General features: G+C 53.2%; 1 protein-coding gene and 2 pseudogenes across 1 annotated transcript; 1 reads left to right on the top strand and 2 right to left on the bottom strand.

Moving 5' to 3' along the window:
• Nucleotides 1–26,002: 26,002 nt before the first annotated feature.
• On the top strand, nucleotides 26,003–33,899 carry LOC141955682 (E3 ubiquitin-protein ligase PHF7-like). The gene is made up of 9 exons (XM_074895312.1): nucleotides 26,003–26,051; nucleotides 26,289–26,380; nucleotides 26,464–26,565; nucleotides 26,827–26,951; nucleotides 27,034–27,190; nucleotides 27,283–27,389; nucleotides 27,600–27,699; nucleotides 27,866–27,977; nucleotides 33,814–33,899. Exons 1-9 carry the CDS (start codon nucleotides 26,003–26,005, stop codon nucleotides 33,897–33,899), a joined length of 930 nt encoding a protein of 309 aa, XP_074751413.1.
• A 5,066-nt stretch (nucleotides 33,900–38,965) lies between these two features.
• On the bottom strand, nucleotides 38,966–46,628 carry LOC141955681 (TBC1 domain family member 22B-like; annotated as a pseudogene).
• Nucleotides 46,629–55,843: 9,215 nt separating this feature from the next.
• LOC141955680 (forkhead box protein J1-A-like) lies at nucleotides 55,844–56,592 on the bottom strand (annotated as a pseudogene).
• Between the last annotated feature and the right edge of the window lie 13,989 nt (nucleotides 56,593–70,581).

Below are 70,581 nucleotides of genomic sequence, written 5' to 3'. Positions count from 1 at the left end.
CAGGGACCCATGGCCTTGCTCTCTGCAAGCCGTTCTCCAACAATTCCCCCTTTTTCTTTTTATGCAGGCTGCACAAGCATAAATTTACTAATATTTGTCATTATACAACTATATGCTATTTTAATAATTACTACAATCAATAGTACTATTCCTAATCACCGCAATCCTTCTTGTAACAGACCTTGTAGCCATAGGGACAGACCAAACACAGATTGTAACCATTTGTCTCAAGGATTGACAACCACTTGTGTTTTTTGTAAACGTTGCTTCATCCATTGTAATTGGTTTTGCATTAATTGACTGTGGTCGGATAGATTAAAACAACACATCGCATCAAAATCTTTACATCCATGCCCCTGGGCAAGCAAAAGAAAGTCTATGGCAGCTCGACTCTGTAATACAGCACGCCTTAAACTGTCGAAGGTACCTTATCGAGTACAAAGCATCCCACATACTATCGAAGAGCAATCACATGAAAGCAAACAAACTAGGATTGGTTCTATACTACTGTCCACAAGCCTTCACGCCCTCTATGGTTGGTCTCGTTATGGTGTTCACACGCAGTTCTTCTGTTAGGCAAACATCTTATTTCCCACAGTCCGGCATCCTTATTTCTTTGCTACTCATGCAGTTTCTCATCCTCTCGGCCTTGCCGGTGTTCTTCCCAACAGCTACAGCCTGATGACAGTGATGCCACTCAGTCTGGATCACTCATAACATGTCCGTTGTTTCCCAGGCATTCCACAGATCCCCCTTTTTGTTTTTGAGTGATCCAGACCCCTTTTATTGTTCAGTCCATCGTTCTCATAAAACACTTCCACACACAGGTTAATACCATTAAAAGGATTACAATGACAATTTGAACTGTTATTCAAAGTAAAAACAAAATAATTTTTAACCATCTAATAATTGGTAACCTTTTAGTCAAATCATTATTAAACCCTCTTCCTTCTTCAAGATGTAAATTCATTGTATAAACATCACTACAAAACCTAGTGCTATTCACCGGTACTGCTGAAGGAGTCACATCTTGCCTTCTCAGCCAGATTGTCTGATTATACCAACCATAATGACCAGTACAAATGCCATACCAAACAGGTCTGAGATGGGTCGGCAGCAGTTGCTAAGCCCAGGCAAAATGCCTACTGTCCTGACTGATCTTTCCCTGCCACCTTGGCACAACTCTGCAGTTTCTTATCTATCTTACGAGGCCTGCTCTTCATCAAAGCCTAGCTGTTTGTCAGGAGCTGTGTGAGGCCGATGCCTTCCAGCCCTCCCCTTTCTTTGTTTTGCTGTGGCACCTGCAAGACTTGTTTGAGAGCTGTATCAATTAAGGGTTAGACAAACTTCAAAACACAGCATACTTAGAATAGTTCTAATTAAAAAGAGTAGACTAATTTCACTATCCATATTTAAGGGATATGACTAAATAGTACAAAAATAAACAGTAAGGAAAGTATGGTACTAACATTCAGATCCGCAATTGCTGGGGAACCCTGGATACAGCGAGAATTCAGAGTGCCCTTCCTCACAAACTGGAAACCCTACGCGATGCGTCCATCCGTAGGTGAGACATACAAAGTCGCTGCAAGCAGGTCCAGCCTTTAAAGTAACAGGCCAAAATAACTGGCAGCTTTCTTTGAGCGGAAACATCTGATTTCATCCTCCTGTTGGGTTCCACCCGGAGCCTGGCCAGTACTCCAGGGGGAAAACCAAGGGAGTTTCTAAATAAGGTTAAACACTTGAGCTCTTACTTCTTAATATTACTAAACAAAGACAGTGGAATACACACATTCTTACAGCATCTTATCCTTATTAATAACTATATTTTATCTAAACTACGTTTTGCACAAGTGACTAGTAAGCCTATATATTTCATTAAGGAGTTGCAATTACTGTTAGCATTTTCTCTTAAAAGAATTGGCAACTGTAGTGTAGTTTGTCCTGTTGCAGTAGCAAACATTACTCAGACATTCTGCTTAAAAGACCAGTCGAAGAGACCGCAAACTGTCTGCACAGGGGCACCCACAGCACCCACAGCTGGATCCTGAGTGCTGGCTGCCTCTCACCCTCAGCTGTGGTTGCACACACCTTGTCGGTGACCACTGGAGATGAGACCTGTGGAGACACAAGCATCACCTCTTCCCCAGGTTATTAAAGGAAATGGTCCTTCCCAGTTACCCCTTTCTAGGTTTTTGTTAACACTTGAGCTTTGCTCTGGACTTCTTGTTGATCTGGTATCTGTGATGAGAGACAACACAATACTGGTGACACCTGTAACACAGGGGAGATGTTTAAAAGGTTTGAAGAGATGGCGTCTGTCTGGTATTCAGGGCAAGTTGCAGTGATGTTTTTAGCTGGATGCCTTGATAAAGAAAACTGTTTTTGTACTGCTCTGGCATTCTGGTGGAAAAAATGCATGTGTTTTACAGCAGAGCAAATGGCTGACCTGGAGCCAAGCTCTCTCCCCCATTTTGTTTTTGCAAAAGCGCTTTCAAGGTCTGGTGCGCTCTTTCTACGATGGTTTGTCCTGTGGGGGAATGCAGTGTACTTGCGATGCTTGTTAGCTATATGGTGAAGATCTTGTTTTGCTTTCTCTGTAAGTACTTTGGGTGATGTCAGTGAAGGATCTTTTCACAAAATATCAAAAAGGCTATGCAGATCATCATGAGTTAGGCCCACAACGGCTGTATCCAATTTATGGTTCCTAACAGTGCCTGTAAATCTTTTAAAGTCTTAATAACAGTTTTAAGTTGTTGCAGGACAATACACACAGGTGATTCGGTTCACAAGGTGAGTGTCAGGGTGGGTTTCAGGGTGGGTTGTGCTACAGTGGTGATTAAGACAAATTTGATCCAATTTGAGTTCTTCATTGAGTTATACAGTTATGACCCCAAAATGCAATAGGGGTTTTCCAATATAAATGGATGAATATTTGCTACCCAATTTTCTGGGCCTCTTACATGAATGAGAGCCTTGCTTTAAATTGTTACAGCATGACAGCAACCCTGAAAAGCATTTGAGGTACCAGGGCTAACAACCAATCTGCTCACAGATATTATGGTCACATCTGCACCAGTATCTAAAATGCCTGTCAGCTCGACAGATTTTTTTAGCTTTAACGAGAGTACATTTTACCAGAAGTTAACCTTGTGTTACTGTTTTAGTCCAAAAATATTTAAGGGGTACCTGCTGATCCAAATCCTGAGTAATTGCAGCTTCTTTAACAAGCTGAACAATTTTTTACTTTTTTTTTTTTGTTACAGAACATAGGGGTACGGACCATAATTTTGATTTTTCTCTTCATAATCAGCATCTACGACCCCTGGTAAAACAAACAACCCGTGTAAGGTTGCGGATGACTTTTTAACAATATTTTCATTAGGTAGATGGTACAGAGGTGCACTCTCCCCGCAGAGTATGCACCTAAATTCAAAACAACAATCAACACAGAATGACTGCCTCCCGTTAGAGGAGGTATTTTACCTGTAACAGTTAGAACACGGAGCCCAAACAAACCGCAGCGCCGATGCCCCAGCGGGCGGGCACTAGGACCCTGCAGTTCCTGGCCGGCCGCTTCCCTGGCCGGAGAACTCCGCGGCTGCAGCGGCCGCGTCTCACACACACACACACTCACACGGGCACACAGACACACACAAAGGAGCTCCTGACACTCATCACTCACAACATAAAGTGACAAATATTACAAATACGACGATTCCATTAAGAACATCTAAAGCCTGTGCTGCATAACCCTGCCGCTTTTGGCGGGGGGGGGGGGGGGGGGGGGGGGGTGCTGAGAGCGCAGTGCCGGGCTCAGCCGCAGGCGGCCGCTCCGCGGGGGGGTCGGGGAGGCCCCGGGCCGCCGCCGCCAGCTCCGAACGCCGAGCCCAGAGATCCACACGCTCGTTGTTTCAGATAGAATACTGTCCCGGCGTGAATGCCGGTTTTTCTTCTTAAAAGTGTTAGCCAATTTCTAGGGGGCCAATCGATATCCCTGAGCCATCGCCTCCAGTACAGCTGTTGTAGTCTGAGTTTTTGCAGCCCGTTCTTATTAATGCTTAAATCTTTAATAACAGAAAAATGCCGTTCTTCCCAACGTGGCTGATGACTCGGCTCACAGCTTACAGGAGTAAGAATTTTTCTTGCAATGTCCATATTCCCTTGCGCTAAAGTTTTTTTTGCCTCACTTTTACGTTTTTTTTCGCCTCACTTTTATCTACAGATCATCCCCAATTAAGGGAGGATACAGACCAGACAGTCCAGATTCTTTTTCAGGATTTACAGCATCAGGGTCTAAAAGATTATCACACCATTCTGCTTCTTCAAACAATAAATTTGGCTCTTTAAAGTGTCCCTTAGTCTTGTCCAGACCAATCAGCGCGGCTAAGTCTTTTAACGGACCTACTCCCCACTTTTCTAAAAAGCGCTGTAAAAGTTGAATGGTTACCTCTCCTTCCATGTTCCTGCCCGGGCAGCAATTCCTCAAATTCCTCAAATTCCTGGTGCAGCTCAACGACCTTCCTCAAAGTCCGATCAAGTAGCCAGACACCAGTGAAGGCTTTTCCTGGGTAATAAATCCCTATTCAGCCTTTAATTCCTCTGGCCTTTCCTGGGTATTATCCCTATGCGGCCAATTCCGGGGTAGCCTTCCTCGGACACCAAAATCTCCTGAAGCCGGACCAGTTGCCCCGATGTCAGACTTACGAATCCCGACGCTTTAGGAGATGGCACACGTCTACTGCCGTCGGCAGCGACCTTATCGCCTTCCAGCTCCGAAAAATCCATTCCGCCGCTTCCTGGGTTCCGTCTGGTGGAAAAGCAGGGTTCGGGTAACCCTGTTCGGTGCGCCACTTGCGGCGGGCGGAGGAAGCAAGCAGCGGATTCAATGTGAATGATAGAGCAAGCTTCTACTTTATTGAGAGAAATCACCCCTTCTATAAGCACTCTACAATAATCGTGCATACTGCTCAGGAATCTATTGGATACATGTAACAGGCTACATTATAATACCCCAGCCCCTTGTGGCATTTCAGACATGTCACAACATCTTCCCTCTTCTGGCCTGCCTCCTTTCCCAAGGTTGTTTTTACCATCAAGGCCATTGTGTACCTCAGTTTCTCTCTTTGTTAACATAACAGTCTGTTGTTTGGCATAACTGTACCCTGGGTTTATTCCTTTGTTTACCTCAGATGGCTGCAATCAGCTTCTGCAGAGACCCATGGCCTTGCTCTCTGCAAGCCGTTCTCCAACAGGGCTGGGATCAACCCAGCACCAAGCAGACCAACAAGGAGGGGCGGGGAGGGGTAGAATTGCATTACTACACCATCAGATTGACACAAGGCTTTCAATTTCCCTGAGTAACTCCTTGGATCTGACTTCTCACGGCTGGCTTTTCCAGCATATGCACTTAGCAAGGCAGAAGGGAAGATGTAGGGGGCCTCATCCTCAGGGGTGCACAGTGACAAAGGAAACAGGTGACAACCAGACAGGGTTGGGGTGCTTCGTTATACCTCACGAGGCTGGGGGAGGGCCTTGGGGACATCCCTGTCACCCCCACTCCCCCCACCCGGGCAGCACACACTCCATGGTGCCTGCCTCGACGCCGTCCCCTGCCGCCTGGCCGTCAGCCCAGCCGTGATTCCTCATGCCCAGCAGCGAGTGTCCCTGTCCCCCCGCACCCCCCACACACACCTTCCTGCCTCTCATCTGCAAAACAAGAGCGACAGGTCTCAGGCTCCTCGGCCACCGCTCCCACCGCCCTGTCCCCATCCCCTCCCCGCTGTCACCTCCTGAAAACCCCCCTTGTGCTCCCCAAATTCCTGCCCCCCCCTTTTACGTATCCCCCATCCCACAGATCCTCCACGAGGCTCCACAAACTCCCACAGCCCCTCCCCACCGCCAGCCGGGCTGCACCCCCACCATCACACGCCCCTGGATGCCTGGGTCCCTCGGGGGGGGGGTACAGGGTGACCTTGAGCCCCCCCTTGCGGGAGAGCTGAGCACGCACATGACCAATGGGATCAAGCAATGCCCGTTTGTTACAACTCAGAAAGCCCTTTTATAATGTTCTCCCGCACACGTAACATGCAGTACAAGTCCTCAAGACTGGACTTGTAACTTAGCCCACGCTTTAAACCTTCTTACGGTTGGATAAAAGGTGCCACACCGGCCTTGCCAGGCTGCCTGCCCTGTGGAACTTCCTCTTCCGTCCCAACCCCTGCCGGGGGTTGTTTGTCTCGTCGAGTTTCTCCCCCCTCATTCAGGGTCACATCCTTATCTCATTCTTGCTCGGCTGAGGCTCTTATCAGTCCTGTTCTCACGCAGGATTGCTCACATGGCCATTCTCTCGCAGAAAGCCCTCTAGAATCCCAACAGCCCCTGTCCATGCAGGCACCTGCTACACGCTGTGGGCGCTGGCTGAGACCTCGAGGCCCAAGAACTGGGGGGGCTGGGACACACACACACACCCCCTGCTCCCCAGTAAAAGGCTCCTGTGAAGCCTGTGGCCCTGTTGGAGACACTGGGGACATGGTGGGGGTTGATGTACACACACACGTCATTCCTGCGGTCTATGGGCCATCCCTCCAAAACGTGTCCCGAGTTCATTCAGCCCATAGCTCTGGGTTCTCTGCTGTGACCGTCCGTCACGGCAGGAGGGACGAGGCAGAGCTGGCTCCGTTGGTGATGGGGTGACGTCGGAGAGACACCGCAGAGGAGGGCTCGTAGTCTCTGCTGCGTTTGGAGCTCAGGGCGGGTGGACGTGGTGTGCTCCACGCTCACGTTCTGGGAGCTGAAGATGTCGACTTCGAGGAAGCTGCTGGGCACTATTGCTGGAACTGGTCCTGACTCACCAGTTTCTCTTTCATTAACCTGGGAGATTCTCAGTATAATGCCACCACTATTACAGATGTCAACCACAGTGAAAACTGAGCTGGGGTTTGGTGCACGAGAAAGACGGTTGCCAACCACCACACAAAGCATGACCCAGAAAGGTAACAACACACTCAAGGCAAAAACCAAACCCAAACCTCTCGAAGCCCAGAACAGTTTGCAGTTCAGCTTAACATCGGTTGGAAGCTGCCTCCTGCCTCGACCCCCCTCAGCCTTCCCCCTTCAACACCAGCACATCCCCGGGCTCCCTTTAACACAGCAGAGGGAGGAGGTCTGTGCTCTCGGCCTGGGGTCGAAGCACCACGATGCACCTGCGGCCACACGCTCTTGTGAGGCTGAAACTGCTCTGCCCCAACCGCAGAGCCCGCCAGTCTCTGCAGCCTTCCCACCCCTCTGAACCGAGGGAGGGAAAGACCAGCAATATCTTGGGTGGCCAGAGGGAGCCAGACTCACCCTGTCCAGAGCCCAGTGCGTTACCCAGGGGACTCACTGCGGCAGGACAGGAGCAGGGAAGATGAGCGGGCAGTTGGGTAACGTGCACAGCAGTAACGCCCAGTCAGAGTGGCCAAACCCCCTGTCACTTCATCCTGAAACCTGGAGTTTAGTTCAAAGGTAATCAGGTTATGAATGCTCGTTCTGATTGTAAACATTTTGGAGAAAGGTTATCGCATGGCATTGCATTGCAGTCAGAATTTAAGTACAGAAATCGGGGAAAGGTTGTACCTCGCCCAGTGACTGCCAAAGGAGGCTCTATACAGCTCTTCAGTGCCGACACAGGCGGATCTCGAGTCCCAGCTGAACTCTCTGCAGCTTTTTCAGCGCTACTGAGCTCTCTGACGCAGCACACCACCACACAGAAGTCTGTGCGGGTTGACACCGCAGCCTCACTTACAGCCTAGAAAAATAACGCCTCCTGACTGGGCGCGCTGGCTGAGGCGCCCAGCGGGCCCGGCTGGAATCACTGCAGGAGCCCAAGGGACCACCAGCCCCCGCGCCCCCGGCCCAGGCAGCGCTCGGCAGCCCCAGGCACACTGAGCCTCTCGGCCCTCGGCAAGTGTGAAAATTACCCCCAGAGCTCAGGAGTCTGATCCACAGGCACAAGGCACACGTGCAAAAATATCATCTAGATTGATCTTCAGTTTATCTCCCCTTGCTTTGTCAACGTACAACCCCGGATGAACCCGGGAACCGAGGGAAAGCAGAGTCCTCTCTCCCTGGGAGGCAAATCCAAGGGCTCCTTCCCTCCATCGCTCCGGCTCAGGAGCTGAGTTTAAGATGTGGGATGGGCGAGAGCCGAGGCACTGTCCCCCACCGCTCCCGGGGCAATGGAGCCCTCGCCACATGTAATGCCTTGACAGAACAGGGGAGCCCCGAGCCCGGGGCTGGGGCTCATCAGCAGCGGGGACAGCGGAGACCCCGCTGCGCTCCCCCGGCACAGCCTGACAGGCCCAGCCCGGCCCCAGCCAGCCCCCCCTGCCCTCTCTCCTCCCGCCAAGGGCTGCAAACAGAACTCGAGAGGAGCTCGGAACAGCTTCCTTGTGCCAGCAAAAAAACAGGGTCACCTTCTCCCCAAAACCACATATTTACCCACCACTTTTTCCTACTGAATGACCGATTCATTCAGGTTGGAAAAGCCCCTCGGGATCATCGAGTCCAACCCTCAGCCTGACTCCACAAAGTTCTCCCTACCCCACATCCCCCCACAGCTCATCCAAACGGCCCTTCAACACACCCGGGGGTGGGGACAAAGAATGGTGAAGAAGTGCAGTCCTGAAAAATTTCTTTTATAAAAATAATTTTAAAAATCTGTTACTAGGAGATGCTTCCAAATCAAACAGAACTAATGCACCCCCATTTCCCACAGCAAAACATGACACATTTCTGGGAAGACAAGACAAGAACCCCGAGATGCTGCAGCTCTTCCTCTGGGTGACCCGTCTCCCCAGGCTCTGCTCCCAGCAGAGCAGCTTTGGGCTCCCTGACACCGGCTGCTGCGGAGCAAGACAGCCCTGGGGGAAGGAAGGTGGCCTGAGAGCCCTGGGGGAAGGTCCGACAGCTTCCGGCTGCTCTTCGCCCGGCACCCAGCAGAGTCCTGCCCGTCTGTTGGTTCTCGGGCTGGCTGTGACACAGGAGGGACGCCTGGAAGAGGCAAAAGGCCGAGCTCAGACAAGCCCACAGCGCCAGGACCATCTGCTGCTCCGCGGCTCCAGCTGCACCTTCTGCCTCCAGCCTGACCAACACTGTGTCCTTGTGCAGGGGGGAGTAGCAGGTTCCCAGAGTCCCCTCAGCCCAGCTCAGATGATCAACAATTCCAGTTTCTACTGGTCACACAAGGCAGTGAAGAACTGCTCTGTTAGGGTCTGGCTTAAAAACCTGACAGTGAGCACACGAGAAGGGAGCAAACCCTCATTTCCTCTAACTTTAGAGCATTGCACAAATGAGCAGAGCGTAACTCCATGAGGACTGCCAAGGCCCTGACAATCCTCAACCTCTACCAGTTCCTGGCAACACAGGGTGGTGCCTGCTGGGCTGTCTGGTGGGACAGACCCCGCTGCTCCCACCCCCGGTAGGTTTGCAGTGCGGTGCAGCCACAGCACCTCTGGCACGCTGCCCTCTGCCTGCTCTGGAGAGCGGGAGACACCAGCTCTGGGAGCAGCGCTCGGTGCTGTTGGGGGGGAAACAGCTCAGGGCAGAGGCTTTCCTCTGTCCTCAGAGTGACACGTGCTCTGCCAAGGGCCGTGTTCCCCACGGGAATGCCACCCCCAACCTCAAGCTAGGAGTATGAAAATATTCTCTTGGCAAGGGAACTCAAATAACAGAAGCAATTCCTAAAGGAGTTTTGTGGCTTATGGAACCTGCTACATTTGAATTACGGTACCAAGGTCTGTCAACATAAAGCCAGACCAGATGAAGAGGGCGACCCTGACCTGCTAAGCATCGAGAGCAGACTAGATGTGAAACCCAGGCAGCCAGCTCTGTAAAGGGAATTTCTTCCCCTCCCTTTCCCACCATGCCTAACCTTTAGGCACTCAGAGACTAGACCCAGGTGGATGATGGCGTTTGGCCATGGCCAACAGCTGTGTCTGACGGGGCCCTCCCAGCGCCGGCTGCACTCACGTCCTGACACCAAACAGAACGCGGGCTTAGCGCCGTGCAAAGCTGTGCCCATCAGTGCACAGCAGCTTTGGACGGGAGCTTTCCTACACCTCACCTGGTTCTGCAGCTCTGCTCATCAGTGACAGCAGCGAGCCTGAGACTCCTCCTGCAAAGAAAACACAAGAATTTCTTTATAATCTCCAGTCTGGTCAGGGCCATGGTCTGTACTCAACTTCTATCGGGTCTGTACTGGGGGGCTGCTGCCACTGGGATTTGCCATCGTTCCTCCGTATGGGCAGACCCTCCTCTCAGCAAAAAAGATCCTGTTCTCACCTCTCTAGGAGCAGGGATCTTGTGCTGCTCAGAGAGGAAAAATCCTCATGCATCTGGCAGTGACCAACAACATCTCTTCAGTTCCTCCGTTCACGCTCCACCTGCACGTCGGACAGGAGAAAGGGTCACAGAAAGCTGCCACCAAACAAGGAGCGAAAGGACTCTGGACACCACGGCAAGGAGATTCCTGCTCAGAGACTGTAACTGCCCCAGGGAACAGCAAGGGCAAAAAGCACTCCAAGTAGACTATGGAAGAGAAAGAGCAAGAGGAAGAAGTTCCTGACGCGAAAGTGACAAATGTGTGCATGTGGGGACACTGGGGCAAGGGTGGTACTGGAGTGAATGTGCATTTGAGACGGCAATGGGGTGGGAGAAGAGAGAGAAAATACCAAAGTGTGTGTCCACAGGAGAAAGTGGGAGAGGGAAGGAAACAAGCAGAGGGCTCCAAAGTGCTGTCTGTGGAAGTGTGTTGTGTTCCAGAGGACCGTGAGGCTTTGCAGAGGCACTGAAAGCCGGTTTTACCTGCTCGAGAGCCCTCCTGAGCTCAGCAATGAGTCGCTTCAGCTTCGTCTTCTCACGCTCCAGCCTTGCAACCGCTTGCTGCAGACGTCCCAGCCGCTGCGACAGGGGTCTCTTCTCCGAGAGCCAGGAGAGCTGCTCCCCTTCTGCAGCAGCCTGCTGGGCACAGAGAGGGGATCACGTGAGCTGGTGCCACATCAGGGTTGGAAGGGCCAGAATCAACGGGTCGGGGAGAGTGACCACCCCAAGGCATAGACAGTGCTAAGCCCCTTCTCCTCCTCCTGGTCCACAGGCCCAGACAACACTCCCTTCCTAGGGGCCCTCCTCCAGATCACCTTGGAGAAATCCACACAAATGTGCCTTTGTGCTTTTTGGACCACAGCACAAGGACATCCTGAATGCACAAGGAAGCCGTTAACCCCATCAGGCAACGGGACAAGTTCAATTCTTTTCATTACACTGGAAAAGCTCTACCTCAGAAGTCTAAATCTCTGAAAGCATCCTCTAAGCACCATCAGTGCAGCTGCTGCTCAGCCACTGCTATACAATTCTACTCAGTTTAGTACATTACTCTGGTCAATTTGCCCTTTCCTTTCCATGCCAAATCCTAACCACAACATGATGTACGCCTTGTTCAAGGCAGTGATGCATATCTGTTACTGTATTTGTTCATGTTTCAGAGGCTGCGGCTGATTCCTGAAAGTTTTCTCTCCTATACCAGTTTTTCTTCAACTGCTTGCAGTCTGTCCTGTTCCTGCTGTGAAACAGGGAGGAAAAGATTCAATGACTTAGTTTTCATACTAGATTTGAACTCCTGCTCCAGTGGCAGTCAAGGGCTGAAGTTTGAGCTTTTAGTAGAAAATTCAAGCTATTCAGCTGGTTTCCCTGTTCAATATAAGTTTTTTTTAATGTCACTCAAAAAAGATTTGAGAACTGCATTGTATTTATCCAGGTCTGTCCTGACTCATTTTTGGTCCTGTACGAACAGCTGCGCTGGCCCAAGGTCCCGGCTGGTGCCCTGGGTGTGCCGGTGCTGGACGTGCGTACCCAGGGCAGGGAGCCCAACAGTGGGGAGACACACGACACCTCCCCTCCCCAGCCCAGCGCTGTCCCAGCTTGTCAGACCTCTCACAGTCCCCACCCGAGCCCACACGGACGTGCTGTATTTACAGCACCCTGTGCCAAGGCGTCCCGCAGGCCGGCTCTGGGGCCAGCACGGCACCTCCCGTGCCGTGCAGCACGGCTCTGGCTCCGTCAGACGGCTCCTGGAAACAGCGACCGACCGCGGCCCCCTCCTGCCTCTCAGGGTGCTGCAGACCTTTCCCCTGCTGCCCTTTAGCTGAGTCTGTCCCAGCTCACTCTGCCAGTCCTATCGGCATTTCTGCCCTTCTCTGGACTTCCGGGACGTTCGAGGAGCCACCAGAACTGCAGCCAGGATTGAAAGCCCAGACTAAGCATGATTTAGGCAGCGGCACAATGGTGTTCTCTCAATTAGGGAGGAAGGGAAGAGAGAAAAACCCTGACGTTTGATTTCCCATTTTTGGGGCTGGGGTTTTTTTGGACCTCTACTGTGCAGCGTTTTCATGGTACCATCCTCCAGACTCACACCGTGCCCTCTGGAAGGAGTGATGGCCAGAGCACAGACTGTCACTCTGTGTTTCACATCAGGACGAGCTGTCCCCTTGCAGGCAGACATATTTATCTGGACAGCACTTTTGTTTCTCTAAAGTCTCTATTTTTTTCCCACTCTCTGCTCTCAGATGGCAATGTTGAACAGCTTCCTATTGTTAGCAAACTTTTATATTCTCACCCCTTTTTACTCATCCAGATATTTAGAAATCTAAATATGGATTTGGACACAAATAATAGCCCAAACCATGCAATGGAAATACAGACAAGTTTGAAAATTACTTTGACTTAAGCTTCAAGGGGAAAAATCATCAAAATAGAGGAAAACAAACACCCTGAATCATAACTGAATTTTATATGACTAGGGAATCTTTTCCTACTTATTCAGAAGGATGCAACTGGAAAAGTCAAACTTAAAAAGTAAAAAACAACCACTGATATAAACAACATTCTCCTGCTCTTACGGAGGCCTGTGGTCTCTCCACAACGTCTGTTATACTGGTCATTTTAATGATCCCCCCAGACACCCTTGCAGCTCCTTGCTCTGATGTTCTACCTTCTCCCATTGACTCCTCTTCTCCTCCAGGATCTTCTGGAGGTGACAACCTCCGGCACCTTCTGCCTTGACAGCTCCTGAGCCTCACGCAGACCTTGCCGAGCCTGGCGGCCAATCACTTGCTGGGACTCTTCGGAGGCTGCTAGTTGAGATGTCAACTCTTCCACCTCAAGTAAAACACAACAGAGCAAAGACGACAGCTTGCCACTGTCAGCCACATCAGCCGTATCATACACTGTGAGGAAAGTACAACCTTAAATTTCACCCTTTCATCAAAGCACCAGACTCACAATGGATACAGCTGGCTTGTTTAAAAATCTAAGTGGGTCACCACGTTCATCTGAAAAAGCAGAAGCACAAGGCTAGCAGTAACACAAGGCTAGCACAAAGGCTAGCAGTAACAGGCCAGCAGAAATCCCCTCTGGGCAGTGCTGGCCAACAGGCAAAAAGAGCAGCCCCTGTGTCAGGGCAGCGGCTGCCGGTCAGTCTCCTGCGGCCCAGCTGAGATGGAGACCACAGCGTGATGGCAGCCAGAGGGACCGACCCCACCGCCGGCTGCTCTGCCACGGGCAGAGACCACCCCGGGGATGACTGCAGCAGCTATTGCTGCTTCACTCACCTGGTTTTGCAGAGCGTCCCTCTGCTGAAGGAGGACAGCAATTTCCTCTTTCATGGGTTTGATTTCTTCCTTGTGCCTCTTCTCCACTGCCTGCATCTTACTCTGAGTTTCCTGCAGCCCTGCTTGCAGTTTTTCTGTGATGTTCTGCAAACACAAATGGAGAGCAAGCTACGGGGACCTGCCAGCAGGTTCAGCTTTCTCTTCTTTCTGTCTCAGAATCCCATTCATTCAGCCACTTCTGCTTTTCTAGCCAGCTCTGCTTCCACCGGAACACTTCCTCCCTGTTGCTGCTCTGTCTCTGGAGCTCATCAGGCTCGGTGCTTTCAGTGCCTGCAGCAGTCCCTGCCTCCTCCCTCAGCACTTAGGCTTTACGTCCTTGTTACCGCCCTTCGCTGTGTTACCTGCTTCTCTCAGCCTCTCTCGGCTTACGTCCAGTTGCCAACAGCCTGTTCCTTCAACCCACCCGACCAGTCAGACTTACCTGCCCGTCCTCGCGCTGCTCTTTCACCTCCTGCCTGAGCTGCTCCAGCTGCTGGTTGGCTTCTCTTCGCTCTCCCTGAGTCTGAAGCAGTGTCTCTAATAAAGCACTCTTCTCACGCTCCTTTTCTGGCAGGACCTGCACAGAAACAAAGAGAAGACAGGTTTAAACTTCCCACACAGAATTTGTGTGGCAAGGCTCCAACACCGGTGGGCTGAGGCGCTCTCAAAGCGCTGTGCTGCTGCTCTCCCAGGCCCTTCTCTGCCACTCGCAGACACAGCTCCCTCAGTGAGACTGGCAGCATAAACACTGACCAGACACAGTCCCCCTGTGACTGAACCTCCAGCAAACAGCTAACACCTAACAGGAAAACGTGTGGCACTTCTCAGACGTCTCCCCTTGCTGGTGAGGGTATCCCTCATCTTCTGCTGTGGCCTGTTTGTCTTTCAATAGTGACTTTTACACCCAGTTAAGCAGCAGAGAAAATGCAGGGCGGCTGCCAGAGGGCTGAAGCCAGCAGCTCCTTCAGACAACTCATGTATTCCAAGTGGGGTCTGGTGAAAATGACTTCATTTTAAGGGTATTCATTAGGCTTTGGTAAAGTACTGACACTACAGGGACACGCTGACATCTCTGAGCACTGCCCTGGCATTTCAGTACCTGCAGACACAGCTGGGGGTACTGCTGTCCCCAGGCAGACTCTGTGGACTTTGGGGGGGGACACAAGGAGGACTCTCACTGTGTGACAGGGTTGCACAGGAGATCTGGGCACAAAACAGCTTACCAGCACGTGACTTAAACCAGCCCAGAAGACACCCCTGGTTTACTGCTCAGAAATATTTCAGAGGAGTCTTTAAAATTTTTTTTCCTTTTGGCAAAAATTCCTCTGCCCGGCTTCCTCTGACAGGTCTCATTCCTAGTCCCAAAGAGAACCCTGCTTGCCTTTCACCTCACCAAATTCAATGCAGAAGGTGTGTAGGGCATGCTCCACACAGCCCGACATCTCCCACGGCTCTAGCCTTGCAAAACAGCTACACAAATTCTCCTTTCCCAGTCTTTACCTCTCGCTTGGCATTTTTGGCTCTGGTTCGTTCCTCCTCTCGTTGAGCTCACATGGCAGCAACTTTCTGCTTCATGTCACACAGCTTCTTCTCATGCTCCCCTTCTGTCTCCCCCTTCTCTTTTTCCCACTGCTCCAGTATCTCCTGCAGCTCTGAATGATGCCCCTCCCGCTCGCTTGCCTGATGAGCGGAGGGAAAGACTCCAAGGTGAAGTCCCAGGCACGCTCCTCAAAACAAACGTGAAGCTTCATCCCTCCCACAACCCCCCACCTCAACAGTGCACAACAATGGCTTTGTGCCCTCCACAAATCACGTCCTGTCAAGGAACTGAAAAGGCGGGTCAGCAAGTGGAAGAATCATAGAACCATTTAGGTTGGAAAGACCTTTAAGATCATTGAGTCCCACCATTATGACAAGGAGATGTTACCTTCCTCTCTCCGATGGCTGCCTGTCTCCTCAGGATTTCTCTCTATCCTTAGAGTCTACTTTCAAAGCTCACATTCCTTTCCCTCAGTGAGAAGATGTAGAGGGACTGCGGGGTGGGAGAGAGGCCGGTACCCTGATGCCCCGGTCACAGGACAGGCCACGAAGCGAAGTACCAGGAACAGGGGCCTGTGCCACATGCTTCAAGCCCAGAGACAACAGCTCTGACAACGGTGAAAGGACAGGAAGAAAGGAAGAAAGTTCCCGTGACTGCAGGTGGCAGCAACGTGAGGAGTGCACTTCATGGCAGACGGGAGTCTGGTAAGATCCTGCCCCTTTCTGCCGGGCTTTGGCTGGGGAGCTCCCAACCTCCAGCTAAAGTCGCCTTCGGCCCGCACTGAACCTGTGGGGCTTTCCCTGTCCCAGCAGAGTCCCTCGGGTCTTCCCATGCCTCCAGGTACGAGGGTTAGGGTAGGGGATAGAGGTTGGAGGACAGGGGCAGGAGGTTAGGGTTTAGGCGTGGTGGGTGTGGGTTAGGGGTTTAGGGTTGGGGGTTAGGGTTAGGCTTGGGGTTGGTTTAGGGCTTAGGGTTGGGGGTTAAGGATTAAGGGTTGGTGTTAGGGGGTTGGGGGTTAAGCTAAGGTTAGTGTTAGGGGTTGGGGGTAGGGGGTTAAGGGTTGGGGGTTAGTGGACAGGGTTAGGCTTGGGGTTTAGGGTTAGGGATTAGGGGTTTGGTTTAGTGGTTGGGGTTTGGCGGTTAAGGGCTGGGGTTAAAGATTAGGGGTTAGTGGTTGGGGGTGAGGTTGGAGTTGGGGTTAGGGCTACAGGTTGTGGCTTGGGGTTAGGGGTGGGTTTGGGGTTGCGGTTTGGGGGTTCGGGGTTTTGGTTATGTGTTACGTGTTAGGGGTTGGGTTTGGGGATTAGCGGTTGTGGGTTAGAGTTGGGGTTTGGTGTTAGGGGTTAATGGTTGGGGGTAGGGCTAGGGGGCTGGGGGTTAGGGGTTGGGGGATAGGATTGGGGTTTGGGGGCTGGGGTGTTGTGGTTAGGGGATAGGGGTTGGGGAGCAGGAGTTAGGGGTCAGGTTTAGGATTGGGATTGGGCTTGGGGGTTAAGGGTTGGGGGTTATGGTTTGGGGGCTGAGGTTAGAGGTTGGGATTAGGGTTAGTGTTGGGGACTATGACTGGGATTAGGTGTTAGGGTTTGGGACAGGGTTTGGGGGCTGGGGGTTAGTGTGGAGGCTGGGGGTTAGGATTGGCAGTTGTAGGCTGGGGGTTAGGGTTGTGGGGTAGGGGATGGGGTTAGGGGTGAGGGGTTGGGGTTCGGGATTAGGATTGGAGTTAGGGGTTGGGGACTGGGGGTTAGGGTTAGGGGCAGGGGTGAGGTGTTAGGAGTTGGGGGTTAGGGATTAGTGTTAGGGGTTACGGTTTAGGGGTTAGGATTGGGGTTGGGAGTTAAAGGTTGAGGGTTTAGGGCTGGGGCTATGACTGGGGTTAGGGTTAGGTGTTAGGGGCTGGTGTTGGGGTGGGGGTTAGGGGTAGGGTTAGAGATTGAGGGCGGCGGAGTAGGGGTTATGGTTTCAGGATTAGGATTGGCGTTGTGGGTTAGGATTAGTCTTAAGGTTAAATTTGGGGGTTGGAGGCTGGGGCGTGAGCTAAACTCGTCTTAGGCCCACACTGAACCTGTGGTGCTTTTCATGTCCTGGCAGAGTCCCTTGGGTCTTCGTGTGCCTTCAAGTACGAGGGTTAGGGTTGGGGGTTAGGGTTGGGGTTAGGGGTAGGAGGGCAGACGCTGGGGGTAGGGGTCAGAGGTTGGGGTTAGGGAATAGGAGGAGGGGGGAGGGGATAAGGGGGAGGAGGTTGGGGGTTGAGGACAGGGGTTAGGGGTTGGGGGTTGGGCTAAGGGGTGAGAGGTACAGGGTGAGGGCGAGAAGGTAGGGGTTAGGGACAGGGGCCGGGGGATGGGAATAGGGGACCGGGGATAGGGGTTAGGGGACAGACTTTAGGGAATAGGGGTTGTTCTAAGGGGTGAGGGGTGAAGGTTACAATGTAGGGCTTAGTGTTAGGAGTTAGGTGTAGGAGGTTGGGTTAGGGGTAATGGGTTAGGGGTCAGGGTTATGGGTTAGGGGTTATAGTTACGAGTAGGAGGTTGGAGTTAGGGGTCGGGGTTAGACGTTAGCATTAGGGGTTGGGGTGAGAGGTTAGGGGATAGGGTTAGTGTTCAGGGGTCAGAGTTAGGTGTTGGCATGAGGGGTTGGGGGGAGGAGGTAGGGGATAGGTGCAAGGGGTCTGGAGCTAGGGGTAGCAGGTTAGGGGTTAGGAGGTTGTGGGTAGGGGTCAGAGTTAGGCGTTGGCATTAGGCGTTTTGTGGGAGGGGTTAGCTGTTATGTTTAGGGGTTGGGGGTTAGGGGGTGTGGGTTTGGGGGAGGAGGTAGGGGCTGGGTGTTAGGGTTACAGGTAAGGGGTTAGGGGATAGGGGTTATGAGCTGGCATTAGGGGGTAGGGGTTAGGGATAGGGGGTACGGGTTCAGGGAATAGGGTGAGGGGTTAAGCGTTGGCATTAGTCATTAGGGGTTAGAGCTGAGGTGCTGGGATGAGGGGCTGGGGGTAGGAGTTGGGGTTAGGGTTAGGTTCCGGGTTAGGGATAGGAGGATAGCAGCTGGCGGTAGGGGTTTGGGGTTGGGTTTAGGGGATAGGGTAGGGGTTAGGGTTACGGGGTAGCGGTTGAGGGGAAGGGGTTGTGGGATAGGGAGTAGGGGTTAGGAGTTGGGGGTTAGGGAGTAGAGGTTAGGGTTTGGAGGGCAGGGGTTTGCGGGTAGGGGTTACTGGTTGGGGGTTAGGTGTTTTGGTCAGGGGTTAAGGGTTAGGGGTTGGGGTTAGGATTATCTGCCTGGCCCAGCAAGGCATGACCTATGACAGATGTTGCTGCCATTTCACACCCTCAGGTTGTTACTCCTCTAAAGCCAGCCCACAGAGCTTGCTTGCAGAATTCAGAAGCATATCATTTCCTACCAGGTCTTGCAGGAGATCGTTTATTTCCACTTCATGCTCAGTTTGCCACAGTTTGAGGGAACTGTTATACTGCTGCTCTGTCTGCAAGAGCTGCTGTGCCACTTTTTCCCATTCCTGCCTCATTAGAGATCGCTCTGCTTCCAGTTCACACCGAAGGCACTTCACTTCCCCTGCAAACAGGACAAACGGCAAGATTCAGAGTCTACACAAACAATGGTTCTGACTTCCCTGACCTTGAGCCATCTGAACTTCAGTGCAGGAGAGATCTGCCTCCATCTCCTTCGCTCCTCAGAAGCACTGCGGACACAGAGCTATTTTTATACCACCTTCCCTAGGCAGGGGATCACCAGAAACAGGAGGCTCTCACCTTGTGTCACCTCCTTGGCCTGCGTGACAGCGTGAAGTTGGATTTCAAGCTGACTCCTGGGGATCTCCAGCTGAGATAAGTGCTGCTGAGCTTCAAACAGGCTGGACTGCAGCGTCTCCTTCACCGACCTTGAGTTGTGAATACAGGGAGAAATGCCTTTGTTGCTCCTGACGCCCACCGAGAGTTATTCCAGTCAGAAGTCATTCAAGATCCTACCCCCGAGTACTGAAAATGGGCTGCAAGGAAACTTGTACACAGAAGCATCTTTCTGCCACTTAAAATAGCAATGCAGGCTCCTCCGGGGCAATGCCCAGGCTTTGCTCATGACCTGGCATCACACAGAAAGCCCAGCTGAATTTGATCTCAGTGGCCCAATCTGAAACTGCTGTTGGCCGACACACGGGTAGCTGTGCCCAAAGTCTGGGCCAACAACCAAAAGCCGGGTCTCTGCTCCCAGCCTCAGCTCCGTGAGGGACGCAGCGGTGATCCGTGCTGTGAAATCAGAGTGATCTCTAGCGTGGGCACACGGGAGAGCATTCTGCAACGCATGCGACGAGAACTGTTGCTGCGCTGGGCACAGGGAGAGGGGCATGTTTTGGGAAAGATCCCTGGACTGGATCCCCCGACCAGACCACACCAAGAGATCTGAGAGGATTCGAGAAGCCCAACCGCCCCTGGGCAACTTGGGGCCACGCGGAAACTTTTTAGAGGAAATACGCCCGTTTCAGGAATACGTAATTAAGCGAGGCTAGAAAGGAAGCGGGTTTGTTTTGAGCACCCAGCGCTGTTTTGCTTGTTCTTACTCCAATAAAATTATAAAGTTACGTTCTGCCTTCGCTTCTAGACGTGTAACAGCTCATCAGCGCTTCCGAGCGGGGTCTCTGTGGGTTGGGGGGTCTCTGCGCGTCCGTGAAACGTCCCTGGGGGGGTTTGGGGGGGGATCTGTGGGGCAGGTGCGGGAGGGCTCCCTGGGGGCTGCCCCCGACCCCCCGCCGCCCCCCGGGACGCCGGGCCCCGCCCGGCCCCGCTGCCGGTCCGTGGGCAGCGCGAGGCCGCCGCCCGCCCGCCCCCCCCCCCCAGCGGCTGCGCCAGCGCCCGGCCGAGGCCCGCGGGGGAGCGGCCAGCGGCGGGGGAAGGGGGGCTGAACCCGCCGCCCCGCAGCCGGGGCGCTCGCCGGGACGTCACGGACCGGTGACCCCCGGGAAGGGCGGGGGGGAAAGGGGCAGGGAGGACCCCAACCCCCCCAGAGCCGCCGGGTTCGCACCCCCCGGGCGGGGGAGGCCCCGACGCGGGCGTGACGCCACCCCGAGGTCCCCCGTACCCGCCTTCGCGCCTCACCGCAGCCCGCAGGGGCGGCCGGATCCGCCGCCGCCATCACGGTGGCCCTGAAGGGAGCGGGGTCCGCCACGGGGAGTGTGGGCGCGGCGGGGGCGTGGCCAGCGGGGCGCATGCGCGGGACGCGGAGGAGCGGTGCGGGGCGATGCCGCGGCCGCCATGGCGGGTGAGGGCAGCCCGTTCGGGGGCGGGGCCGGCGCGGCGCGAGGGCCGCAGGGCGGGCAGGCGCTTTCCTCCCTCGGCCGCCGCCACCGAGGAGTCGGCGCCGGTCGGGGCGGGCGCTGCCGCCTCCTCTGCCCGCCCTTCTTTCTCCTCTGCCCGCCCTCCTCCCCGCCGGCCTTTGAGGTAGGCAGGGCCCCCCGCGTTTGGGCGGGCGTCCCCGAGTTCTCCCTGGTATCCCCGGACCCTCACGCACCCCCTTTCCCCCCAGCCCCCCCTCCCCGGGACCCCCTGGCAGGGCACTTGGTAGCGGGGGACGGGACCCCCCTGACAGGGTCGGGAGAGGGACCCCCGCCCACTGGGATCCCCTCCCCGGGGGGTTTGGGGGGGCAGGACCCCTCGGGGACCCCAGGTGAGGGGTGCGCCCCCATTAGTGCCACCGCTGCCCCGTTAACTCGTTATTTTCGCTGCATCACACGGCCCCCCCCCCCCCCCCCCCAAGTTTCCCGTTTTCTCCCCCTTTCTCGCCCCTCAGGTGATGGCGGAAGAGGCCGAGCCCAGCGCCCCCGTCCCGGCAGAGGGGGCTCCCCCCCGCCCCATCCCGGAGGCCTCTGAGGGGCCCCCCGAGATCCTGAGGGCTCCCCCCACACCACCAGGTCCTCCCAGGGGCGCCCCCCCATCGCGGGCCGCTCCGAGGGGGCACCCCCTTACCCTGGGGGTCCCCCCGAACCCCGGGGGGCAGCGAGGGCCCCCCCCGCCCGATCTCGGGGCGCTGCGTGCGGCACTGGAGGCGGCTCTGACCCGGGACCCCGGGGAGGAGGCGCCGGCCGAGCCGAGCCCGATTTTGGGGCTCCCCCGGCCCTCCCAGGAGGGGGTGGCGTGGGGGGAAGGTGGGGGCTTGGGGCAAGGGGCGGTGTGGGGAACCTCCCTGTGTGGCCCTGGGGTCAGCGCCTGCCGGGCTGTCGGGGTGAGGCCTCCCCTCCTGCCTGTGCCCGAGCAGCAGAGGGCAGGGACGTGGGAGGACACCGTTCAGTCTGGAGGGGAAACCCCCCAGCCGGCCCTCCTCTGCCGGCAGAACAGGATCCAGCGTCCCTTTGAGTTCCGTGCCCCGAGAGCGCAGCTTCTGCAGGAGGACGTGGCTCAGGGAGAGGTGGGGAGCGTGAGGATGGGGAGCGGGTCTCTGCCAGGGGTCGCTCCTTTGTCGGTGTGGGGAGGGAAGTCTTGGGGCTGAAACCGTGTGAAAAGCCTGTCAAGAAAACTGCCAGGCAGCGTGTTCTTGTAGAGATCTCCCAGGAACCCTGATGTTCACTGTTTCACCGTTGAATCCTTGTACCAGTAAGCAGGTAGTGATGTGTACATGACGGATTTGTCCTAGAAAGCAAATTATTTATGTTCCCCTCTAGTGAGGAATTATGTGACCAGTTTTCAAGTGAGTGGCAGGAAGGAACAGCAGCATGTTTTGGTGACAGGACTAGAAGAAAATGTCACCAGGGTTATTTCTTTCATATCTGGTATTAACTTTTAGGTGTACCGAACCCCCAGGTCGTGGCTGCACAGTCTGAAAATCCTCTGTTCCCAACTGAAACGAGTGGGAATTTTCAGTAGAAAAACTGCAGAGCTGTGCAAGGCCTTTCCTGCCTCTGGCTCCCTCTGCTTGGAGAAGGCAGGAGCTTTGCCTCTGGCTGCTGAAGGATGTTATTTTTCAAAACTGAGGTTGGAGTCTGTTTCTGTCCTCTTATCTGCACCTCACTGGAGGAGGTGGACGCTGTTCCTCAGTAATGAGGTGGCAATGCTGGCAGGGGGAGTTCATCGAAGAAATATCATCTATTTTCACTGGTAAAAAGAATCTGATTTTTCTTTTTTTAAGATGCTAAACATGACTCTGGCTAAAGGTAAAGTCCATTTACAGAGTCTGTTTTGGATTACTGCTTTTTTTTCTCGAATCCTGTGCTGACTGAGGGTCTTACTGTATAAAAGTTGTCAAATTCTGACATTTCTCTGTGTTTGTTGTTAGAGATCATGGCACCAGAACAGAGTCCAGCAACTTCCATCCTCGACAGGGCCGTCAAGATGAGGAAGGAGATGGAAGCCCGGAAAGGGCTCTTGGCCTGGGCACTCCTTAACGTGTCTCTCGCAGGCATGCGATGTACTGAAATGTGCGTTAATTGTCACACCTGAGTCAAACAAGCAAAGCCTCCTCCTTCCTGTCTCCCTAAATATTTCCTGGGACTGAGTAGTTGCAAAATGCTAACTTCTTTTTTTTCTTTTCAGGACTGGAAATCTCATCAGCTCCTATTACAACACCGCCTGCTGGCCACTCTGATATCTTGGTGAGTTGCTGAAGCATTTAAATTAGTTTTCAAGGTTCTTTTCTTTTTTTCACTTGTCAGTTTGATTGCTGGAGAGGCAGTCTTTAAACTAGCTTTTTTAAAAAAAAAAAAAAAAAATTGCTTTTTTTTTGTTTGTTTTAAATGTAAACCAAAGATATAGTTTGCTTTCTGCTGTCTCCCTTGAAACTTGGAATTTCATCCAAGTGACAGGTAAGGAGTGTTAACAGCTCTCTTAGATAGGAAGAACTTAGTTGGTGCCTTAAATCTGTTGACTGTGTAGAGGAAGGCTTTGAGGAACACGGCAGATTTTCCTGCTCTGTTGTACCGTGGGTGTGGATGGCATTTCACAAGAATTCAAGTTTGTTTTGGAGGAGCAGACTCTAAGCCAGCTGTATCAAATGTGATTAGAGGATGAAGCAGGAGGAGGAGGAAAATCATGAGATGAGTTACAGATGAATTGGCAGAAGATGGTTTTTGAGAAATACTGTGAAACTTCATTGTAGTAGATTTGGAAAACAACTGTCCATCTTTAAAAATTCAGTTTTAGCAGTGTCAATTAATCTCAGTACAGAAAGGAAAATTATCTCCAATGGTTCTGGCATAAAAAGGTGAAGAAATCTTGGCTATTGCCCAAATTGGTACTTACTGACAGCACTAATAATTAGACCTGGTTTTAATGGGCATACGCCAGTTTTTGCAAACAAGACACTTTGGTTATTCCCCGTGCTCAAGCTACAGTAAAAACTTCTCTGTTTCTTCTAGAATTTGCACTGGCATCCCTGCTCAGCCTGAACGCCGCCTTTGGTTTCTGGGTGTGCTTCAAATACACAGTGGCACCGACCAGCCTGTCGTGAGTCCTGGCCAGCAGAGCCTGCTGGGGTTGCAGAATGCAGGTGGGTGCAGTCAATATCTCTGGCAATTCTTTTTTAATTCTTTTGTTTGTTTCAAGATGGTGTCTCTCTCAAGGGCAGGATTCTCTAGCGAAGCGAGTTCTGAATCGCCTCCTCTGACAGGAGCCGTAAACTGAATTACCGCAGCGTATTAAAATTCACCACGTCAGGTGATGATTTGATGAGTGTTTGTGGGAGAACTGGAGGGGAAACTAACACAGGCGGTGGGAAAGGGCAGGATGAGAGCGGCTGCTGAAGGACAGGGAGGGACTTGAACCCTGTGAGGTGGGGCAAGGAGTTTGTGACTTGTCCGTGGAAGCAGGAGCCAGGCAGAGAGCGCAGGTTCATATTTAGTTTTGATGTCCTACTACTGTCTCACTGGGTAAGGAGAATGAAAGGAGAGGGACAGACAGAGCTTTGTGTGAAGTCCGAAATGAGCCTAGAGAGTGGTCACTCAGAAATCTTTTGGAGATTAAAGCAAAGTTCTAAAAAGAAGCTGACAAGGCAAATATACCAAAATCGAGATGCTGGCACGGTAGTATTGCGCCCTGCTCGTCTGGCCTAGAAAACGGGGAGCAGACGGTTGTAACGCTGTAACACCAAGGTTTGAGCATCTCCTGTGTTTATTTGCACAGATCAGTTGAGACATTCAGCGGCTCAAGATGCACAGAGTAGGCAGGTAGAGCTGAGCTGATGAAATAGGCGATGGAATAGAGAAACCCCTGGGTTACGCAAGGTGCCTGGTAACACTGAAATCTGAAGCTGCGGGATTCGTGCTGAGTTGTGGTCCTGTGTCTCAGTCTTCTCTTTTTTTCTGTCAGTGACTTGACTGCCGAGTTCTGTAGGGGCCAGATTTTTCTAGCATCCCTTCTGGCATCTTTTCTAAATCGCCTTAAGATAGCGTTGTGTGTGTGTCTAAAGCGGGGAGGAGAGTTTGGGGCTGCTGCATCCGCGATGCTCATTCTGTTTTTCCTTCCCGCAGCGGTACAAACACCTCCACCACGTGAGCTGGCGGCACCTTCTCCTCCGCCCCGGGGCCAGAGTGTGCTGAGTTACAGCCCGTCCCGCCGCCCTTGCGCCCGCCCACAGTTTGGTACCGGTTGTGTCCCGGGGTACAGCCCCCAAGGACGGGCTCTGCCAAGCGGCAGCGCTTCTTACGTCAGTGCTGGAACCTCTTCCCCGAGCAGCAGCTGCACTCAGGTAGGGACCAGGACAGCTCCCCAGGGTGCAGTTTGGGTCTTTGTTTGGTGCCCTGTGCTGCTGAAGGGGAGCGGTAGCCACCGGAGAGTGTGTGTGTTTGCTCCTTTTGCAAAGCGGATCTAAATTTGTCATATTGGGATTTGTCCTTCTTCCCTAGTTCCCTCGGTTTAGAGCAGCTGGTTTGTTTCAGAACAAAGCAAAGCCAAGCAATCAAAATGTAAGTGCAAAGGAGACCACAAAAACCCAATCCAGACCCCAAATGAGAGTCTTTATATTCATGTTGTTTAGAAATCAAGGTGGAATTCTGTCTTCCTTCTATGACACAACCGTTTGTTTTCCTTTGCCCAAGGTTTCCAGCTCCTCTCCCAGCAGTCACCGTCCCCCCTAGCGCTGGGCCACTGGAGAGCGGCGGGTTAAGGTCTCATTGCGGCTCTTCCCCCGCTCGGTGTAATTCTGCGGGCGCAGAGGAGTATGTGACAGACCTCAGGGCACTGCACGCCTTCCTTCGGAGAGAGAAGGTTGCTGCCACCGTGATGGGGACCCCAGGACCCTTGGGGGTGACACGGGTGACAAGTCCCAGCTGGGTCCGGCGCAAGTGCTCGTTCAGGGGCTTTCCCCCCCCCCAAGGCCGGGCTCACGCTGACCCCAAAAGGCAGTCTATTGCCACCGAAAAGCGCCCTTCCCCCGGGGCTTCCCCCGTATCGTGGTGGCACCAACCTCAGAGGGGGGGGCAGGAGGCTGAGGGCGTCCCTGCCCGTCCGTGGGGGTGGCGATGTCACCGTGGCCATGGTAACCTGCCCAGGGTGTCCCTGCCCATCTAGGGGGGTGTGATGTCACAAGGGCCGCTGTCACCCCCGGCAACAAGCCTCTAACCAGGGTCGCTGGGCTCCGGCCGTGGCCAGTGCGACCTGGGAGGTGAGGAGAGGGCAGGGCAGGGAAGGAGCTCCTTGCCGAGGGAGGAGGGGGGGTCCCACACCTCGTGGCGCTGGGGCTGTGCTGAGAGCTGAACCGCGCCCCGCTTCTCCCTCAGAGTCGGTCGAGGAGCATCTGGGAGAGACACCCCGGTGCTGCTGGGACAGGGACGCTCCCAACGCTCGCTGTGGACATGTCTATGGCCGAGAGGCGAGAGGAGGCCGCCGACTTGATGGAGCGGGGTGAGAGCAACGTTTCCCTCCCGCAGCACAGCAGAGGGGCTGTCGGGGGGTCAGCATGGGGCCGAGCGCGGTGGCAGGGGGAGGCAGTGCCCGCGATGCCCCTTCCTCGCCACGGCCCCCAGCCCTGCCCCTCACCCCCCAGGGACGGAGCAGGGCCCTGGGGACGATCCCTCAGGGACGCTTCCCCCAGCCCCACAGAGGTGCTCATTCCCGCCGGCGTTTGCTCTCTCCCTCCAGCATGCGTGCTGTGTGGCCAGGCAGTGGCAGACCTGGTTCTCTGGGGGCACAAAGTGGAGCAGGAAAACCTCTGTGCCCATCTCTTTTGCCTGGTGAGTGCCCCGAGGCTCCCTCCGGCTCCCCGACAGGCACTCCCAGCCACGCTCTACTCATCAGCTCCTCCTCTCTCCTGCAGATTTTTGCCAGCAAGCTGCGTTACTGGCAGGACGAGGAGTCAGGGCAGCGGAGATTTATCCCTGAGGACATTCCCCGCATACTCGAGCGGGTAGTCGACAAGGTCAGGGAGATTTTTGTCAGGAGAGGTTTGGGGGAGCTTATCCCAGAGCCCAGGGAAGAAATCCCAGCCCCTCCGAGCAGCTCCGGGACAAAAGCCTGCTCCCACCAGCTCCACAGAGCTCCAGCCCAGGAGCCTCGTGCGCCGGGCGGATCTGTGGGCTGTGGCCCAGCAGCAGCCACATCCTGCGCCCTGCCCGGAGGCGTGGGGCTGGCTGGGGAGGCCCTGGGGCTGCCGCTGACGGGGCTGCTCTGCTCTTTCCAGAGATGCTTCGTCTGCGCGGAGAGCGGGGCCGCCATCACCTGCTGCCAGGAGGGCTGCGACCGCAGCTACCACCTGCCCTGTGCCACGGAGGGTGAATGCGTCACCCAGTACTTCCTCCCGCACAGGTACCTCCTGTCCCCTCCTCGCCCCCACCGGGGAAGGACCCAGCGCTTCTCACCTCACCCATCCCTTCCCTCTGCCCCCCAGGTGCTTCTGCAGGGAGCACGGCCCAGAGCAGGAGGTGGAGGCTGCTCCAGGCAAGGGCACCACCTGCATCATCTGCCTGGAGCCTGTGGGGGACAGAAAGTCCTTCCACACCATGGTGTGCCCCATCTGCAGAGAGGCCTGGTTCCACCGGGGCTGCATCCAGGTAGGAGCCGTTCCCTCGCCCCCGGGACTCGGCAGGCGCTGGGCAGCACCAGGGTCTCACTCCTGCTCCTTTTGTTTCCCCTGCAGGCCCAGGCTCAGTACGCTGGCACTATTGCCTTCAGATGCCCCGTCTGCAGAGACAAGTACAACTTTCTCCACGGCATGCTCACCGTGGGCATCCGCGTCCCCGGGAGGTTGGTGTCCTGCCGGCTCACAGCACAGGAGGCTGCGAGCCCTGTGCCATGCCCGGGGCTGCCCCTCAGTCCTGCCCCTCCGCTGTCCCGTCTGCCTGGGCTTCAGCTTCACGGAGGAGCTGTAAACCGGGCAGGGGGCAGGAGCATGGCTGCCCTGCGTCGGCCTTATGCCAGGCAGCAGGGGCTCAGCCGTTTCCCTTTCTCCATCAGATCACCATCTTGGGACAACGGGCCTCTGGGTGAAGGGCTAATGGAGAGGCGCAGCCGCTGCGACACCCGCCAGTGCCTTTGTCCCGGGGGCAGGGAGCAGGCAGAGGAATGGGGGTAAGGTGCCAAAGGGGCACCCTGGGCTCTGCACGGGACCTGTCTCGCCAAGAGCTCGAAGCAGGACTGAGAACAGGAGCTGTGCTGCACAGTCCCGTGCTGCGGTCACTTTGTCCTCACAGCCATGAACCCTTTTATTCCCCAGGCCCTGGGAAATGCTGCTGTGCAGCTCCTGCGCTGCCGCGGGCACCCACCGGCGCTGCGCCAACCTGAGCACCAGCAGGAGCACCTGGGAGTGTGGCCTGTGTGCTGGCCAGGGCACCGGTAAGAGGCAAAGCACCTTCATGCCGCTGGGCTGGGGCCAGGGCCCAGGCAAGGCCTGGCAGCGGGTGCCCAGGCTGGGCCTGGCAGAGCCTCTCTGCCCCAGGAGGGCTGGGGCACCGCTCTGGCCTCTGCACTGTGGCCTCTGTGCCCCTGACCTTCTGCTCCCCCTTACAGCCTCCAGTGACTGCTCAGAGCTCGCTGGCTCTGGCACGGGGAGCCGGTCAGGACCGGGCTCATCCCAGGGCTCCCCAGTGCCGCAGCGCAGCAGCCCCAGCACCACCGGCCAGCTGCCAGCGGAGTCCTGCCCCTCTCCAGCGCTCGAGGGCAGCAGCTCCAGCCGCCGTGGGCCCGTGCGGAGGAGGGACAGCTCCCGCCTGGAACGTCGGGCCCAGAATCCTTACAGCCGGCCCGGACGCAGACACGGGACCGGCCGTGCGCCGACCTCGCCTTGCTGGCCCTGATCCCCCTCCACCGGCACAATAAAGTTGTCTGTTGGCCTCTGCCCTGGGACATTCCACGCTCATTTGTCGGCTCATTTCTCCAGGGGCAGCGCTAGGGGCCGGGCCCAGAGGGTTTCTTCCCCCGGGGCCTGGCAGCCCTTGCCCAGCCCTCCCTCCTTGCGGGCTGGCCTTGGCCGGCCGCCCAGCGCCACGGCCGGGTGCTTCGGGCCTCGCTGGCCCCGCAGCCGGCTCAGTCTCCCCGGGGAAGGGTCACACCGGGGCAAAGCTACTTTTCTTTACAAGCTCTGGCCAGTGTCACGGCTGGAGCCCTGACACGGAGCTTGCTCTAGACGGTCTTGCGACAGTAGCCGCAGGGCATTCCCGCTGCCCACCTTCATTGCTGCTGTCCCAGACCCATCCAACACACCATCAGCTCCGGCCACACCAAAGCTCCTAGGAAGGAATGTTGTCCCCGGCCTTCGCCAGCCCTGGGCAGCCTGTTGGGCCCAAGAGCAAACCTGGGCTCTGCGTTGCTCAGCCCCTTGTTGTGCTTTGAACTCGCCCGGCAGCCAAACCCCACGCAGGCAGTCGCTCACCCTCCCCCTGCCGGGAAATGTGGGACCAATTGGAAGGAGAAACGGAGACTCATGGCTCGAGATAAAAACAGTTTTGTAATTGTAATAAAACAATAACAGTGATAGAAAATACAAAGGGGTGATGCACCCTGTGATTGCTCACCACCAGCCCCTTCCCAGCCAGCCACCCCCAAAAACCGAGACCCCGCAATCGCAACCCCAGATGCAAGAGAGAACCTCCTGCTTCCCAGCCGCCCCTCCTCGCCACCCTGAGCATGACGTTACAGCATACGGGATATGCCACCGGCTGATCGGGTGCTCTGGCTCTGCCCCCTCCCAGCTTCCTGCACACCTGCGCATGGACAGGACGGCGGGAATTGGAGAGACCTTGATCTCATACAACAATCCCTGTGTTATCAGCATTCTCCTCATAGCAAATCCCCTACCGAATCCAAAACACAGCGCTATTCTAGCTACTAAGAACAAAAATAACTCCTCCCAGCTGAAACCAGGACAGGCTCCACCCCTTATGTTACACCATTTATATACCCTTTACCTTATGCTCAGCTTTCCAAGACATTCTAAGGAATCTCCAGCCCATTCCCTGCTCTCAAATGTATCCCCACAGATCTCATTCCCTTCGTCTTGGGCCATCCCTCCAAAATGTGCAGTGAGATCATTTAGCCCATAACTTCAGCTTCCATCTCTCAGGACAGGCTTTGCGGGCAGGAGGGATGAGGCGGAGTTGGCTCCGTCAGTGGAGCGGGTGACCTTGGGCTCAGCGGGACGATGGCGTGAAGTCTCTGCCACAAGCGGAGCCGGTGCCTCTGGCGCGGTCCCTGCTCGCAGTCTGCAGGGCGCTGCTGGGCACCAGGTGCTGCGATCAGTCCTGACCCTGCCAAAGTTCACCTTTTCTATTCATGTGATGTCATTAGTGTAAGATCTATCAACCAGAGTGATGACGTGATACAATAACAGGCTTATCACAGAATCACAGAATCATTCAGGTTGGAAAAGCCCCTCGGGATCATCGAGTCCAACCCTCAGCCCGACTCTACAAAGTTCTCCCCTACCCCACATCCCCCCACAGCTCATCCCAACGGCCCTTAAACACCCCCAGGGATGGGGACTCCCCCCTCCCTGGGCAGCCTGTTCCACTCTCTGACCACTCTTTCTGGGAAACATTTTTTTCCTCATGTCCAGTCTGACCCTCCCCTGTGGCAGTTTCCAGCCGTTCCCTCTTGTCCTGTCCCTGATCCCCTGGGAGCAGAGCCCAGCCCCAGCCTCTCTGCAATGTCCTGTCAGGAGCTGCAGAGAGGGATGAGGGATCCCCTCAGCCTTCTCCTCCTCACACTGAACACTCCCAGCTCCTTCCCTGGCTCCTCACAGGATTGATTCTCCAGCCCTTCCCCAGCCTCGTTGCCCTCCTCCGCCCTCGCTCCAGCCCCTCCAGATCTCTCTCGTATTGAGGTGCCCAAACCTGGACACAACCCTCCAGGTGTGGCCTCCCCAGTGCAGGGTACAGCCACCCCTCCCTGAGCCTGTAGCCATGCAGGGGGTTGTTGTGGCCCAAGGGCAGGACCTGGCACTTGCCCTTGTTGAAGCTCATCCCGTTGACGTTGGCCACCGATCCGATCTATCCAGGTCTCTCTGCAGAGCCTCCCTGTCCTCATGCAGATCGACACTCCCGCTGCACTTGGTGTCACCTGCAAACACAGCGTGTTCAGAAGCAGTGCTGGGAAGGAGCAGCTGGCTTTCTTTATGCCTTGTGAAGCACTGAAAGACAAGCTGGTCTCCTCACCACTGCCAGGCCAGCGGGTGCAGCTCCCTGCAGCACTCGGGCTGTGCCCAGAGGTGCTGGGGCAGCCTGAAGGCACCAGCTCTGCTGGGCCAGGAATTTACATTGTGAGCAGGCATCAAGAAAAAAGGCTATGGAATGTGGCTTTGCCTGCTCTGGGCAGTTGCTTTCACAGGCTTAATACAACCATGCAACAGACACAACTGCAGTGAGCCAGCAGTGTGCCCCGGTGCCCAAGAAGGCCAACGGCATCCTGGCTTGTACCAGCACTGGCGTGGCCAGCAGGGACAGGGAAGGGAACTGAGCCCTGGGCTCGGCACTGGTGAGGCTGCCCCTCGGTGAGTGGGTTCAGTTTTGGGCCCCTCACCCCAAAAAGGCCATTGAATGACTCGAGCGTGGCCAGAGAAGGGCAACGGAGCTGGGGCAGGGTCTGGAGCACAGGTCTGCTGGGGAGCGGCTGGGGGAACTGGGGGGGTTCAGTCTGGAGCAGAGGAGGCTGAGGGGAGACCTCCTGGCCCTCTGCAGCTCCCTGCCAGGAGGGTGCAGAGAGGGGGGATGAGTCTCTGGAGCCAAGGCGCCAGCGCCAGGCCCCGAGGGAATGGCCTCAAGCTGCCCAGGGCAGGGTCAGGCTGGCTCTGAGGAAGGATTTCTGTGCAGAAGGGGCTGTTGGGCGTTGGAATGGGCTGCCCAGGGCAGGGGGGGAGTCCCCGGGATCCCTGGAGGGGTTGAAGAGTCGGGCTGAGCCAGCGCTGAGGGATCTGGGGCAGTTGGGAACGGTCAGGGGGAGGGTCATGGTTGGGCTGGAGGAGCTGCAGGGGCTTTTCCAACCGAGATACATAAAAACCTAAAGACAGTACTTAGGACTACAAGTAGCTCCCAGGTCATCATAGACCAAGAAGCAAAAGCTACAAATTTTGGGGTGAAAGAGGAAAAAAAGATTTATGCATGGTACGAGACACAGACGGATAAGGGTAGGAGAGAGGCACAGGAAAGCAGAAGACAGCACTGAGCCCAAAGGAAGGTGACCTGTCAGAGTACCGTGTCTGAGGACACTACCAGTGCTCTGTGACTGGAAACACTCAACAGACTTAGGATGGGTTTGCCTGAGTTGTGGTGCTGCCAAAAATCCTGTAACAATTTGGACAGACGAATTTCGGTTCCCTCTCTGCAAATACAGGCTGGGAGTTTCTTGCTGCACTGACACTTCAGGTCTCCTCTACTGTTTGCTGCAGTCGTCTGCCATCACTCAGCCCTGCTGCGACCACTTCAAACGTTTTTGTGGGAATGAACCCACGTACCTGAGCAGAAGTCCATGTCACAGGACCGTGACTCACCACCAGGGGCTCGATAAAGCTGTGTAACACACGAACGTGAGCAACTGCAGTGAAGCAAAAGCAGAAGCTAGATGGCAGTGTCGGCACAGGCTCTGGGGCACAGGCAAGCTGCTGCTCGTACTTCACACAGTGGGCTCCAACTGTGGCTCCTCTATTGACAGGAATCAGTTCTGGAGCTCCTTTCTCATCAGCTGAAGAGAAAATGCTTTAGCACCTCTGAAACTTCAGCCTCAAAGTTGGTACTCAGAGTTCACGGGGGAGAGCAAGAGCCAAAAAGACTCAAGAGTTCCCAAAGCAGAAAGACCATACCCTTTCCTTTCATAGTAAAAAGGTGGTTTTCCCCCCCAAGTCACATTTCTGCATGTCAGTAGGTCATCCAGTTTTACAGTGACACACCACCAAAAGAACCTGTCACTAGAAGAAAGTTGCAGTTTCGAAATGGCTATTTACATGCAAGCGAGATAAAAAGAGAGGTGGAGGACTCTGTCACAGATACTGGAAGAGACGAATGCTTAAAATGAGAAAGACCTTCAAAGACCATGTGTTGCCCCAAGCAGCCTTTAATGAATTTTATTGTGGTTCAGTGACCCTGGTTTGCTTTTAACGGTTCATGTGGCAAGTTGTTGCTGCAGCAATTTCTAATAATAATGTCACAAGAATCTTTTAACCAGGTACAGCTTTGTGACTATACAGGGCTGCTCTGAAAGTGAATTTTGGACTTGGTAAGACGGAAAAACATCTGCAATAAGTTCCTTTGGTTCCTTCCTCCGTGGTGCACATCACACAGAGGAACAGGAGGACAACAGTCACTCTGAGGAAAAGCAGAAGGAATTTTCTTCCACCCAGATGAGGATTAATTTGAAATTATAACAGCAGCTGAGAGCCAGACATGGACAGCATTTACTTCCTTCACACTTTGGGCGTTACTGATCATAGTCAACACAACAATGTATTTCTTCCCAACATACTAGTTTTTTGGTAGAGTTATTTTCCCAGCCCTCTATTCCAAATGATATTACATACATGTATATACAATGATATACATGTATATACAATGATATACATTAATTATATATCATTATATGACATATAATGATGACTCTATCCTTGTGCTGTGCTGAATCAAGTAGAAAACTAAACAAAATTACTAAAATAATGAAGCAATGAACCATAATTGAATATATATATATATATATATATATATATATATATATATATATTAACTATCTCCCCAAGCAGGAGCTGAGGAGAGAAAAGCTGGTAAGAAAGTTGGCTGAGCTCACAAGCCAGTTGAGAGACAGCAATTGCCTGCAGTCCTCCTGAGGGCCCCACACCAGAGCATCTTTCCAGGCTAGACAGGGTTTTAAAGAGCCTTTAAAAAAACCAGCTAGTATATACTTTTTACTAAAGCCTTCTGAAACTCTTCTAAAACAGCCACAGCCATTATGGGAATGGTGGGCTACAAAGGGATGACAGTGGAGGAATGCAGAGATTAACAAAAAAACCCTGTAGTGTCACAGCAGACTGCTCCAGATTGACAGGTGATGAGCCTGAGGTTTAAAAACTTGATGCAATAGTTATCTGATGGCTACCACTGCAACTGGAAAAGCAAAGAAATAAATTTGTTCCCTTGAAATCTACAGTCATCTGCCTCTATTTGCAGAAGAGCTTTTTGCACTGTGTGTCCAGGACACAAATGCTCGCGATCACGCCGTCCAGCTCTCACAGGAGTGGGCCCAGCAGAGGTGGAGCAGGATAAGCTGATCACAGCTTAGGACAGTTTTGCTCCTGAACCAGCAGTCTGTAGCAGGAGAGTCGTCCTGCTGGCCCAAGACCAGTATAACCATTTTCTCAAAACCACCAAGACATTTTCCTTTTTCTCAAGAAGTTCTGCAGATTTTTTTTACAACTGTCAGCTCACCTGCACTTGACGGAGAAAGGGGCAAACTTCACCTTCTGCACATACTTGTTCTGCACCCGGGTTGAGCAGTCTGTGAACCCTGGGTGGTTACTGCAGCCACTGACGTTTCTGTCAGTCCCGGGTCTCTCCAGGTGCGCTCTCTGCCCCCACTGAGTCTTCTCCTCTAACATTTTCCTTGCCTTTCATTTTGAGCCTGGAGTAACAGGAGAGCAAGACAGACAGAGGGACAGTACTAGTCTGAGGGGTAGGATAGGAGGGGAGACAACTCCCCCCGGCGGGCAATGGCAAACTGCCTTCCTGGGGATGAAGCAGCCCAGCAGGGAGGGGTATCCTTCCATCCCCCAGAGGCTGCACAGCACAGTGACTGCGTGGGGACAACAGCCATGTCTCACAGGGGACTGATTTGTATCTTTCCTCACAGAGATTTTTTCCTTCTGAACCGTCCATTAATTCTTTCTTCCAGAAAAAAAAAGGAAAAAAAAAAATAGTATTGCACAGGAAATTTTTTTTCTGGATAAAAAGAAGGGGTTTACAACATATGTTAGCACAGAGTTGAGAAGTCAGAAACAACTATTTCATTACTTTTCCAGATACTACAGGGCATATTAATACATATTAGCACAGAGTCTGTGTACAAATATGTAATTAATCTGCTTTATAAAACAGTTGTATCTCAGATCACTAATTCTTCATTTGAATGGATAATAAATATAATTTTCAATTTTCTCAAAATGGTAAAAGCTCAGAAAAAACACAATTTCTTAACACAGATCTCAGTAGAATTTCATATAAACTCCTGGTTGTATTTTCCGTGCAACATTCACCCACAGTTAGTCTGATTGCTCTGTCAGTTTTTCTTCAGATAAATTCAGATTAGGAAATCTTTATTCAACAGGAAGGAAGATCTATAACTACATTTCAAAACTATTTTGCTTATACTGCAACCTGTCACTGGCCAACATTAATGTTGGTAATAAATACTAACTGGCTCCTTCTGGGAAACTAGTACCCAACACTTATTGGAAGAACACACACTTCTAGTTTGGGAAGCAATTTTAGAGAGAGCTTAGTAGGATTCCTCTGTTACTGCTTAATAAGCACATGTTCTTTTATTGCTTCTTTTGGGTTAAACATAGCTCAGCTATGTCATCTCTTGCTGTTGAAGTCAGATAATGAAATGGTAAGTGATGCTTTAGAAACCCGTATAAAACTTCAGTGCTGCATTAAATGGACAATGTCAAGTCCTAAATAAATGTGAGTTACAATTAGAGAAGAGCAAGCTATGCCTACAGCCTGCTGATAATTTACATTTTCACAAACACATTTTTCAGTGCTTCTTTCCCAGGCCCAGATGAAAAAAGAGTAAGCCTGATGGTATGTGTAGGAATGCAGAGAACTGTCAGCACGAGATCAGGCACCTCTCCCCATCCCTGCCAGGGGACAAGAGACTTCTGAAACCTCTTACCTCTGAGAAAATGAGGCCCCCTCCACCAGCTGAAGTTTGACTCCCTTTCCTGACACAACCAACTCAGCACACACAGTCATGCCTTTGAAAAGAATTAGAAAAAACCTGTTCCTTACTTTGCTGCATTTATAACAAGTTTAAGCACATCCTGCCACAAATTTAAAAATCAAAAACTCAAACTGAAGTCAGGTTTTTGCTAAGTTCACACAGTGTTCCTTTGAAAAGAGTGAAGTAAAAGTTTTGAAGTGCAAGTAACAAGGACAGAGGCTGCAAGCTCTTACTCTACAGCGTAGCAGGCATCATATTTAGTCTCACTCTTAACAGAGGCGATGATGTCTTTTGTAGCTATTAAAAGCCTTGAACGCAGCATTCAAGCAGCACACAGAACTAACATGGCAATTAAAAGCCGCAAGAGAGCACCTACTTTATACCCCGTGGTTACAAATCTCCATTTAAAGACCTCGTTCTCCTCTCACACCTGCACGGACAAACTGAATTACTCTGGTATGAACCTGGTTAGGCCAACACATGAGAACCCAGACAGGCTTTGTGTCTCCTCACATGAGCCATCCAAGAGTGAGGAATCTAGCCTAAATTAGCCAGCTGGGTTTCCCACCACATCCCAGGCCATCTAATTTTTGCTGGATGATCTGGTGTCTTGGTTTTCACCAAGCTGGCTTATGGCAGGCAGCTCAATGAATTACTGCTTGCTTCTCTGATTTCTTGGGAGTGCCTTAAAAATGTGAATCGGGCATTAGGGCAAGAGCTATAATGGGATCCTGCCACACCAGAGCAATGCTAACTCCAAAACCTATCAGTGATTTCAGTGTAAGCAGTGCTGGGAAAGCGTGTGTTGATCACTGTCTGAATTTGGGACATCTCTACTTTTTCTCCCTGAAACTGCCCAGCTCTGCGAGTACAGAAGCTGCAGGGCAAGAGGGTTGTATTATAACAGGCAAAGACAATGGACTACTTCTTGCACAGGCTCAGTGCAGAGGTTTTATGTTTTCCAAGACAAAAGCTTTTGCTAAAAAAGTGATCTGAATTAATGAATTTTTCAGAAGGAACACAAGGCAGAGACACGCCATTGGGATGGGGCAGCCTCAAAGTCAGATATAGGAAGTGAGTTTCTCCTGAACATCTCACCTCTTTGCTGCTCTTCATCTTTCCATGGCTTCCAAGATGTGTGAAACTAATTTAATCAACTTTAAACAATGTCCTTTATTAATCAGAACATGTGAAGAGAAAGAATTTAACCCGTGCATGGTGTGAGGGTACAGACATTTGTCCTATTCATGTCTAATGCCTTTTGGTTTTGAGAAGAATATTTGACACATGCAGTATAATCAGCAACTTGGCTCTCCAATTTGCCTGCTTGACTTGCTTCTGGTGCCTCACCCTAAGGGTTATGCATCAGTCAGTGTATTTCATATCCTCCTCCTGGCCTTGAAAAAAGGCAACCAGCCACAAAGCTGTCTAAATGCTGCAAAATTTCAGGTGAGCCTCACTGTTCAAAGACAAACTCATCAATTACTTTACAATGAGAACAAAGGTAACAAAGAATCAAGAAGGTATTTTTAGCACTAACCAAGCCCAATATATTCCAACATGCTTAAGTACCTACACAGCATATTTTATCGAATATGTTCAGTTTCCTGAACAGAGACTCAAAAATCAACCCCCTTGCTTTTTTTACCCTTCCATCAGGGTCTGCTGATGTTACAGTAGGACTGTAAGTTGACTAAAAAGGCATGTCCTGGGCTTCTTGCTCTCATCCCACACCTCTCCTTCCCAGCACTGACTGCAGATCCCTCCTCTCCCAAACCCTCCTGTGCATGAGAGGTGAGTTGCATTTGCCACTAACCATCCACAAGGGACAGCTGGCATGTGATCTGGGTATCTCTAAATAAAACTTGCGAGGACACGGGAGTGAGGAGATGGGCAAATTCCATGTGAGGCGAGTTCTTCCGCTCTGTTTTTTCACCAAGAGGAGACCAACCCTATAGCAAACTCTGATTTTGTTCGTCTCTGAAGACTGGGCAGCATCCCCATACCGCCCTCATGAATTAGAGAAAGAATGGAGTAGTATTTAAATAGCAGGTAGAACCACAACTCTGCCTAAGAAAAGACACTTTCCAGTGGCTTAGCCTTGCTTGCTGAGCTGATCTGCCAGGCTGCACCGTCTGCCAGAGCAGGCAATGAGATCCAGTCATGCAGTGAAGAGATTAATTCACATCAGTTACACTACCTATTGTACAGCTCATTAAATCAGCCAGGCTGTGCCATCCAGCACCCCTGATGGTCTTAATCTACTCTCTCACCCTGGCCCTGGGGTCATCAGTGGGCAGCTGTAACTATGAGTGATGGAAAAGACATTTTCCCAGGAGAGCGTCTGTTTCCTGGAACTCAGGCATCACTGATTATTTTCCCCGTGTTGTCCATTCCAATCTTGCCTTTACAATCTTCTTATCCCCTAGAGGGGCTATGCAGCTTTTTAGTGACTTGAAATCAAGGTATAAAATCAGTAATATTCTGATTACAGGCAAGTTCTGGAGGTAACACCTGTGGGGTATAACAACACCACATTAGCACCGTATCGATCTACGATCTGCTGCTGTCTCCGCACAGGTAGGAGCCAATTCATCTAAGAGGTCAAATTTTGTTTCCTTATTCCTGCAAAGCCTTGAAGTGTGTTACACTGGGAAGACATAAGGACTTTCGGGAATGCCAAAGCAATTGTACGTGTTTTTCAGAAATTATAACTTCTTCAAACATGAGTCTTTTCAAAGAAAATTGACCCAGCAGGTACACAAATCTCAGCTAACAGAAAGCCCATGACCTCCACCACATTTTAAGGTTCCCATTTGGCTAGTGGGGTCATTTCTGTTAAGAAGCACCTTGGAGCATGAGTCACACCCTGACCTGCAAAGGACCGGTCACTTTACTCACTGGGATGAGCAGTCTTTCCAGGCAGAGCACGCCACGTGTGCGTCTCCCATCTCTGTTCTTAGCACTCAGCCAAGGGTGCCCACAGGGCCCCCACCTGCAGGACAAATTAGAGGGGCTTTTTTTTTTTTTTTTCTTTCCTCCAGTTTCCCTTCAGCTTCAAGGACTGGACTTGTACCACCATCTCAGTTTGATGTGAGCTGCAGGCAGCTGTCAGATGGCAACGTTGCTCACTAATACGTGAATGGGAATTGAGTCAGCAACTGGGGAAGTAAAGGTTTAGCTTCTGTAACTGCTCCTTTAAACCACCCAGTCCCTAGAACCTAGTGAGCTGTTTTACCTTTAAAAATAACCATGTTCTGGGAAGGAAGAACACACACATCATTCCCTCCAGCAAGGCAAACCTGTCTGATGCCAGCGCTTCAACCATTTCAAACACTGCTTCAAACAGCAAAAGTCACTTACCAACATACTCAGAGAGGAGCACAACAAAGAATGGAGTCACCAGGTCATTGATTCCCAGCCACCGGCTGGGTGTCGAATGGCTCAGATAAACAGGATTCTTGAAAGATCTAGCGGAGAATGAGGGAAAACAGGTACCTGCATCAGCCCTGCACAAAGGAAAGGCAGAAAAGTGTAACTGCTAAACTAAGGGAACAGAGATCATGTGCTGACAGGCTTTTCTGCAGCAATACGGGTGAGATAAGAAGCATGCAAGTCCTCGGAGAGGCTCTGGTATGATCCACAGATCCCCCACACAGGCCAGCCCACATTTCACCACACAAAGCAGCCCAGGCTCCTCAGAGCCTCTGGTTGAAGAAGTGCAGACCAGGGTTTTCAAGATCCAGGTGGCTTAAGAGCCTTCAACCCCTAGGGCAGGGCTGCCCCTTAGCAGAGCAGCACACCCTGCTGAGCGTCAGGTGGAAAGCCAAGGCTGTTATCAGCACAGTTCTCCCGGCAAAACATCACGGGTCAGGAGAGTTCCCAGTAGAGCAGCCTCCCCCCAACAACCGGCGTGTTATTTCCAGACTGCCCCAGCCCCCGGACACCGTGCTCTGACATAGACACACACGCTGAGCTTGTTTCTGAAGAGGACAGATGCTCCTCACACCTCCTGGCCACCTCCCAAACCCTTCCCTGCCCGTGTTTCTCACATCCTGCTTCACACAAAAGAGGTTTCTTAGCACACAACTCATCTCCTTTGGTTCAAACACCTTGAATTTGTCTCAAAAGCAAAGATTCAGGTCTTCTACCAGTTTTTGGCTACATCTCACCACAAAAGAGCTGATCTCATCACTCCTGAGCTCCAGGTCTGATTTCAGAAACATGGGACAAACTTTCAGCAGGTATTCGCATCAGGAGCTGTCAGCCAGGGAAGTTTCCCTGCAAAACCAACTCCCTCGTGGCAGTGCTGGTCTAACCCCCACACACACCCCACGGCAAACGTGGGGCAGGAGCTTCGCTCCCCCTCTTACCTCCTGGATGAGCAGCTGCTGGAAGAGGGGGATGAGTGCGCTGGTCCTTGGAATGTCCATGTGGGTCTGGAAGAGAGGGTGGGTCACACACACCAGCTGTGCTTTCCAGGGGCACAGTAACTCCTCGTGGGCTAACAGAGGGGAATCCACCCCTCAGTGTCCCCCCAGGCAAGAGCTGCACTTGCTGACAAGCACAGTGAAGGCTGCAGATGACGGCTGCACTGAGAAAATCAGAAAAACAGCTTAATCTCCAGTCTCCTCTGCTCAGGCACGGGCAGGTACCCTGAGCTGGGAAAGAGCTGGGGTCTGAATTCTAGTTATGAGGTCGATTTAGGGAAGACTTAAACTACTGCCTGTAAGAAGACAGACAGAAACATGGTGTCCTGTCCCAGGGAGAAGACTCCTGATAGCTACAGCTAGAGGAAGTCCCTGCATGCCCTCAACCACACGGACAAGCGGCAGCAAGAGGGAGGAAAGGGACATAACCAAGGCAGAAAGCCAGGCAACAGGCAGAGGGCTTGTACCTGTCAGTAGGTGTCCTGATGGTGCTTCTTGTCCTGGGAATCGCAACACTGCTGGATGAAGCTGAAGCACTCCTCCTGCTTGCGCTGCAGGGTCAGCTTTCACTGCTCCGTGTTTGCAGGGAGATAACCCTGTGGCAGGAAAAGCTGTGTCAGGGCAAAGCCCCTTCTCTCACCACAAACCGCCCCCTGCAATCCTGCCGGTCAGCTGTGCGCCTGGAAGCATCAGGCACAGACTCAGGAGCTGGGGAAAGAGCTTTCACGGGTTTTGGCTTTCCCAGCCCCTGATGCCTTTACTGATCTTGGAGCAACCCACCTTCATGGGATTCAGTTTCCCAAAACAAGAGGGAACCACACAGACTGGTTCCCAGCACCAGTCTGGGCTTTGTGCTCAGAGAGGATGTAGCAACTACACTCCCCCACAAAAAAACCCAAAAACCTACAGCTCACCCGTAGGCTGGGCACAGATACGAAATGAGCAAAACTGGTTATGGGACACAACGAAGGTCTAGCAGCGCGTGTCCCTGGCTCGGCACAGTCCCCCCAGACCCCGGTGTCACAGCTCTGGGTACTCACTGAGAGGAGACGTCACAGGCCGGACCTCTCCGGGCACACCGGGCCAGCTGCATTTCCTCAGCTCATCTGCAAAGGGACAGTGGTGGCAGTGGGTTAGATCCTAGGCACGTCCAGGTACCACTACACCAGAAGGAGAGGAAAGCCCAGTCTGCTCCTGCAGGCTCTGGAGACACTCGAGCCTCCAGGAAGGCTCCACATCAGCAATGACGGGGGACGTGTGTCTGCAGCAAGGGGAGGAGAGACGTTTACAGCTCAGTCTGGGCACAGGACCGGTGGCTGCAGGGGCTCCAATCCTCCAGAGCCTCAGTTCTCATGCAGAGCCCAACAGTCCCCAGTGATCACAACCATCATTTGTGAGATGGAGAAAGACTGGAAACGGACAGGCAGCTGGTGGAGGACATAACCACCTGTCAACAGAGCAGTCTGTGCCACTATCCCGCTTGGAGCAACTGCAGGTAGTCCTTTCATCCATGCCAGAGCAGACCTGACTGCGACCTGAAGCAGGCAGCAGGCCCCCTCTGCCTTTCCCTTCCCACCCACAGGCACCCCCGTTTTGCCACACTCACCCAGGTCCGTGCTGTGCCTGGAAAGGAGCTGCCAAAACTTCTCCGGGCGGGTTTTCTCCCTCAGCATCTCGGGGGCAGCACCCGAAGCGTTCTGGTCAGAGATTCGGGTGACAAGTGGAATGATGGGCCGAAGGGGAAGGGACTGCTGCTTCTGAAGGGGTCCACACACAGGCCTCCTCTGCAAGGAGCAGATGCTGTGGTGAGGTGGGGACAGAGTCTGCACCTCTCCAACCCCACCTCGCTCTTCTGGCCACTGTCAGAGACCTGCCGCTGCAGACTGCACCCCTCTCTTCCCCAGTCCCAGCAAACAGAGCACCGCTGGCCCACTCTGGTGGATCAGCTGGTTCACAGGCATCTGTTGTGGCTCTTCCATCATTTCCCCCCATTTCTCCCTCACTCTCTTCCTCCTGCATCAGACACCTGGCTGCCAGGGGATCAGAATTCCCTCTTCCCATGGGAAGCCATGGGCAGAAGGGCACAGGAGATGAGGCAGAAAGAGCTGTGGGAATCCCACAAGAACCAGCCTTCAGATCTGTCCTGCTCGCCGCTGATCTGAAGAGTGATCGAGCTAATTGCTAGCACAGAGAGGAGGCGATGGGCTGCCAATGCCACCTGCTGGCAGCAGGGACCTGCTGGGTAACTTCCACAGCACAGGCAGCCGGCCACCTGCCACGAGCAGGGGCTGACGCTGCCCAGTTCTCTGCCCAAACTGCCCCGACCTGGGGTCAGCAGGACCTCATCCAGACCTTGACTAAGAGCAGCACACTGGGCCACAAAGAAAGCAGACAGTGAGCAACCCCAAGCAAGAGTTGAACAGATCTCCACAATCCCCCAGCACCCAGAACACGGGATCCTCTGGGCCTGTACGCAGGATACTGAGCAGCAGAGGAGACTGAGGCATTAAGGCCAGGCCTCCAGAAATGGTTCCCTGGAGTACAGGATACTACAAGGAGGTGAAAGGCTCTGTTGAGCCTACCGGCTGTGCCACAGCCTCTCGTCTCTAACACGCGAGTAGCAGCAAGGGGCTGAGTTCAGCAGCCAGTCAGCGGAGCGCCAGAGCACGAGGCTGCTGCTGGGGACGGCTCTTACCAGCTGTCCTGGAGAGCTGGGCCTCGCTGCTGGACTTGGCAACCTTGCAGTTGGTGGGCACGTCGCTGAGAGCAGATTGGGCCCGCTCGGGTTTCACCTGCAGCTTGCTGTGGTTCCCCAGAACCTGGGCTGCTGTGGCCTTGGCCACTTTTAGAGTTCAGAGTTTGCAAAGAAGAGGAGGAAGAGAAGTCTTCATCTTCATCACCACCAATGTCCCAGGAATCACTGGTGGTGTGGGAAAACTCATGAAAGCTGGAGGCCTTCTTGCTTTTCAGAGGCAGCATGTTGGAGTGGCCCCTGATGAAGCTGGGAGCCAGCGAGAAACAGTATCAGAGCCATGCTGTCAGACCACTCCATTTTCTTCCCTTCCCTACGTCCTCGCTCCAACCAGCCAGTCCATTCTTACAGTTTCCCCATTCCTCCTCCCAAACCCACAGAACATGCTAAGACTCTCTGCGCTGCCTGCTGGCAGGAGGCAGAGCCCGAGCTGGTACGACGGCAGGGCACAGAGGCCACAGTGCCAGCACACAGCTGGAGAGGTGCCAGGCTTCCCAGCTCAGAAGGGCAAAGGGGAGAGATGTACGACTCCTCCAGCTCTGCCTCCCCCCACCCTAGAGAAAACTGGTAGATTAACACCCAAAAAAAGTCCAGTGACCTGGGGAGAGGCATGTCAGGAGTTAGAGCCAGTCTGCGCTCGCGGATGCTCCCGATACAGCTGCGATGGCTCCCAGCAGACAGGCCAGCCTGGTTCTTCTCTCAAGGCACAAAAGGAGCCTTTGCATTTACCGTTCAGCTACAGGAGTCAAAGTCCACCCCCTGAAGCATCACAGAAAAGGGGGAACCTTCACCACTACACAGCACAAGATAGAGACAAGGAGGCGGTTCAGATCAGCTCTGCCTTCTCCTGCCGGGAAGGGGCTGTGGTTCTCCAGCCTCGCAGCTGCCGGGCAGCTTTACCTCCCCTTCCCTTAGTTCTTCTGTCTCCAAAGGGGAGCAGAGGGCTCAGACACCATTGCTAAAAAATACTTTCTCCTTTGATGTGGCTGGTATGATAGGGATTTCTGGCCACAAAGGACACCAGCACATGAGCTTTCCCCACGAGCTTTCGCAGAGCTCAAGGCAGCGCCACATGCCACTGCTGCCCTTCTCGGCAGGAACATCACAGTGCCAGAGGGTGCTGGGGACCTCCACCCACTGCAGGACTGAGCAAAAACCCTGCAAAGCCTTGTGGCCTGCTTACTTTTTGGTGAGCCGGGGATCCAGCAGAGGATACTCTGCTCCACAGACAGGTTGAATGCTGCAGAAAAGGGAAAGAAAAAGACAACAATGCAAAAAGTCACACAGCACCCAGAAATAATCTCCTCAGCCTACTCTGGGGTTGCACTTCTTTCCTGTTGTTGGGAGCTGAATACAGACCAAAGGCAGCCTCAACAATCTTCTGTCTTCAAAGCCTTAGATCCAAAGTGCCACATTTGGCTGAAGATTTGTTCTTTGCAGCAGCAAAGAGACCCTAAGCTCAGGCTGGAGAGACCCTAAGAGTTAGGGTCTCTCCAGCCTGAGTTGGGATTAAAGATCTGCTCTTTTCTGCACCACCAATTCGCTCTGAGTGACCACATGTCTCAGTCCCCGTGCCTTACACACTGACGTTAATTCTTTTTTTCCTTCAAGGGGATTTCCAGGTTTGGGAATTCACATTTCCAAGCCCTGCGGGACAGGGAAGGACTCCAGCCAGTGACAGCGGGGCTCACTTGTTGTGTCGCCCAAGCCCTGTCATAGCTGTCCCTGGGAAGGACGGGCATGTGGGGGATTTCGAGGTGGCAGCAAGCCTCCTGGGCAGCAGCCAGTTAGGAACAGGGGAGAACTTGGCCAAAACCTTGACTTGGAGTGTATTGTCTAGGCAGGACTGGCTGCCTCCCAGACAGGTTCACCAGGTTTGAGCTTTCCAAGCCGAAGCCTGAAGTCATCCACTGAAGAAGAGAGAGGCTGTCTAAGACCACCAGCTGGGAGCAGGGCCGTGACCTCCAGGAGGGACGGGAGCAATCAGGAGACAAAACAACCTAGGGAGAGCACAACATTTCCTTCCCCGTGAGCAGGAGAGGAGGAACACATAGTGCTCATTGCTTTCCCTTTGCTTACCACAGGACTGGACTGTCCCACCAACCTGAGGGAGCCGGCGCAGTGACAAAGAACCGAGTGAAAGCACATTAGAAAGAGAGATTTAACTGGCCCAGCAGAATTTAGATCCAGCTAAGCAATTCAGACTGTGTCTGCACAGCAGGAGGGGAAGGGAAATGAGAGCAACCGTGAGGAGCACCAGACAGGAACAGCACTTGTGAAAGCCTCCCCAGAGAGGCGAGTGCCCTGTGCCCATGGGAGCCTTGCTCCAGAGGCCTTGCAGGGAGCATCTCCTTCATCCCCACCAGCCTCTTCTTCCTAAGCACCACTGGAATCAGACATGTCACTTGTTTCTCCCATCCCCGGGTGAGTGCAGATGCCTCGGCAGGAACAGGGACATCCCAGCCAGAGGAACCACAGCAGGGGAGGTGCACACAGAGAGGCCCCACAGTCCCTCGTATCGAGCAGAGGTGGACCAGGAGTGACACCCCGCAGGGAGGATAACAGAGGGGCACACACGTTGGCAGGGGCACCTGTCTGGGACAAAGTTGCTCCGACCCAAGGTGAAATCTCTAAGGGCTTCGGGAAGGGGTGAGATCTCTTCAGTATCTGTGGAAAGGAGGGCGTACAGCCCTGGCTCTGAGGCCACCCCAGGGGTCCTTCGAGGCCCTGACCCCCCCACCCTGCTTCCCATGGGGCAGAGGGTGCACACAGGGGTCCCCCCAAGGACCTGCCCTGCCCTACAGGTGAGGGGGCGATCCTGGCACTACCCTTGTCTGATACAAGGGCATTTCCTCCAGCACAGTTCCCCTGCCCCACAGCCCGCGGTGCCCCCGGCATCCCCCTTACTGCAGAGGGGAACCCCAGGGCCCCCAGCCAGCTCCCCTGGCCCACAGCCGGGGTGGGCGCCCCCGGTACCCCCCACCCTTGCAGGGGGTACCCCAGGGGCCCCAGCCCCACGGCCAGGCAGGGTGCTCCTGGCAGCCCCTTCCCGAGACAAGGGGCTGCTCCAGCTCGCCCACCAACGCCCCCCGCTGGGGAGGGGAGCCGCGGCCCTTGCAGCCCTTCCCCGGAGGAGCTGGGGGTCGGGCCGGGCCGGCGCTCACCTGTCCGGCGGCTTGGCGCTCCGCTGCCAGAGCTGCTGCCGCCGCGGGAGGCAGGGAGGCAGGGAGGGGCGGGCCCGGCAGCGAGCGGGCGGGCGATGGAGCCCCCCGGCCGGCCAGGCCCCGCGGGCCGCCTCACCGCCACCCGCCCGCAGCGCCCGGCGGCGCCATCTTGGACCCGGGCGGACAGAGCTGTGGGCCGGCCAATGGCGAGCGGGCGGCGGGAGTGACGTCAGAGGAGGGCGGGGCCCGCGGGGCGGAGGGTCCGCGTGAGGCGGGGGAGACCGTCGGGGCGAAGGACCCGTCCCATGGCGGGGGGAGCGGCCGCGGGAGCGGGGCCGGCGGCGGGCTGAGGAGGGGGCCCGGCCGGGTTAGACACCGCCCGGGGAAGGGGCGAGAGCGCTCGCGGGGCGGGGCGGGGAGGCGCCCAGCGAGCCCCGGGGCGGAACCGTGGGGAGAGGGCGGGAGGAAGTGGCTCCAACCTCCCGCGGGGCCGCAGGAGGGAGCTGGCGGACAGAGCCGGGCGCGGGCGGGGGTCACGGCTCTGGGGGGAGGCGGCGCCCGTCCGGGTCCCTGCGGCACCCCGGGGTGGCGCCGCCGGCACCCGCGGCTGTCCTGGTCCCCTCAAGGGTTCAAAGCCCTTTGGGGCCATTTCCAGCCCCCAGCCGAGCCCCGGTGCCAAAATGTCCCCTGGTAAGGACAGCCGCGGAGGGGGAGGAGCCGCCATTATGGGGCAAGCCATGAGGCACAAGCAGTCGCCTCCTGAATAAACGGGGGTAAACTCTTTTAAGACTTTGTTTGGAAACACCCTGCTAGAGCAGCGGGAGGGTGACCCCCCCGCCTCGGCGAGGGAAGGTGGCTCACTGTCTCCTCGCGGCCCTCATCCTGCCCCTCTCCCCAAAAGGAGAGAAACCCCCCCAGAGGATGGGGTACAAGGACTGAAATCCAAGTCCTCGGCATCCTCAGCTGTGCCTCGATTGCCGTCAGGTCTCAGCTGGTGACGGCAGGAGCCAACCTGGGCACAGCTGAGCCAAATGTATGTGTTTTGGGGGGATGTGCTCGCACCCACGCGCACATTTTGGGATGCTACAGCGAGTGATTTACTACGAGTAGTAGCCTGGCACCGAGATCCCGGCTGCCGTGGCACACGTGTGCCGCGCGGGTGGCAGCACGGGGGCGGTTTCCCTTGGGGTCGGTGCTGGTGGCTCACGAGGCCGTGCGTGTGTGCCGGGGGCCCGGCCCTGCCTGCCCGTTTCGAGGAGCTGGGGCAAGAGGAAGACTTTTGGCAGGGGTTGGCCTGAAATGACATTTTGCTGCTTCTGTTTTTCTCACAGCTTTTGTAGCGGGGTGAGATCTCCGTCCCTGCAGCCGTTCAAAGGCACACGTGTGCCTGCGTGTCATTTCAGGTTAACTGAAGCGGCCGCTTCAATTTCAAACAGGAGCAGCTGCTCCATTTTTTGGCTTGTTTAACCCCCTCTGAACTGTAATAAACACAGGGATTAAGGACACAAAAATATTACCCTGGAGAAAGAGGACCAAAAGCTTGGAAAAGGATGAAAGAATCACACCAATTATTCCTTTAAAAAATATGTTTCCTTAGCTGAAGCTGCTAAATTTGACTCAACTGGAAAGGTTTTGCAGTTCTTGTCTGGTTGCTGGGTTTTTTGTTTTCAGTGAATAAAGTGTTTTTTTCCTCCTAAAAACCCCCACCAACTCTCAGGCCGAGTGATGCAGTTTCGATGTGTCACGCAGGCAGGGTTAGTGCAGATCCCACTCTCCGGAAGGTCGGTGTAAACCCCAAAACATGGACTCTAGTCTTGAGCAGGGCTACAGGTGCCTGAAACCAGCACCTGGCTGCCCCCACTGTCACAGCACAGGGTTCATTTTTCAGAGGAGGGATGTGAAGGGACAGATTTCACCCCAGGTTCATGCTGAGGGGGGTGCAGGGCTTTAGTCTCGACTCCTGGAGGACTAAATCCCTTGCCTGGGGAATGTGGGGACAACAGGGGTTTAAAGCTGGGAGCTCCTCTGTGGCTGGCCCCAGCCTAAGGAGGGATAGGGCAGGGAAAGGCAGGTGAGCCCAAGCTCCACCACAAAAGGTGGGACAGCAAGCAAGCTGGGGCACTGTGCCTCAGTTTCCACACCTGCCCTGTGGAGGTGGTGCTATTGCCCCACAGACCAACGGCAAAAAGCCTTTGGAGACCGACTTCCACCAGGATTCATTAGTGGGGAGCGGAGCCGCGGGACACCTGGTTTGCTGATAATTCACCCCATCCTAAGGCAGGTGTTCAAAATAGCTCCTGGGACTCCCTGTGCTGAGAAGGGCCAAAGGGTTTCAGACGCCACCTCAGGGGCAGCTGGATGTTCTCCTTGCAGCAGGACATGGGGTGAGATGCCACCTCCGAGTCTCCAGCTCTTCGGGTCCCTGTGGCGAGCCCGGCCCCCGCTCCCCAGGGCGTTTTTCCTCCTCAGTGCTCATCTGCATTTTTATAGCCGTGGCAGGGGTTTGGCTGTTGCTCATCACTCATTCCCAGACAGGGACGTGCAAAATGGAACCATCGCTGTTGCTGTGGCTGCAGGCTGCCCTGGCCAGTCCTTTCTGCATCACCAAGCACCTTTGCTGGGGATGGATGGGTACAGGAAGCCACAGGTGTGATGAGTGCTGGCCCTTTGCAAGTCCTGAGCCCCTCACGGGACTCTGGTGCTCCCAGAACGGAAGGTCCAACAGTCTGAAATCTCATCCTGCTCCTGCTTCATCGTTTTTTTCTGCTTTCCAAAATGTGGGTCCTTCCCCTGCTGACAGCGGGGAGCAATAAAACGTTATTTATTTATAAACGAAATAGAGGTGGGAGTGCAATGCTGGCTGAATTTAAAAAAAAAAAAAAAGGCAAACCAAACTGAGTTAAGGCTTTCTGCTGAAGGTGGAGGCACAGCAGTGACACAGAACACCAGGTCACCCCACGAGGCTGGGACGTACCTCCAGGACCCCCCATGGCACAGCGGCCCCCCGGCTTGGACAGCAGTGCTGGCAAGCCCCAGGTGAGCCAGGGAGAGGGACTGCTGCCTGGGCACGGGGGCTTTAAGCAAGAAAGCCCTGGGGCAAGCCAAGGAAAGGATGGTCCTGTTGTCTGAGATACGGTGGACTTGCACAGTAACCTGCACAAGGGGAAACGTGCCCCTTCCTTGGGGCAGACACAGCCGTGCGGGCGCAGCGCAGCAGGTGCGCCATGAGGTCGGGCAGGAACAGGGCTTCAGAATTCAGCACATTAAAAAAAAATCCCAAGTGAAAACAAAAACCCAAAACAACACCCCCAAAGCCGAAGCACCGCAGAGCTGGGCAGTGGGGTCTGACAGTCTGGAGGGTAAAAGCTCGAGCAAAGCCTTACCGCCGCTGACTGACAGCGACCAACTTCTCGTAATCCCAAGACCAACTGCCTCTCGCTCCGCGTTCGCTGCAGCCGAGCTGGAGGTGGCACAGCCCGCCAGCGGCTTCCTTCACCCCCCGGCACCCAACACCCGCTCTGCGCCAACAGAGCTGGAGCAGCAGGATCTGCCCGACTGAAATTTAATTTGGCTGACAACACCCGGCCTTTCACAAGGTCGCTTTGAGGGTTGTTTCCTTGCCGTGCCCAGCACACGCTCCGCACCGGCCTGCGGGTGAACGGAAACGCAAAGGGCTGCACAGCCCCTGCGATCCCTCCAGACCTGCCAGGAGCGGTCGGCCCTGGAAACACCCCGCAGCGTCCAGCCTTCCCTGTGGTGCTGTCGGCTGGCTGGTCCTGGCTGACGTGGCTCAGCGAGCCTTTGGGCGAGGCCTTTGGAGTTAGTCTCAGCTGGAGACAAACGGGTGGTCCCCGCAGTAGCCCCGCAGTAGCCCCGCCACGGTGCGGCCATCGGTACCCGGCGCGCTCGCAGCATCCTTCATCCCGCCCCGCAGTAAAGGGATGTCTCCAGCACGTCAAGCAGTTTCTTTTTATTTAAAACCACATTAAAAAAATACAAGATTTCTGAATTCCCCTGTACAATATGAACTATTAAGAAAAAACCCACCGGCTAAAACATATAAAGCCTTGACAGCGCGGACAGCTCGGAGCAGCTCCCCCCTCCCCAGTCCCAAAGAAGACACCCGCGGGGAAAAACAAAACACCTGGCAAGGGAACAACAGCAACCAGGACTATGTACAGAGACAGCTGGGGAGCAGGCAGTCGCTCCGCACCCCCCAGACAGAAACACTGTGCATGGGGATGGACACGGGGCAGACACGGAGGGAAGGCCCGAACCTAAAACCGGGAGATCAGCAGCTGTGGGAGCAAGGCGTGGGTTGGAAACCCACAGAAACGGTACATAAATAAATAAGTTATGCTGGCGGCTAGAACGCTCTCTCTTTAATATACAAATCCATGAAAATAAATACAAACAAAAACTAGAAAAAAGAAAAAAAGGTAAAACGTCTCTAAGAGTTGGTCAGAAGATCAGCACTGTCTCAACATTGTCATCAGGGACATGGACAGTGAGGTACCCAACAACGGCCAGCTTGGCCTTGCCGATCCCTGGAGTGGGATGCGGTGCAGTGGCTCCAGCATGCAGAACTGTGTGGCACGGCGAGTGCTGGGCTGTTCCCCTGAGTGCCGACCGGGCGGCGCAGGCGGCGCTGGGCTGTTCCCCTGAGCGCTGACCGGGCGGCGCAGGCGGCGCTGGGCTGTTCCCCTGAGCGCTGACCGGGCGGCGCAGGCACGGGGAAGCAAAGAAACCCAGACAATCCAGGCGAGGTGGAGGCACGGGAGATGAGGCATCGCCTGCTTGGCTCCCAGGTGTCCTCTGACCCGTTTTATTTTTGAAAGGGGAAAAGGAAGCATATACCCAGGCAACTCTGGGAAAAGCAGCATTGCAGGAAAATTCAGGTATTTCCTCCAGCACAGTCCAGATCTCAGCTGAAGGCACTCGAGCACGGTGACAGGGGAGGAGGCAGCGATTCAGCCACAGTACCTGCCCTCCTCCCCAAGTCTTTCCCCCGTTGAAGCTTCTCTTTGCAATAAAGTCTCCGATCCTCTCACCATCCTGAATTCCGGTGCTCAGGAAGATGTTTGGGAGCCACCAAAACCAGATGGTTTGCAATAAGGTCTCCTCTCTCCACCAGAAACAAACAAAAAAAAAAAAAATTGCTGGCAAGACCAGCAAATGAGACAGGGTCATTCAGATGGAGCCCAGGAGAGCTGGGCTGGATGGTGGCCACCAGCACTTGGAAGATCAGGTCTCAGCCCAGCTTCGGGACAGGATGTGCGTGGTCCCGATGATCCCTGCTCAGGCTACGGTGGTGAGGAAGCCTGGTCTTCTTGGCTTCTTATGGCCAGGAGAGGCCCGGAGCTGTTACCGGCCAGGGTCCCAGGCCAAAGCGTGCAGGTGGGGTGGCTGCCATCTCCTAGGGGTGGTGAGCGCCTTGCAGCCAGGAGTGGTTGAAAATGTCCTCCAGGGATGGTCTATCAGAGGGCCGCAAGGACAAACACCACCTGATGAGATGCTGGCACTCTGGGGAGAGAAACCAGACGCCGCCGGTCAGAGAAGGCTCCTGTCCACCTTCCCCCACCGTCCGCAGTGCCCCGGCCATGCTGGCTGTGCTCAGAGCTACCCCAAACCTCCCGATCCAGGAGCTGCTTTGGAGGAGAGCAGGAAGGAAGGACACGTGCCACCTCCCCCAGCTGACCCCGGGACATCACCCTCCTCCACAGCCCTAAGAGCGGGGATGCTCCTGCGCCCGGTGCCATCTCCCAAACCCGCTGCCCGCCACGACGCCGGGTACCCACCGAGGGAGATCGGCTGGTGGAAGAAGAGCTGGCCCCTGACGATGTCCTCATCCTGCTCGAAGGGGACGTCCCCGCAGACCAAGTCATAGAGCAGGATGCCCAGGGACCAGACTGTTGCTGAACGGCCGTGGTAGCGGTGGTAGCAGACCCACTCCGGCGGGCTGTACTCTCGTGTTCCTGTGGGAGACAGGCGGAGCTCATCAGGCGGATGCTGCCCGCTCCCGGATCCTCACCCGAGCGTCCTTGGGGACACGGGGGCTGCACTGGTGGGGAGGGGGATGACGCACGGTGTGACCCGCCACCCCCTCGCCAACACGGGGCTCATGTTTACAAACTTTGGGTTGTAAAAAACAGTCGCCGGTGCTGGAAGAGGGCAGCATGTGCCTGGGGAAGGCCCAACTGTTATGTTAAAAAAAAAAAAAAAAAGAAAAAAAAGAAAAAAACCCCACGGGTGGGAATAAAACACACCTTCCCCCCCTGCCTTAGCCAAAGAAAAAAATGTTAACAAAGCCAAGGCAAAAAAGGGGAGGGGAGCAGCCCAAACCCTTCCACGCCTGCAAACCAAACCGGTGGCCAGCACATGGAATTGTAACACCCCACCCCTGCTACCCCCACGGGTGTTTGTTTTTGTCAGGCTGGCTCCCCCCACCCCAGCCCCGGGCAGGGTGGGTGGCAGCGGCTGGGAGCCGGCTCCCGTTTCACAGCATCTCCCCCCCCCCTCCCCGTGCCAAAACCCAGCTTGGCAGCCGGATGAGTAATGAATTCCGCCCCCCCCACCTCCAAAGGGGGAACCGGTGCCCGGCCAGGCCGGGCCGTGCAGTGCCGGGAGCACCCCCCGGGTGTGGGCTCACCGGCAAACTCGGTGTAGGCCGCGTCCTGGAGGAAAGTGCCACAGCCGAAGTCGATGAGCTTCAGCTCACCGGTGGCGAGGTCGACGATGATGTTTTCCTCCTTGATGTCCCGGTGCAGGACACCGCAGGCGTCGCAGTGCCGCACGGCCTCCAGCACCTGCCGGAACAGCCCCCGCGCCACCTCCTCCGACAAGGATCCCCTCTGGATGGTGAAATCGAAGAGATCCTGCGCGAGCTCCGGACGCTCCATCACCAGCACGAAGCTGTCCGGCAGCTCGAACCAGTCGAGGAGGTGGATGACGCCGCGGAAGCCGGAGGAGCCCACGGCGTTCAGCAACACGATCTCCATCGGGACTCGAGTGCCGCTGGGCTGCGGGGGGCCGCGGGGCCGTCAGAGGGACGGGGCGCCGGCAGCCCCCGCCCGGGATGCCCCAGTGCCCCCACCCGACCCCACCGGTGCCCGGGCACCCCCCTGCCAAGGGGCTGCTCCAGGGCCCCCCGCCCGGCCCCCCCGGTACCGGGCAGCCCCTCCCCGGGATGCTCCGCGTCCCCCCGCGACTCCACGCCCGCTCCCCCCGCGGTGTTGCCGTTTCCACCCTCTCGGGCCTCCCCTTATCCCCCGCCCCGCGACGCCCCGGTTTCTCCCGGCAGCCCCGGTCGCTCACCAGCTCACCCCACGCCGCGACGCGTTCCCGGGACACGTGTTTGATGGCCACCTGCGAGCCACGGGGAGCGGGGGATGAGCCTCCTCCTCCCGCTCCTCCTCCCCCCGCCCCGCCGCCGTCCCGCCGCTTACCGGGCTGCCGTCGGAGAGGCGGGTGCCCGCGTACACGGAGCCGTAGCCGCCGTTCCCCAGTAGCGGCCCCTGCCGGTACAGCTCCTCCAGCCGCCCCTTCTCCTTCCCTGCGGGCCAGACCGGGCCGTCACCGCTCCGCCCCGGCCGCCCGACGGCCCCCGCCCGCCCGGCCCGGCCCGGCCCGCTCCGACCTGGCGCCGCTGCGGCCGCGCGTCGCTCCCCGCCGCTCCCGGAACGGAGACGGGCCGCCGAGGCGATCTCCGGCACCGCGGCCCCCTCGCCCCGTGCCGGGGCCGGGCTCGGCCGCTCCCGACCCGGGCCGGGCACCGGGGGCTCGGGGCCGGCGCCCGGGCTGCCGAGCGGCCGCGGGCGGGCGGGGGAGCCCGGGGAGAAGGAGGCGGGGACGGGGCGGGCGGGGCGGGGCGGGGCGGCGGCGGCCTCGGCCCGGCGGCTCCGCGCCGGCCCCGGCGGGAGCGGGGACCGGGACCGGGCCGGGCAGAGCCGCGGGGCGGCGCTGCGCCAGGCCCAGCCGCGCCGGCCCATCCAGCGGCGCCACCGCCAATAGGGCGAGAGCCGCGGGGCGGGGACGGGCCGGGGGGGCCCGGCGCGGCGGGAAGGGGACGGGGCCGGGGGCGCGGGGGGGGGCCCGGGGCCGAGAAACGCTGCGAGAGCCGAAGCGCCGCTGCTGCCCATCGCTGCTCCGCTGCGCGACTGCGGGCGCGTTGCCCGCGGAGCCCCGGCGCGTTCCGCGGTTGCCACGGCCCCATCGCCCGCGGAGCCCCGGCGCGTTCCGCGGTTGCCACGGCCCCATCGCCCGCGGAGCCCCGGCGCGTTCCGCGGTTGCCACGGCCCCATCGCCCGCGGAGCCCCGGCGCGTTCCGCGGTTGCCACGGCCCCATCGCCCGCGGAGCCCCGGCGCGTTCCGCCGCTGCCGCCGCTCGCAGGACGCCGACCGGGCGGGGGGGGCGGGGGGCAGGGGACAGGCTCGGCCCGGCCCTGCCGCCCGCCCGGGATCGGGCCCACGGGCACGCTGCCCGCCCGCCCCGACCGGCCGCTCCCTCTGCCGGGCCGGCAGCACCGCCCGCCCGGCAGCCACCGAGCTCCTCTGCCTCCCGCACCCGCGCCGAGAGCCCCGCGGGTTACTGCCTCCTCCTCCACTTCACGGTGGGTTTCCTGCCCCCTCACAACTCCCCGGTGGGGCCCGTCCCGCCCGCGCTGCCCTTACTGCACCGCCAGCAAACCGCTGCCGGAACTTTCCCTCTTCTAGCAAAAGGGGCAACTCCAGCTGGGGACTCCTGACCAACAATCCTTCCCTAATTCCCCCTTTTCCCCCCAGAAGGCACTGTCTGAGATGCTTCCCCGAGTTCCAGAGATAAGATAAATCCTCTCCTGGACGGGGTCTCTGATTCCTGGAGAGGAGGGTGCGGCACATCGGGGCCAGGAAGAGGACAGGAAAAGTCGATGGGGGACAGAGCGCTGGGACGGAGACACACAGACACACACACACAGACACACACACACAGACACACACACACAGACACACACACACAGACACACACACACAGACACACACACACAGACACACACACACAGACACACACACACAGACACACACACACAGACACAGACACAGACACAGACACAGACACACACAGACACACACACACACAGACACACACAGACACACACAGACACACACAGACACACACAGACACGGAATGCACCCACTCACCCACCCCGCGTGCACCCGCTCGCAGAACGCCTCTCCCATGGGGCACACGCAAACTGTGCCCTCCTCTCCCCGCTGCAGCTTTTCCAGCTCTTTCTTGGGGTTTTTTCCCCACTTCTCATATACCTTCTCCCAGCGGCGCTACCCCCGGCGCTGACGGGCTCAGCCTTGGCCAGCAGCGGGGCCGGGGAAGCTTCCAGCAGCTTCTCACAGGAGCTGCCCCTGTAGCCCCTCACCTGCTACCAACCCCCCCCCAACCCGACCCAGACCCAAACTGCACCTCCCCTATCGCCCCGCTGTTAAGGGATGCTGGTGCTAAAAAGAGAGTTCTCTGAATAGATCACATTTAACAGATTATAGAAAAACATCTCAAGAAGCAAACGTGCTGAATTTATAAACTTTTTCTTCTTCTCTAAGCAGAACATACCTCCTGTCCATGGAAAATAACTAACTAGCTAACTAAATTTTAAATATAGATATAAAATTCACATTTCTTCCTTTAAAAGTAAAAAAATAGTGTTCTGTTTCTTCTCTGGAGGAAACTCATGCACTAGAGGCTGCTGATGTGTCCTTTAAAGACACGGGCAAGCAGTTCTTGTGGCGTTGGCTTTTTCTCCCCCTGGTGTTTCTGTAAATCTTCTGACAAGCCGGTCAAAGCCACTGCAGATGTGTCTGTCTCTGGAAAATCTTGTCCCTTGGGAGTGCCAGCAGCATGGGGGGAGCGTCCTCCTAAAGTCAGTGTGGGCTCTGAAGGGTGTCTGGCCCTTAGATGAGAGATGCCAGACTGCTCAGTCGCTCCCATCCGCTGGCAAAGAGGCACCGCAGGGCTCAAACAGCTGCCCGATGTTGTCCCAGCTGGAGAGGTCATCTTCTGCCTCTTCACCCCGGGGATGCTGCAGCAGGGACGGGGCCATCAAGGTTTCAAACTCGGGGGGGTTCTGGCTGGATTCGGTGAGGACCTGCTCCTGCTCCTGCCCCTCTCCTCTCAAGCCCAGGTTGCCTGTCGGGGGCGTGAGCTCCAGATCCTCAAAAAGGGAGAATTCCCCATGGCGGCTGGTGTCAAAGGTGCCTTCCCAGGCCAAGTCCCCTTCCAGTGACCCCAGCTCAGGCTGCTCACCCGGCTCAGCAAGGCGGAGCTGGAAAGCCGAGGCGCCTTCGCCACTTGCTGGAGCGAGGGCTGCTTGCGCTTGTGCCCTGCTGGGTTGGAGTTCAGGCTGCCAGTGACTTCTTCAAACTCTTCCAGCAGCTGCTGTGACTCACGCTGACAGTGAGGATGTTCTTGGAGGCGGGAGCCAAAGCAGCTGGGCTGGCGATGCACTGTGCTTCTGGCTGGGCTTTTGGTGAAGGCCGGTGGAGCTGCACTGGGTCATTCTCTGCTTTTTGGAGGCAGCATTCCTGAGCCGGTCGGCGTACTGGGGGTCCAGCTTCCAAACTCCACCTTTCCCTGGCTCGCCCTTCTCCCGAGGCACCCTGATGAAGCACTTGTTCAAGGACAGGTTGTGCTGGATGGAGTTCTAGACCCAACAGAGAGAAAAAAAACCCCAAGTCTGAATGCTTGTCTGCTGCTGCAGCCACTACCTGTGTGCAGAGGCTGGTGGAAAAGGCCGTTTTCAGCAAGGACCTTTGGGAAAAAGAAAGCACAAACAGCAACGTCAAGCCATCCCGGGCTACCTGCCCAGCAGAAACTCCCCTGCCCCGAGTCACTGGCAGAGTTTTCTTGACTCTTGTCTGCTCCAGCCAGAGGTGGCAGAGCCAAGGGCATCCAGGAAGGACTTGACAACCAAGAGGAACTTTGGGGCAACTGTCCTGGGCTGTAACTTGTGACCACGTGGTCTTGGATCACGTAGAGCTCTGGCAGGACCCAGCCAGACTTGCTCCAGGTGTGGAGCTGAGCTGGAGGAGGGCAGCTCCTCCTTCATGGCTGAGGAAGGAGAGGAGGGTCTTTACCCTGCTGTGGCCAGGACCCCGTTACAAGTGGCAACACACGGCAGCACCACGGCAGACGGCATCAGCAGCAGGAACACAGATAGCCCTGCAAACTATCCAGGCTGTGGTAACTCCAGATTTACAGTTTAACAAAGTTTTACAAGGGTCAGAGACTTGCAAACTAAATTCTCTGCTCCCCATTTGCCCTCCCCATGCCGAACTTCATTCAGCCTGGGCTGCCCTCCATCATCACCCGGTCAGAGAACGTATTTATCACTCCTGCCTGCAAGAATCCTGTGACCCCCCTGCATCCCTGTGGAGAGGGATTGGAAACCTTCTTTCTTTTTGGAATACACCCCTTTAATTCAAACCGTGGTGATTCTCCAGCCATGAGTATGCAGGAGAAAGCCAACCCGCTGGGGCACACAGCTCGTCCTCCCTCCTCGCTGCCCAAGGTTCCCCCAGCACAGGGGGGGCCAGGGGACCCACATGGCCCTGAAGAGGAACCTGGGGGGTTCCCTTCCCTGTGATGTGCTTCAAGAGCTGCCAGAGACCCATCTGCCTGGGGAGAAGGTGGGCAGCAAGGCCTGGGCAGGGGGTTTGCAGTGGTTTTGCCCAGCCCTGCCTGGGTGAGCCCCGGCCGCCGGGATCGCTGGCACACGGCGGATTTGGGCTGGGAATTACCGGAGCGGAGGGATGAGCCACCCGGGTCCCTCCTGCCCTGCCGCATCCTGGAGAGCATCACGTGCCGGAGGTGCCCTCGCCTGAGGGAGGAGGGCATCGAGCCAAGGCGGCTGGGAAAAGCCCCCACAGCTGGTGAGCCGGGGGCTGTCCCCTACCCCCTGGGGACACGCTGCTGCTCGCTGGGGACAGCAGCCCTACGGGCTTTTTTGTCAGGGAAGTCAGAGCTATTGGCAAACCAGTCACCGGTCAGAGGTCGCGACTGATCCCAACCCACGTCTCTAAAGAGTTGCCAGTTTTTTTGAGGGCTGACTGCTCCTTAATGGAAAGCTGCTCAGGAAGATCAGCATTTTTAAAAACTGCAGAGACGCTGAGCTAACAAGGAGTTTGCCTTGTATTTACGTCACAGTCTGCGGGATCAAGGGCAGGAGGCCTCCGCAGGACAAAAAGCCACCTGCCTTGTAACAGCCATCCTCGGTGTCCTAGCCAAGCCTCAAGTAGTCGGGCTTTTGACTATTTAGAAACAAATAAAATGCAAGTTAAGTAACAAGGGGTTCTTGGAATGGGGTATCTAAGACCAGCTCATCTGAAGGACATTGTCTAAACCAGTATTTCTACAAATGCTCACGATGCAGACTGTAGAAGTGCACCACTGACCCCTTTTCAAAGTGTACAATTCAGTAAGTTTATATTGAGCACACATGCAGGTATGGAAATCGGTCCTAAGACTGCAACATTTAAAAGCACAATAAACATTTGGCTAATTGGGTTTATCACTCTCACAGATAGATGCTTTACTGCTCCCAGTAATAAATTCCATCTGCTCTTTGCTAACTGGCAGTGACCTACCCACCTTTTTCTAACTTGGAGAGTCTGGAATGTAAAAGGAGGATCTAAAGGAGCTGTAATACAATGGCATTTCCAATATTTTGATCTTACTGAGCTGAATATGATTTCAAATTAGGTGAAAGATTTCTCTTTGCCAGATGCTGTATTTGCAAAGTTAAGTTCTAAGCCAACAAGAACCAGTGTAGGTCAAGGTTGAATGCCCAGCAATAAAATTAATGAATCTTCCCCGTGTATGTTAGTGATACTGGACTAGTAAAACTGTAGCATAAAACTCAAATTTCTTTTCAGTCGAGGAAATGGTAAGAACAGCTAATTTGGACCCAGTATGTTACTGAACTGATTTCACGTGCATGCATATAGTATCTAATTTTGTAGACAGCATTGTATTAAATCACAAATGGTTTACATTAATCTAATTAAAAACTCTGTTAGTCAACTTGATTTTGTCTTTTGCTATTAATTACACTTACAGCAGCATTTAGATATCAATTTACATATACCGAGCCCTATGCAACATTAATTCTATTCTCAAGTCATAATCAAAGCGAAGAATTACTTTCAATGGACTGACATATGCAAACCCACACAGCTCTGTGGAAATCAAACCAGCAAGCAAAAGCACTCAAAAACACTTTACAAAATTCTGGTTCTTCCCCCTCCCACCATACATTTTCTAGACTTTGTTTTGGTTTGGTTTTATTACTAAGGACAAATGCAAGAAAATACAATCTTTCTTCCTCAGACTTCATTACCTTCTGTTTTTTCTACACTTGGAGAGGAAAACCAAATACCTTTCAAGATTTTGTAATGAGGACTTGGCTGATCTGAAGTGGTAATGCAACAGAATGTTTTAGGAGGAGCAAAGCATTCCAGAACAACACTGTCAAGGTGAAAACAGTTAATACTGAGTTAGCGCAAAGACCCGGGCTGGTGCTCATTCTGTTCCCAAGGTGTGCAGACAGGACATCTCTGATTCCTACTGAAATTTCAACTGTGCTGCAAGTGAAAACTCTACAAATTTAAGACAACAGATACTGTCCTCCACTTGTCTGTTCAATCAAATGTGGCAGCACAGAACACAAACTCAGACAATGCAAAATAAATCCTGTTGGATATACTGCCACTGTTCATCAGCTTGTTCTCAAAAGCCCCACACTGCAGCACTCTGGTCCAAGAGCAGACTGCACACTAACTCAACAGACTCTTTTTCTTAACAGTCTGCTCACTGTGAGGAGAAATTCCTAAATTCCAGGTCTGGAGCTCGGTGTTCAATGCCCAGACTCTGCATGGACAGAAGAGCAACATCTAATCCCCTTGGGCACCTGTGTCTCTCAGCACTCTTCTATGTTCCTCTAGGAAATCACTGCCTGCAAGTTCCTTCACGGAGTTATAAATGCCAAAGCGTTTGGATTTCCAGCTCTCAAGCATTTATACCATGACGGGTCCCTTATATTTGTCTCTCTGCAAACGTTGTAACCACTGAAATGAACTAAAGAAAAACCACAACTGCCACGACAGGATTAAAAAAAAAAAAAAAAAGTGAAACAATAAGCAAAATTAGCTTTCAACAGACACTGGAGAAAAATGCAAGTGTAACTCCTCGTGGAACATTATATTCCGTGGAAATCTCAAAAATCCTTTGAAGTTCTGGATTTAACCAACACCCTATCTGTCTTAGGTCATTTAGATCACAGCAAAGTAGAGCAAACAATTTGTTCCACACATTTAAGTTCTTGGGAATGTTTTCCCACTGCCAATTTACTTACAAAGCAATCCTATTCCCCTTAAAATTTAATATATCCGTAAATAACATTGCACCAAAATAAGCACAGAGCAGAGCACTTCAACCTGCAACAATGCAATCAGTGAGTGGGCAGCTACTGATCAGCATCATTTTCTCCAGTTCAAATGCTGCACAGGGACACTGACAGCCTAGAAAATGCACTCTCACATTGAAGCACCAGCCACAAACGCACAATTAAAACCATGTTTTCATCATTAGATTCAGATTAAAAGCTGCCCTTATGAAAAGCTTATTTAAAAGCCAGCACATAACTAAGTTTCATTTTAAACATCTAAATCTGTAGATATTTGCCTCAGATGACAACTTTCCTCTTTGCCAGGTTTTTTCTTAGGACATGTAACATCCTGGTTTATTTATAATCACAGCAGCAAATGGGTATTTCTGAACGTGTTCTAACAGTAAAATTTCCAGACTAAGGTTTGTCGAGTGCTTGTAGATGCAGAGTGTGGATATTACACACTGTTTGGTTATTCTTAGGCTTGTCCATCCCACACTTAGAATAACAGAAAGCAACTTTCTCATTAATCTTTAGCAAATACAGAACAAATTAACTCCAAGTGTGCCAGCAAACACAGATGCCCCAATCCTAGACCAGCTTTCAGCTGCTCAGTTCCAGGTTCCCAGCTGTCAAGACTGGTGAGCCTCAAACCTTACTATTCCCTAAGAAATACCAGAGAATATTTATCACATGGAAGTTTCTGATTGAGTACATCCACACAGAAAAAGTACTATGAGAAGAAAAATGAAATGACAGGAAAAATGACTGTGAAAAATAACAGTGATAAATTAGGAAAAGGATTGTTCTATGGAAATCCTATTTCCAAACCACGGAAGTATGGGGGAAGAAAAAGGAAAAAAAAAAAAAAGAACTGAAATATGCCATCTTGGATGTCATTTTGCAGACTACAGTGGGAAAGAGGACAATTTATTACTTATTTATTATTATTTATAACCTTAGAATGGTTTGGGTTGGAAGGGAACTTAAAGATCATCTAGTCCAAGGCCCTGCCATGGGCACAGACATCTTTCGCCAGACCAGGTTGCCCAAAGCCCCGTCTAACCCGGCCTTGAACCCTTCCAGGGAGGGGACAGCCACAGCTGCTCTGGGAAACCTGTGCCAGGGCCTCACCCCCCTCGTGGTAAAAACAATGTACGCTCCTTCTGTCCAGTCTGAACGTACTCCTTCAGTTCTAACCCGCTGCCCTCTGTCCTGGCACTACAGGCCCTGGTAAAAAGTCTCTCTCCATCTTTCATAAAACCTCCCTTTATATAGAGAGAGGCCTCTCTAAGGTCTCCCCAGAGCCTTCTCTTCTCCAGCTGAACCCCCCAACTCCCTCAGCCTGTCCTCACAGGGGGTGCTCCAGCCCCCCCAGCATCTTTGTGGCCTCGCCTGGCTCCGCTCGAGCAGGTCCGTGTCCTTCTGCTGTTGGTGTCCCCAGAGCTGGACCCAGCCCTGCAGGGGGGTCTCGCCAGAATGGAATAGAGGGGGAGAATCCCCCCCCTCGCCCTGCTGGCCACGCTTCTTGTTACGCAACCCAGGAGATGATTGTTGTCCTGGCTGCCAGCTCATGTCCAATTTTTTGCCCACCAATATCCCAAAGTCCCTCTGCACAGGGCTGCTCTCAGCCCAGCCATCCCCCAGTCCGTACTGGTATTGCCTCAACCCAGGTGTAGGACCCTGCACTTGGCATAATGCCTGATGCACATTTGAAAATATGTAATTGTTCGCTAAACTGAGACAGAATTTTTATGAAGACCTTCAAAAAACCAAAATAGCAAAGTAGAGATTTTGTAAAGAAACACCTAATACACAAAGTTTTGTATTTTTGAAGTTAGACTTTGGCGGGGGGGGGGGGGGGGGGGGGGGGGGGGAAATATTTAAGCTAGTTGTGATCAAAATTCATTCAAAATAAGAATTTGTCTCAGATGACACGAATACCACCGTAGTATCTGTAATATATTCACATTTACGCTTGAGCTCAGGAAAGTCACAAAATACCCTTAGAGCAAAAAAACCACAACATTCAAGTGTGGCTCAGTTTACTTCCCTTGATAAACTGTATTGTGGGCTAGCAAAGTATAATATCCCACTTTAAAAGTTCAGGTTAAATCTACCTTTCGTGATTCTGACTTCAAAAAGAATGAAAACTTGTATGAAATACTGCACCATGGAAACTGGTTCAAACATTTAAATTCAAACAGAAAACTAGTTTTAGCAAAGCAAGAAAAAAATCATTCTTAAGAGTGTGACTGAAGTTTAGCATTTTGCTCTACAGCTCTATTTTTCTTAATAAAAAACCCAGACCAAACAGCAATGTTAAACTCTATTCCCCGTGTATGTGCAGCCTGAACAGAATCCTCCCAGGAAGCCCTCAGCGATGGGAAGAGCTACTTGGGGCAGCGATTTAGCTACAGGAGCCATTTAACTCCGGAGCCCTGATGCAGTTTTAGCACAGTCCTTCTTCATGCACAAACCCCATCGATGCTGCTGAAACATCCAACTGTGAGCTGCTTCCTTTTGGCACTGAAGTGACATCTGACAAGTCTGACACAACAGACACTCGATAACCAGCTTCTCGCTGACTCTCGTTCTTGGGAATTTTAGTGGCACCTTTTAGAAAAGGTTTTTTCCTATTAGCTTTACCAGACAGCTTCAGGTGCTCTTACCTGTGCCTTCTGTTCTGAGCTAAGCAACATCTGAGCTCATTTTTACTTGATATTTATTATCCTCTTAAATAGTGTCATACTTAAGTCCACCTCTCCTGGACTCTGACAGAACTCAGTGCCTTCTATAGTGCAAGGAGAATATCAAACAATTTTGAAGTAGGTTTTCTTTCCCCATAAAATATCAGCAAGGTCACAGCCCCCCAAACCCACCTTCAGAAGCTTCTGACATTTTTAAGTTTTCATTTAACTCAAGAAAAGGAAAGAAAACACAAAGCTGCTAGAAATGATGAAGAATACTACACTCTGGTTATATTTTTCCACACTGTTTAAAAGAAGATCTGCAATGTAGAGCAATGTGAATGTTACCTAAAGATGAAAACCAGGTTTTTCAACAGCAGAAAGACTGACCATCATCAGGTAAGAGAGAAACTGAAATTCACATCCAGGGAAAGATGCTCAGAAGACTGAAGACTTAGTATTAGGTTTCAGTGAAACAGTAAATCAGTCTGGAAAGTTCTGGCAGCTACACTTCTCCAGAATTTGAGGAAAAAAGAGTGGTGCAAAATCGATAAATAGCGTGGTTTCCCATAAAAGAGGGACTCCTACTGCCAGTGTTACTGAAGAGAAGAATGCTTATCACAAGATGGTCAGAATAGATTTTCACCTGCGATATATTAAAGTAAAGCATTAATTCCAAGCACTTTGAGGACTTCAGGTAAAGCCTTTTGTACAAAAGAAAATTTTTAGTCATGTTTCCAAGAGCATACTTTTGAGAAATTGAGATAAAAGGCATACATGAACATCACCATGATTACATACTATGAAATACCTGTTGAAATTTATCACTTATATTTGTATTGAGGAAACCACTAAGGCTTGTAGCCCATGTCAAAAATAAAATCAAATGGAAGGAAAACACCCTTCTTGTTGTCATATGAAAAAATCACCACTCAGAAATGCCATGGGCAAAATTCTGATTATGTTGATTGAGGAGGGGGTGAAAAGGGCAAGAAAAAAACCAATCAAGCCATAAAGCTGTAAGACTTTGTCAGCTTTCCTCCTAAATGACTGTTCTCCCTTTCCTGAAATATAAATAGAAGATGCTACTATGCATAATATGACCCTGCATATCAATCTATTAGTTTATTAAACTGCCGTATCTGATACAGGGTGTTCCACAGCAAGCCACAGCTCAGTGGTGGTGTTAAGTAATGTACAGGGAAGGATGACTTAAGACAGATCACAAATATTCAATATCCCCAACTTCAAAAAGTGAAAAAAAAAAGTTAAAATAAAAACATGCCTCTTAAAATGGTTCTGAAGTTCGACTCTGATCCACAGCCAATACTGTTAAAGAGTGGTACAAACCACGAAGAAAGCGTCAGCAAGGAACAATTCAACAAAAACTGTTGGCAGTAAGGCTCACTCTGGCAGAAACTACTGCAGGAATCTATCGCCCAGGATGTAACTTATCTAAGAAAAGTGAACAAACACCCCATCTGATTTGGCAGGCTAGATGGGGTCAATGTTTCAGTTAAGCCAAACTGGTCCGGTCTGTCCTTAAGTCCCAGCTCTGGTCTCCACCCAGCTCGGTGCTGGGACAAGAGCACAACACGCAGCATCGCTGCTCTCTAGGCCAAATTCTCGTTTTCTTGAGACACCGACACAGCGTGTGAGAGGGCAGAGCACACCTCTGCACAAGCCGGCTGCCCTCCACAGCCCAGGGCAAGAGAACTGCGGCGCTTCCACCGGCACCCCCCTGTCTCACAGGGGAGATGCAGCAGCGCGTGTCTGCACCTGCCAGGGCCCGCAACAGGACGACCAACAGCTCACCTGGAATTTCAGTTAGGCCACGTACTTCACCTCTCTGACAGCTAGAGTACTCCGCTAAGCAATCTGGGGGAAAAAAAATAATCTTACGGCGTTGTATCTTTCCCTGATTTTCACTCCACTTCTTTGTTTTAAACCAGCAAATGAACCTGAATGACCCTGTAACAAGTAATACTGCAAGTGCTGCAGACAGCCAGAAAAGCCCTACAATAAACAGACTGTAATACAGCCTTCCAGCGTGTTATAAAATGTGCATTTATATATTTTAATTACATTTATGACGTAAGATGAGAGAATTCGTGTTAACTGAAACTTAAACGACCCAGTTAGATTCATGCCAATTGTTTTACTGTGCAGACCCCTAAGATGCAGAAGCTGGCATAACCACCCGACCTCAGAACTGCCAGTCAAGTCCCTTTTTCAATCCACTGCTTTCTGCCATCTTTTCACTATTTGCAGTGTGAAGCTGGTCTTACCATCTCCAAATTTTTTGTTTCAGTTTGTGGCTAGCACAGAAGTAGCTTTAAAGACACGGGGCGGTGCTGCCTGTGCCCTGGTGCTCACACACTGTGAAGGCTGCTGCTCTCCCAGCCGCTGCAGACTCCACAGCTGAACGCTCCCTCGGTACCATCTCGGCACGTCTGACCTTTCTGCTGGGAGACCCCGTCACGCTGCATAACATGTTCAACACCATCTCATCCTCGTCCTGAGAAGGTATTAAGTAACTCGAGGTGCGGTAATACTCACATGCTTTGAAGCACACTTCTGTCAGAAGATGAATTACATTTAATTTGGGGGACACAGCAGAATGCTTGGAAATTCCAGCACCTGAGTAAGTTTATCTCCACGGGTGCCAGACACAGAGCAGCCGTTATTTCTGGAACAGTCAGCCTTGAGCATGCATCCCCATGAGAGCTCCATCTTGTCAAAGCAGCGTTAGCAGTGCGATACTGAATTATCCACACACTGGGGCATGGACACAGGGTTACGGCCTGAAACAGGAATAATCAAATGATGGAAGTGAAGATATTTCCCTAGGACAGTGCACTACTCCACTGCTACTGCATTATGTACATCACTTTTGTAGAAAAAAAAAAGAGTAATATATATTCAAATACATCAAAAATATTAAATATTACATCTAATATAATTTTAATGTATAAATATATATACCTCCAGTAACTATTGATCTGCTTGTACAGATAAGTAGAGTATCTAGCAAGTGAAGTACATCACTTCGATAAACATTACACCCTTTATAAGGTGAAAAAATTCTCCAACTGAATGTTCATTCTAACACCTTCCCTGTGCTTTGCTCTGTCTCTCCCAGTCCCCCCCCCAATCCTTTTCTCCCCTAAAGATGCACGATCCAGCCATCGGCCTTTCCCCTCACCACAGCGCCTCCTGCTCAGCGTTTCTGACCCCCTTCTCCAGTCACACTGCCACCTTCGCTGCCAGCTGAGGTCTGCATGGAGAAAATTAAACACCTCCTCCTCCCCACAGAGCTTCTGAGGATGGGAAAGGAACGTGAACATAAACCAGACGGAAAGCGGCTGAAGGCGGGGAAGTTCACCCATTCTATCGGCTGCTCAGAGCAGGGCTGGAGGAGGCGTCACTGTGCAGGGGAAGGCAGCGCCGAGGGACACGCTGGGAGAGCAGCGCCGGCACGGCAGAACCTGGGCAATCCTTCTCACCTGGAAGGAGAAGACCCCTGGCAGAAATCAACCAAAGTCCAAGGTCACACCTCGTGACACCAGTACACTCCAACCCAAAGTGTGAAGGCTCTACTGTGTAAAAAAAGAAGGAAACTCTGTACCTAAAAATTCCATCCCTTCAATGTTACAGTACGACCTTTTAAAATAAAAAACCTAAACAAACTGTTACCTGGCTACCACAGTATTCCAGAGGAATCTAATGATCACTACAAGGAAGATCTCAGTTTCTGTTTAGCATAAAACTGGGAGCATCTCTGACTGTTGTGTCTAATTCCTGCATAACTTAATAGAGAGATATATAGGGCAGGCACCTATAATGTGTCTCTGACCACAGGAAATACAACAGCTTCAGAATTATGTGACTGTTCACAGAAGCTTCTCAGAAATAGTTGCACTTCATTTCCATTTTTCTTAAATCACCAACAGCATTTTCAAATGCTTATCAGCAGCTACTTTTATCTATCCATTTTAATTGAAGAGAACTTAATTAAAAGCTTCCAGAAGTCCTTCTAAAGGGTTCAATTTTTCCAGCTTTCATCAGTTTCGTAGGACTAAAGTAACAACATTTTACACCTGCTAAACCAGAATTTAATGCTACACTTTTTGGTTTTAATTTTCTTCGCTAGATCCTTTTTCTGTACTGCTCCTCCCTTCTCTCCTTACAACCTTCTGTTATTTTTCTCTCATTTTCCCACCTTTTCTGCATTTTCTGTTCCTTTTCCCCCATCCTTCCCTCTCTCCATCCTACTATTTCATTGTTTATAAAAAGCCTTTAAAGGCTGCGAGAAGGGACAGAGGGGAACTGTCAAGAATGGAAAAGTTGCAGCCAAAAATTGGTATTAGCTTCTAATTATTTTCTCTCTGTTCTTGTTCCCATCTGACCCCATCCCAGGCACAGGTGTGACAGGCCCTGAGGAGATGAGGGGCTGTGAGAAGCAGTCTGCAGTGATGCTACTCCTTTCTTACTGAAAAGTATCCAAATGTAGATAAATAAATCCAGTTTCTAAGGAAACTAAGATATCTTCAACACATGCTCTAAACATCAGTGTCTTCCCAGACTCAAACTTCCAGTTCTTTACGCTGCATCTCCTGGGACAGCAAAGCAAACAATGATTAAACTATTTTGTGAACAAAGATTTCTTCTCACCTGATATAAACATCAGGAAAAAAACCCAACCCAGTAACCAGAAAAGTGACCGCTCACAGATTAATATTCATGTGTGAATTTACATTAATATTTTACATTAATCTCATTTTGTTTAGACAGAGTAAACTAATACATTTGAAAGTATATTTTCACAAGTAGTTTTCAGTGGAAAACTTGGTAAAAAATTAAAAAGTATCAGAGGCCTGACTTTAGCAGGTCACAGGCCTTTCACATCCTGGGCGAAGGACAGGATTGTCCTATTCTACATTGCCAGGACAACTCTCATACTGCCACCTTATTATTGGCCCAGGTTTTTAACAGAAAGATACGCTTATGAACTAAATCTGCCTTTCTGTAGGAAAAGCAAATGAACCTCCGAGAGCCCAAAGAAATCCAAACCCCACATAAGCCAATGTATCCATTGAAATCCTGAACATAATCTGCATCACATCAACAGTTTCCAGACTGGACAGAACAACTTTTGCAGGCTTGTGTGACAGACTGTACTAATGCTCACTGAGTGCACAGGCTAAGGCATTACACACCTTCTGAATAACCACACCCTGCCCTACAAGGAGCTTTATGACGCTGAGCTATAGGAGACTGACACGAACAGAGGTTTAACAAACACCTTCACAGCTGAAGTCCCTTACACCCCCAAATACCCCCAGCTCCCCAAATCCCCTCAAAAACCCCCCTATAATCCCAAACCACCCATATCCTTCTGAAATACCACTTATACCCCGATAACCCCCAAACCACCCCATATTCCTCCAAATCACCCCAAAATTTCCCCATATAGTCCCATATCCAACATATCACCCCAAAACCCCCATATCCCCCAAATAATTCCAAAACACCCATATCACCCATATTACCCCAAAACCACACGTATCCCACCAAATCACCCCAAACACTCCATATCCCCTAAATCATCCCCAAAACTTCCTCATATTCCCCCAAATCTCCCCATGTCACCCCAAAGCCACTAATCCCCCCAAACATCCTCTATATCCCACAAATCACCTCAAAAACCCCCCATGTCTGAAATCACACCCAAAACCTCCCCATACGCCCCCCAATCCCCCCTAAATCCCCCATATCACCACAAATAATCCCAAATCACCTCAAAACCTGCCAATATCCCCCCAAACTCCCCCATATCCTCTCAAATCAACCCAAAACCCACCCATATCCCCCAACCCCCCCATATCCTCCCCAATACCCATATCCCCGCAAATCACCCCAAAACATCCCCATATACCACCATATCCCCCATATCACACCAAAACACCCCCATATCTCCCATATTACCCAAAACCCACCCATATCCTGCCAAACCACCCCAAACCCCCCATATCCCCTAAATCACCAGCAAAACCACCCCATATCCCCCAAAATCCCCCCTCATATACCCCCAACCCCATCATAACCCCTCAGATCACCCCAAACTACCTCATATCCCTCCAAATCACCCCAAAACTTCACCATATACCCCTATATCCCACTTATCACCTCAAAATCCCCCATAACCCCTCAAACCACCCCAAAACCTCCCCATATCCCCTAAATCACCACCAAAACCTCCTCAAATCCCCCCATATCACCCCAAAACCACTAAACCCCCAAAACATCCTCTAGATGCCCCAAATCACCCCATATCCCCATAATCATCCCCAAAACCGCTTCCAGATCCCCCCAGACCCCACATATCCTCCCAAATGACCCCAAATCCTCATTATATCCCCAAATCCCCGCAAATCACCTCAAAACCTCCCCATATCCCACCAACCCCCCGTATCCCCTCAAATCACCCCCCCAAAAAAACATATTCTCCCAAATCACCCCCATATCTTCCCAAACCCTCACCATAAACACCCAAATCACCACAAAAACATCCCATATAACCCATATCCCCATATTACCCCCAAACAACCCAGATCCGGCCAAATCAATCCCAAACACCCCATATCCCCTAAATCACCCCCCAAACCTCCCCATATCACCCCAAACCCCCATATCCTACTAAGTCTCCCCAAAACCCTCCATATCTCCCCAAATCCCCACAAATCACCTCAAAATCTTCCAATATCACCACAAAACCCCCCATATCCTTCCAGAATCCTTCCTGTATCCCCATATCCCCCCAACCCCCCCATATCTCCCCAAATCATCCCATTTCCCCCAAAGCCCCCCCATATCCCCCTAAAACCACACCCATATACCCCATATCACCCATATTACCCCCAAACCACCCATATCCCACCAAATCACCCCCAAAACCTCCCCATATCCCCCAAATCCCCCCATATCACCCCAAAACTACTAAACGCCCCAAAATATCCTATATATGTCCCAAATCACCCCAAACCCCACCGTATCACCTAAATCACCTGGAAAACCTCTCCATATGCAACCAAACCCCCCAATCCCCCCATATCCTCCCAAACCCTCATTATATCTCCAAATCCCCACAAATCACCTCAAAACCTCCACATATCTCCTAAATCACCCCCCAAACCTCCCCATATCCCACTAACTCCCCCATATCCCCTCAAATCACCACAAAAAACCCATATCCCCCCAAACCCTCCCCATAACCACCCAAATCACCCCCAAAAATCCCATATACCCCATATTACCCCAAAACTACCCATATCCCACACAATTATTCCCAAACCAACCAATACCCTGTAAATCATAAAAAAACTTCCCCATATACTCCCCAACCCCTCCCATTTCTCCCCAAATCACCCCCCCGATCCACACCAAACACTCCCCATATGCCATCAAATCACCCCCCAAAAAACCCACATCCCACATATCCCCCATATTACCCCAAACCCACCCATATCCGGCCAAAGCACCCCAACCCCCCACAGCC

The sequence above is a fragment of the Athene noctua genome, unplaced genomic scaffold (genome assembly GCF_965140245.1).
Source record: "Athene noctua unplaced genomic scaffold, bAthNoc1.hap1.1 HAP1_HAP1_scaffold_392, whole genome shotgun sequence".
Lineage (NCBI taxonomy): Eukaryota > Metazoa > Chordata > Aves > Strigiformes > Strigidae > Athene > Athene noctua.
Note: the sequence above shows the minus strand (reverse complement) of the source record. Positions and strands in the feature narration are given on the sequence as shown.

Bases quoted from the DNA above. Each gene is read 5' to 3' on its own strand.
- LOC141955682 (XM_074895312.1), top strand. From the start codon at position 26,003: ATGTCTATGGCCGAGAGGCGAGAGGAGGCCGCCGACTTGATGGAGCGG. The intron at 26,952-27,033 runs GTACCTCCTGTC...TCTGCCCCCCAG, and splicing joins CAGTACTTCCTCCCGCACAG to GTGCTTCTGCAGGGAGCACG. The intron at 27,700-27,865 runs GCAGAGGAATGG...CCCAGGCCCTGG, and splicing joins GTCCCGGGGGCAGGGAGCAG to GAAATGCTGCTGTGCAGCTC.